Source organism: Silurus aristotelis (genome assembly GCF_946808225.1).
Source record: "Silurus aristotelis genome assembly, chromosome: 1".
NCBI classification, from domain to species: domain Eukaryota; kingdom Metazoa; phylum Chordata; class Actinopteri; order Siluriformes; family Siluridae; genus Silurus; species Silurus aristotelis.
Genome location: NC_139574.1, coordinates 22689704 through 22748414, shown reverse-complemented (window position 1 = coordinate 22748414; position 58711 = coordinate 22689704). Strand labels below are relative to the sequence as shown.

The 58711-nt window shown below is 35.1% G+C and overlaps 4 protein-coding genes and 1 long non-coding RNA gene across 6 annotated transcripts in view; 3 read left to right on the top strand and 2 right to left on the bottom strand.

Annotated features, from left to right (window-relative positions):
* Nucleotides 1–7053: 7053 nt before the first annotated feature.
* Nucleotides 7054–10322, bottom strand: LOC310735876 (uncharacterized protein). The gene is made up of 4 exons (XM_083559116.1): nucleotides 9671–10322; nucleotides 9421–9475; nucleotides 8928–9042; nucleotides 7054–7745 (listed from the first exon to the last, which is right to left on the bottom strand). Exons 1-4 carry the CDS (start codon nucleotides 9965–9967, stop codon nucleotides 7691–7693), a joined length of 522 nt encoding a protein of 173 aa, XP_083415242.1. The 5' UTR covers nucleotides 9968–10322; the 3' UTR covers nucleotides 7054–7690.
* An 815-nt stretch (nucleotides 10323–11137) lies between these two features.
* LOC310738083 (uncharacterized protein) lies at nucleotides 11138–14251 on the top strand. Its single transcript, XM_083563031.1, has 4 exons — nucleotides 11138–11596; nucleotides 13284–13338; nucleotides 13474–13591; nucleotides 13888–14251. Exons 1-4 carry the CDS (start codon nucleotides 11300–11302, stop codon nucleotides 13925–13927), a joined length of 510 nt encoding a protein of 169 aa, XP_083419157.1. The 5' UTR covers nucleotides 11138–11299; the 3' UTR covers nucleotides 13928–14251.
* Nucleotides 14252–17905: 3654 nt separating this feature from the next.
* On the bottom strand, nucleotides 17906–19853 carry LOC310732773. Its single transcript, XR_014535546.1, has 4 exons — nucleotides 19417–19853; nucleotides 19281–19312; nucleotides 18255–18375; nucleotides 17906–18046 (listed from the first exon to the last, which is right to left on the bottom strand). It is a non-coding gene; the product is annotated as an uncharacterized lncRNA (long non-coding RNA).
* Nucleotides 19854–20855: 1002 nt separating this feature from the next.
* them4 (thioesterase superfamily member 4) lies at nucleotides 20856–28914 on the top strand. 2 transcript variants are annotated; one of them, XM_083553416.1, is made up of 6 exons: nucleotides 20856–21350; nucleotides 25025–25211; nucleotides 26448–26610; nucleotides 26860–26970; nucleotides 27348–27472; nucleotides 28373–28914. In XM_083553416.1, the coding sequence occupies exons 1-6, from the start codon at nucleotides 21210–21212 to the stop codon at nucleotides 28414–28416; spliced, it is 771 nt and encodes a 256-aa protein (XP_083409542.1). In that variant the 5' UTR covers nucleotides 20856–21209; the 3' UTR covers nucleotides 28417–28914. The 2 variants fall into 2 exon arrangements, with proteins under 2 accessions (XP_083409542.1, XP_083409541.1); XM_083553415.1 differs by having other exon boundaries at nucleotides 25022–25211.
* A 13128-nt stretch (nucleotides 28915–42042) lies between these two features.
* rorc (RAR-related orphan receptor C) overlaps nucleotides 42043–58711 on the top strand; it is a 16727-nt gene continuing 58 nt past the window's right edge. The window contains exons 1-11 of the mRNA XM_083553393.1: nucleotides 42043–42207; nucleotides 51887–51972; nucleotides 52109–52250; nucleotides 53552–53890; nucleotides 54009–54128; nucleotides 54261–54382; nucleotides 55130–55262; nucleotides 55347–55454; nucleotides 55639–55749; nucleotides 56095–56204; nucleotides 56951–58711. The exon at nucleotides 56951–58711 is cut by the window's right edge and continues 58 nt beyond it. Of these exons, the coding sequence (XP_083409519.1) occupies nucleotides 42198–42207; nucleotides 51887–51972; nucleotides 52109–52250; nucleotides 53552–53890; nucleotides 54009–54128; nucleotides 54261–54382; nucleotides 55130–55262; nucleotides 55347–55454; nucleotides 55639–55749; nucleotides 56095–56204; nucleotides 56951–57115 (1446 nt within the window). The 5' untranslated portion in view covers nucleotides 42043–42197 and the 3' untranslated portion in view covers nucleotides 57116–58711. The remainder of the gene's footprint in view (nucleotides 42208–51886; nucleotides 51973–52108; nucleotides 52251–53551; nucleotides 53891–54008; nucleotides 54129–54260; nucleotides 54383–55129; nucleotides 55263–55346; nucleotides 55455–55638; nucleotides 55750–56094; nucleotides 56205–56950) is intronic.

Below are 58711 nucleotides of genomic sequence, written 5' to 3'. Positions count from 1 at the left end.
CTTCTTCGCCTCCATATATATATGTAACACAGTTATAACACAGTTTATTATAATTAACATTTGTAATAAGCAACATTTTAACAGTTTACATTTAAAAAAAATATTTTTTTGTAAAATACCTACTTTGGTTAGATAATGTATAAAATAATATTTCAATATTCTATACCAATAAAATAGAATAAATCAAATTAATGCATTTTTAAAAAATAATATTGATTAAGTTGAGTACAATTCAATTGGCATAAACAAAATTGATTAAATAAAATTAAATAAAAAGAAAGATTTAATTAATTAGTTTACATTTGTTATTCCTATTTAGAGAATACAGATGTGTATGTGTGTAATATTAGATTTTCTAAAGTTATGATCTACTTAACTGTTCTACTTATTTCAGTGTACACATAACAAATATCTTCATTCATTCTATCCTTCATTCATTTACTCCCTTGATAAAAGAAATTGTCAGGATGTTCTACTTTTAAGAGAAATTCTTGAAGCTGAACATAAAACATTAAAGAATCCATAATGCGAGCAATAGCCGCTAGTCACTTCCTGGTTAGCGGCTAACGCTAGCGCTATGGATTCTTTAGCGTTTCATGCAAAACAAATCTTATTTCCGGTACAGAGTGAGTAGCCACAGTGACACTGCTCTAACTTTCTTTATTATACCCCTGGCCTTGTTGTGTATGTTTTCAAGTTTAATAATAATTTTTTCAAAATGCACTCAAAGTACGAGTCGGAAACTAAACAAACTTGCTACCCGCAACTTAATAAGTTTCTGAGGGAACTCATATTGTAACCATGTCCATGTAAACGTTCACCAAACCGAAAGCCCTGCACTAGTGATGCACCGATCAGGATTTTTGGGGCTGATCACAGATCCCAGATCACTAAAAGCTGGATCGACCGATGCCGATTACAGGGTCTATTTAAAGCCTTCTATTTATCTGTATTTATTTATTCATGCTACATGATAAATAACATCAAATAGCATCAAGTTCAAGAATGTAAAAAATTAAAGTGTGTTAGGTACGCTAATCAATGTTGCTTTAATTTACTTGCATTAATGACCTTTTTTTTTTTTTTTGAGTGTATGATGTGAGTGTATGAACTTTATTTTAATAGAGACAATCATAAATGAAGATAAATTGAAAACACAATATATATATCATGTCATGTCTTTATTCCCCACTAGAGGGCCGCGTCCCACACTTTGAGAAAAACTGATGTAACGTGAATCCAAGTAGGACATGATCCTTTACGTCCGTGGGTCAATTGGTACCGGGCCGCACAGAAAGAATACATAACTTACATTATTTATGTTTTATTTATTATCTGATTCTGAACAATGTTTTATTTTGGAAAATGACCAGATTCTCTCCACCACATCTGTCTATAATTCACTTTTGATGAATGTCATGATGCCTCTGTCACATGTCTTACCTCCATCCACTACCTTCTTAAAGAGGCTCCGGCCGATAACACATAATACATTACTGCTAAATTTAAACCCCCAAGCGAGCAAAATGAACAAAAAAACAGCACAGTGGATTCACATTTATTATTATATTTAGAAAATACCAGTTTTTATGCCGGTTGTATCATTTTATTTAGTTGTATTTATCTGCCACACCTTAAAGGCCGGTCCATGGAAATATTGTCCAATATTAAACCGGTCCCTGAAAAATATTGTCCGACAATAAACTGGTCCGTGGCGCAAAAAAGGTTGGGGACCACTGCTTAAAATATATAAATATTTATCATTTTTCAATAAAATTTTTTTTCTTTTTCAGCTTTACAGAAATCAACAGTTAAGGTAAATGGTGTGTATTTATCCCTGATGAGCAGCCGTGGTGACTGTGGCAAGGGAAAACTACCTTAGATGTTATGAGGAAGAAACCTTGAGAGGAACCAGACTCAAAAGGGGAACCCATCCTCATTTGGGTGACATCAAGAGTTTGATCATAAATTTTTCAACAATACAGAACACTGGAGAGTGAAAACTAACATGAGTACTGGAGTATAAGATTATAAGTAATGTTCTTTCTACAGTCTTATACAGTCTTTATGGTTATAAAACTACGAGCTACTGAGCTCAACATTTGTGATCATCACAGATCCAGCACCAGCTTCTCCATGCCAGAGCCTTTAAACACTCCAGGATAGTAATGATATAGTAATAATAATGACCAGTATAATTACAATAGTAAAAATGTTTAGCAATATATAAATTTTTTTGTATTAGGCGAATCACACTTTATAAAAACCGTTTGAATTAAATCATACTTGCTGTGTAATTATACTCTATCTGGCTCATTATGGAATGACAATGTGGATGTTTTTTCGTACATGTTGTCTAAGTGAATATAATGCATATTTCAGCATTTTAGGTAAAAGCCAGAAAGCAGTGACTGGGTAAGATAATGTGTTTACCATGCTTATCTGACTGACTACAGTTTGTGTACACTTCATTTTGTTTAATTGCCCCATAATCTACTGAATTACTTTGTGTGTGTGTGTGTGTGTGTGTGTGTGTGTGTGTGTGTGTGTGTGTGTGTGTGTGTGTGTGTTTGTGTGTGTGTGTGTGTGTGTGTGTGCATGCATTTGTTTTGTAATTGTATTTGTACTGGTTGATATTCCTTGGCAACAATTTTCAAAATGCTCCAGATCTACCACTTTTTCCAGCACTTCTTTCACAAGATCCCTCGAAAGAATCAAATATGGAATTGTTCTCGGTTTTAATCGTTCAATTTGGGCTCGTATTATTGCTCAGTATATCTCTGTTACTAGATTCATGTAAATGCTAGTAGAATTGTTGAATGCATGATATTGCCTTGATGCAATAATAAAAGTTGTTTATTATAAGCAAAGACATGAAATTCTAAGGGTAGTATGGATTCGGGGCATGAGTTTGCTTACTGAGTCATAAACTGTGATAATCTCTATCCTAGAGATATTGTGCATAGAAAAGAAAAATAGTAAAAGAACGCTATTGCATAGCTGTGCGAACTTATTGAGTCCTGGTTTCATATGATTTGTCTGCACCTTTTCGTTTTGTGATGCAGTCCATAATTGCCTTTATAAAACTGATGTACATTGAATTGGATGTGCACCATGTTTTATTTTTCATACATGAGAATAGACATATGAAAAAACTTTCAGATATGGAAACAGACCAAATCATGTTCGAAGATCATCAGAGTTTTGATGCTTATTAAGTGCACTTTGACATACACATATAGAGGAAACTTGGTAAATAACACTTGATTTTTTTTCTATTGGTAAGCATTTTGACAAGTATAATATCTATTTCTTTATGATTTTTTATTATTTCATATTTTTCTGTGTCCATGCACCATATTCTCATCAAAACCATGTTGATTTAAAATCTCATCTTTTGTCTCATATTGCTTTATTAGATTTTTTATCTCAGTGTATACATGCAAATTATAAAAAAAAAAAAAAAAAAAAAAAAAATCAATACCATTTATACAATGATATAAAAATCAAGAAGGACTGTCAGAAATGTGTATATGTACATAAGTACTTCCTGATTTTAGTACTGGTAAAAACGTTCTTTTAACGATGATCTAATACTTGTGATAAAGTGGTACCTTTCCACTCTACATCATTTTTTCTAAAGAGTGCTCTGTGAAATTAAGAAAAAGAAAACCAGGAGACGATGTGAAGATTATGCCAGGCTCTATAGGAATATGTCTGATATTTAGTTGATATGATATGAGGAAAACAACCGAATATCAAACATATCACATAGCTCCTGGCCTGTTGATGATGAGGCCGGTACTAAAAATAAAACATAGAGCTTCAAAAGGATGTGATGATCATTGTTTACTGAGGAAACAGGGAGACAAATAAGGGGATGATCACAAAATAAAAAACAGAGATTAGAGGAGGGGTAAAATCAGATAACAGATCTGTACACTAAACAAGAATAATGTCTTTTGTGCACCACATACACAATATAACAATGGAACAGCTGCAATGGGAATTATAAATCACACCAACTACAGCAAAATGCCAAAAAGAACAACAGTAGTCAAACCATTGAATAAATGCATCACGTATGCAATATAGTGTCAGTAAACACAATAACAAATCACACACAGTCACAAACCTTACCATACGGTGATCATGCCTTGTTTATATCCTCATTAGTGATATAGTAAATAATAAATAATGGAAAAAAGAAATGCAGCATCTAGTCCATATTATTTGGTGTGTAGAGCATTAGAAACTCCATGTGTGTGAGAAGTATCACTCAGTGGGCATATATATATATATATGTGTGTGTGTGTGTCACTGGCATAGGTTTAGCAGCACACAGACATAGGGGTTAATTAGAAGTGTATTGATTAGCATGCCCACGGCTCTTTCTCCTGCATTAGGCTGATCAATAAATGTGATTTCACACACATGAATGAAAAGAGGACAAACAGTCATGTCAGTCACTCTGGGCACAAAATTCCCTTATCAATATCATAATGATCAAAATCCATTCCACATGGCTGTCCCAATGAGCATTATGTCCATTATGACTGCTGATAAAAAGTTTTAAGCAATTATTATTAACATTGATTATACACTGAACTACAAGACAATATTACTATGCTTTCTGGGACATTTTACATTTTATTTTTAAACAGAATTATTTATATATAAATTTCGGGTTAAGCTATTAAAATCAATAGATTTCATAGCAGTTGACTGAAATGGACTAAGAGGTTTGTTTACATCGTTTACATTGTTTGTGATCACTGCCTAAGTTACTTCCTTTAAAATTCTAAATTAATTCTCATTTAAAATCTCTCACTTTAACTATCCAAATTTGAGTTTCCAAATGTAATGATTTTATCTTTAAAAAAAAATCTTTAAAATCCTAGTTGTTTTTTATAATGTTGGCACAATGCAGAGAGTACTGTACTATATACAGTTTTACTAATAAGTCAGGGCATGTCATTTCAATCTTACTTTGATCTTCTCTTTACCTCATGGACAAATTATATTGGGTGTATTTATTTTGTGACTCTTTCGGTTTTTGTCGTAATTATTTAATGATACATTTCCTTATTTAGTTTCTATTTATATGTTTTTTCTTTTGTACTTAACTGGACCAGAAGGTCATGAGGTGCCAGGACATGCTGGTTTATCGGCAGCAGGACAGCTGGAAATAGAAGAGCCTGATTCTTTGAAATTTCACTTTATTGTAATTAAGTGAGTCTAGAGAATTAAGCATTTTTCTTTTCCTGCAAAAAAGATTGCCCTTAAAGCAAAAAAAAATAAATCTGATTTTTTTTGCTCTGAACCAGTCTTTTAGTTCATTTGTGAGATGGCAGAAAACACTGTGGTGAATAAAGAATCTTATTAAAAAAAAAGAATCATAATAATTTTCTAATAATTTAAACTCTGTTACTTCCTGCTTCTCAGAATGATACACAACCGATTTTAAAGTTTAGCTTATATTTGTTATGTGAAAAAGGAAAAGATATGATATTATTATAGATATTATGAAATGTCTATAAATGTATTAATCAATGTGTGCAGTTGTCACCCTAGAAAACAGTCAGGATTAATGAGCTGTGTGTGTTAAATGGTCAAAAGTAAAGTGACTCTCTGGGAAATATGCAGATGTATGTTCAAATTTTATTGGTTTCTTCCTCCTCCCTCCGCTGTGGTTATTACCCAGAGTCCTGTTGTACAGAGTGACCTTCTGTGTGAACTGAGGTGGAAGAGGATGCCACTAATTGCAGAGCCTAATTGTGAGCCTAGGGGCAGCATTGTCATTGGTGATGTGGGAAAGGAATATAGGGGAGAAGGGAGGAGTGCAAACACATGCTCACTCAATAAAGTTCACATGTGTTCAGCAAGATGGATTTAGACAAAGTCAACTTTCAATTGAACTTTTTTTCATTATCTCCAGCATGGATGACCCAGTAAAACATGTCAAATGTAATAAAATCAACAGAATTCAGAGATTAGTGGAATAAAACAGGAGGAAAAAAACATCTGGAAACAAAAAGTGGTTCTTAGTTAATATGATGCATACATAAGGATGTTTTCTTAATTTAATTCTGCTAAATAGGCAATAATTAGCAATAGAACACTTCTATTAAGCAATTCGACTTATAGGTTTATTCAGTGTTTAAAATTAAAGTGGCTTAAATTAAACAAGATTTAAGTTTTATTGCTTATTAAGTAATTAAGTACCTTTTACATTAACCTCAGCAGATAAAATACCAAAGTGTGCATTTAAACCTGTCATAGAATAATACAGCTATTTAGAGAATCTAGTGATTGAACCTTTAGAGCCTCTTTACATGGTGAATCATTTTAAGAACCTTCTTGTATCAAACATTTCAATTGTTTGTATTATGCAGCCAGAAATATACATTTCAAATTTCTATTATTTCCAGACAGGATAAATATCATAAAATAAGATTTTTCTTAAACAGAGAATTGTTAAAGAGTGGATACAGAGCCATGTATTCCATGTTTTCTGTTCTTCGTGTACAATTGTTTTATTACATTCCACAAACCTAATGAATGAACATGTACTTTATTAACCACAATGATAGACTTGCTGTGGTGAGATACCGTGATGTTCCTGATCGCTTTATGTCACTATAGCTAGGGATATAGGGCTGAGGTGATGGACTGAGAATGATGAGGGATGACAGTGAGAAAGTCAGAATATTTTGTCTAATCGATATAAACTATCAGCCAAAACACAAACACAGGCAAACACTGTGGCAAGGTAACCACATCAGATGATCAAGAAAGCATTAAAAGAGCAGAATAGCAATGCAGAGACACCAAACACACTGTATAACCAGTGTAAACCAGGTGGATAATCATCATCATCATATTGTTGACACATGATCATTAACACACACATAACTCCCATAAAAGCAAACACGGAAAATGGAGATACACAGAAAAATACATTTACATGTCCTTAACTCTTTTTTATTCTCTTCCTCTTAAAAGCATTGGGTTAAAATCACTACCAGAACTGAAAAGAAAAAACTAACTTCATTTTCTGATTTCTTCTTAAATCTGTTTATTGAGTTTAGAGAAGGTATATTATGCTTTTGCACATTAAATTTAGTTTCCTTCAACAGTCTCATTGGGGTCTTGGGGGATATTCAGCCACGTATATTTGTGTTTTATTTATCAGGAAATGGTTAAAAGGTTTGAAAAGTTGAAAGTCAAAATCAGTGTGTGATGTATATAATAATGTCCAGGACAGATTACTTCCTATATACATACATACAGGACCTCATAGATCATTGTTGACAATATGTGTTTATTATTTTCATTTGATTTATAACTTAAAACACAAATTGCAAGTGCAGCGATTAAATCTTCACCAAACAGAATTCTGGTTTCTAAACATGAAAAAGCAGCTCACATGTCAGAAACAGTCCAAACAATAAAAGATATGAAAGGCAGAAGACATATAAATGCATTTAATAATGAACTAATATATCAACACAAGTATCATTTTGTATATATATATATATATAGGTATGAATGAGTATATTTTTCTTGTTATAAATAATAAAGTCTTTTTTTTCCCACAATGGTTCTTACATGATGGTTTAGTTCATGTTTATCCTCTCTGCCATTAAAGCTTCATCCTGTAAACATGTATTTTTGCTTTGGCCTCTTTTTAAGTTGCATTAGCTAATTTCTCTTGTAAAACCAGCCCAACACCACATAGTTTTCTGTAAGTAGAGCAAAAAAGGTATTATTAGAAAAACATTTATAAATACATTTTAAAAACACAACACATTGAGACAATGAAAAAAAAAGCATTGACATCCCATCAATTAAAATTAAAATGAGTGAAATATAATTGTAACCTATAGACTATAGACAATAAAGATGCATATATATACTGACCAGACATAACCTTATTGCCACTGATCAGGTGTAAATGTATTACCACCTGTCTAATATTGTGTTGGTCCTTTTGCTGGCAAAACAGTTCTGACCTATTGAGCATTAACATTAAAGTCTTCAGCAATTTGAGCTGCAGGAGCTCGTCTGTTGGATCGAACCACACAAACCAGCCTTCGCTCCCTACGTGCATCGATGAGCCTTAGCTTCCCATGACCCTGTTGTCGGTTCACCACTGTTTTCTTAAAGCACGTTTGATAGATACGAACCACTACAGACTGGGAACATCCCACAAGAGCTGCAGTTTTGGAGATGCTCTGACCCAGTCGTCTAGACATCACAATTTGCTTATCCATTTTTTCTGCTTTAAATGCCTTACATTTATCCCATACATTAACAGGTGCCATGAAGAAGAGATCATCAGTGTCATTTACTTCAGTTGCCATAATGTTATAATGTCATAATTGTATGTCTGGTCCGTGTAAATGTTAGACAGAAACTTAATAAAGCCAGTTGGAACACTGACAAAGTTAAAATAACTTTACACTTTTTGTTTACATATTGTTTGTATCTAGGAAACGATATCAGTAACAAATGAGCACAGATTTGCATTTTTTATTATACATGCTGCTATCTGCATTGAGATGAAAGCAAAATATTATGCAATTGCATTATGCATTATGCAAGTCAATCACTTATAAATACCCAGAGGCAGCTAATGTCTCTTGTGTTTTAAAAACACATATGAAATACTGTAAATGTTACTCAATTAATTATTGTGTAGGAGAAAATGTAATTTTTGTAAGTCACTCTTCATTCTATAGCACCTGTTTTTCCAGATTAGGTTTCCAGATATTGTTTTAAATTGTGCAATGATTGAATAAAGCCTAAGCCAACAAAGACTGTACCAACCTGTTTCTTTAACCAAACAAACTACAGAATAACCTGGTAAATCTGAAAAATAGCCCAGATCCATTCCTTAACAGAGCACACAAATAAATACTCACATCCCATCTGGGGAGTCATTGGTGATGTAGTCACACACTTTGCTGCGTTTCTCAGCATCCGATTTGAGGCTGTTTATTTGCTCAGTCAAACTGGCCTTCTGCTTCTGAAACTCACCTGGAGATGAAAAATAGTTCCAAAGATTTCACTGAATAATCTGTATTTCACAAACTGCTAGATTTATAACAAATGTTCATGTCAGACGATGAAACTTGGGCTGCTTTAACACAGCCTGAACACAAGGAGGCAGTGTTCAGCTATCCATAATGAATCGTTAGGATTTCAGGCAAATACATTCATTTGGTAAACATTTGTTAATTTTGCTGTATTCTGAAAGTGACGGAACAAAATTGCAAATGCATTTCAGCTTTTCAATGGCAAATGCATTCCAGCTGCCTTTTTTTATTAACGCTGTTGAATATCGCCTCACACTTGCCATAATCACACTAGATTAAAAAGTATTCATTAAATCAACGTTGTAAATGTGGTACTCACTGTCAGTTTTGTTTTTCTCTGTCTGTAGAGTACCAACGTCTTTCTTGAGCTCGTTCTGGAATGAAAAGTAAAACAGATTTTGGAAAATAAGAGTGAAAATCTTGAACTTTCCTTGTTACCGGGGTGATACTATTTTTTTATTTCTAGCTTTATGTAGTATTTTCATTGGGAACATGCTCGAACAGGGTGAAGAACAATAGTTTTTCTGGGTCTCTCTTATTATATATAAACCCATGATTCATCCCCTCACCAGCTCATCGGTGCAAGTCTTCAGCTCTGCCTCTTTCCCTTCTGCAGCTTCCTTGGTTATTTTGACCTTTGCTGTAAGGTCTACAACATCTGTCTTGATTTCTTCCAGCCTCTTGGTGCCCTCGGAAATATTGGATTCGTATTCCTTCAGCACGTCGCTGGTCACCCTGTGCTTCACGGTCTCGAAATAAGAGGTCTTGGTCAGTTGGAGCTCCATGTTCTTCCTTGAGTGAATGACGCCCAGCAGACCCAGGTTCAATGCCACCATCAAAACCACCAGCACAGCAAGGTACTTCATGATGAACTCCAAGAGGAAGAGAAAAAAAGAAAAGAGTGGGAAATAAAAAGCCGTCTACAACAGTGAACTCGGTGGTGTGACTGGCTGGTCAACTTTCACCTCTCCAACAGAACAGGAACTTCTGCACGCAGGCGCTCCTTGTGTTTAAGAATATGCGTTGACAAGTTCACCGAAAACAAAACGTGCTACTTGAGCATCGGTGCACTGTTTTTCATTAGGAAACGGCGTAATAAACGAATTATGAAAGTAATAAAGAAAAGAAAAGCATCTGAGCCACAGACGCGTAAAAGCCAAACAACAGCCAGAGAAGATAAAAATAAAACCCACCGCACCTGATTCAGGCTCCGCCTATAGCAGATACACTGACAGGCTTTTTTTTTTTTTTTTACCTTAAATAAATATTCTACCACATAACAAAACGACCAGGGATAAGCAGGGTAAAGGGTGAACAGGAGGTTCGCTTTATAAACAAACAAATAATATTCATAAAATGGCACGTCCCAATTTAGCACTCAACGTTTAAATGGTGGTGTTTTATCCTAAAGATTTTTTTTATTAGTCAGTGCCTAAGTGATTTCAGAAATAGATTATGTGCTGAGGTCTTTGTGTTTTCTCATGCCAAAAAAAACATTAATAGACAATTAAATAAGTGTAAATTATACCCTAAACCTGAAGAGTGTAATGCAATATTCCAACTCTATACATGTGATTACATTGCATCAGGACGATATCAGAATCAGGCAGACTGGGATATAATCATAAAATAGTCAGAAACAAAACAAAACTCAGCATTCCACCTGAGCAACCTACAGTTTAGTGGATTGTGTGAGAGCTTTATGTGAGGCCAAAGGCCAGGACTTTCAAAACAGAAATATGTGAACGTTTTATTGCAGTGTACACACACACACACACACACACACACACACACACACACACACACACACACACACACACGCACACGCACACACAGTTTGTGTGCTCAGTTTAACTAAGATCCTGGTTCTGCCTTTATTCCAAGCTATGCAGTGGCCAGTATGGCCTTGTGCGAATGTGCATTAGGTCCTGTTTATTTAATTTATTTTTGTATTTGTCTTCTTGTTACACCTAATTATCTGGTTGGACAGGTAAACCCGGATCCCAGATGAAGGGTGGAGTGAGGGAGGGAAATGTACTCAGAGCTGGCCACTGACAGTGCTGCTCTACTGGGATACACTACAGGTGAGTCTACCTTTTACAATCAACAGATAAAGGAGAACTGAGAGAAACAGAGAGAGTGGGGAAAGGACCTCCAGTGATCTCACCTCCAAAGTTTCTTCACCTCACACGTGCAGTATGAAGTCTGTCTGGGCATTGGTTTTATTTGCAACCTGTGCAATGCTGCTTGTAGCCTTTCAGGCTATAAAGCAGGAGAGGAATATTCGCAGAACAAGAAAAGAAATTTTTCAGAATACTGAGGACGTGAAGTTAATGGAGGAAAAAATCGTGACTTCCAAATTGACACTACAGAAACTAAGCAAAGAGTTGGATCCATTGGACAAACTGCAAAAGCGGCTGAAAAAGATGATGGACATGGCAATAAAAGAGACAGAAAATCATGAGCAAACTTTGAACAGTTGCCAAATTAAGAAGGTAAAAAAAAAGTTGTGGTGTGTAATTACTTATGTTGTAAGTTATATAAAATATATATATTCAGATAGGCAATATAGCATATATTAGTGCTTCAGGTTTGAGTCTTCTGTGATATGTACTAAGAATAAACATGAGTTTTGTCTTCTTATGTGTGTGTATATATGTATTTCTGTTACTGTATTATATAATATATACATATTCTATACTGATTTATAATCTCAGAGCAATGAAAAATATTTCAGAGGTGCCAGTCGTTTATTTACTTCTGTAATGTATTGCCTTATTTAAAATGACCTTTGAACTGACAGCTTTAACTGACAAGCACAAGGGCAAATATGTATGTTGGTGGCTTTTGTTATATGCATAAAGGGAAGTACATTTGCATGCATGCTGATGTCTGAACATTCACTTTCTGTGTCACAGTGTTTCACACACAAGCCTGCTGCTCAGTGACAAATTTAATTGCAGCATGTGAAATAAATTTTGCAGCTAAAATAAACAACACAGTCTTACGGCATTTCTTTATATAGTCATGAAATGTAATCTATTAATTAAGTCATGGACACGAATTTCCCTCTTTTTTTGTGACACTCAGCACGAGTGGCTCCATCTGGCTATGTCTCTATAGCATCTGAGGCTGAGGATCATGGGTAATGCTGACAAAGATGCCAAATGTAAACTTTTTTCCTACTTTTTATCAGAGAATAAGACAGAAAATATAGGGTTAGGGTTATACTGTAATAAATGTGTGTCTCTAATTAACACAGTCTCCTCAATTAACTGGGAGAATATATTTACTGCATTTTGACTGGAAGGAACCACTGATGATGGTTTATAATAGTGAGATTAAAAAAAAAAGAGAAAAGAAAAACAGTACAGCGTCTGTGGTACCCAGTGCCAGAAATACTTCCTATTGAAATAGATCGCATGGAAAGATGTGCTCAGTGACATGGAAAAAAGAGGGAATTCGTGTTCATAAACACAAATCTATAGATTACATTTTGTGACTATATCACAAAATGCCTTGAGAGCATTCTCAAAAGATGCATGAGGCAGTATTGAGTTTCAATCCAATGAAGAAGACAGTTGATGGACCCTTTCTTACACTGGACTTTAAATTTAGAGGTGTTGGTTCAGATATTCAGTCCCCTCTAATGGTATTAGTACAGTAAGATCAAACCACAAAACAATAAGCTAAATAGCAGTACATGTCTCGAAAGCATCATAAAAGCATCAGTTATGAGCATGATGTAGTTATGAAACCAAATATTAAGTCCTATTTATTTTAACTAGGTTGAAGTGTATCTGTGTTATACTTTTTGCTCACCTAAAATATTGCTGGTAAACAAAGGTACAGCATTTAGAAATAAAAGCTGAATTTCTTATTGATCATCTCATATGCTTTTTTATCCGTTATTGAGTGTATAGAAACAAAATATTCTAAATGTTCTATTTCTAAATATTTGGAGTGGACTATATGTAAAGCTGCTTTGTCTTTAGGAAAATTCTAGAATACATAAAGGAACATATTATGGGTTTGTTGATTTCAGCCTCAAATGCTGGAAGTTCTACATTACTTGTAGAATGTGAATGAGCCATGAGACCTTGTGAGCCTATTAAAAGACTTTTATTATAGCAAAGATGAATAATTCCTGCTTATCCCTTTTCATCTTTCTTCTCACTTTAGACAGATGTTGAGCAGGAGAAATCAGAATTGTCTTCATCAGTCGATATTCTAAAGAGTAAGATAGACTTATTTTTTTTGTCAGTTGTATATTGTATATTGTACAGTAATTAAGTATAAATACCTTTATTAATTATTTAAATAAAAGTAGATGTTTTTTCTTTTTTTTTTTACATACTCTCTATTTATTTAGCAAGTCAGAATGTTGAGATGCAGGGAATGCAGGAGGAGATTCAGCGTTTAAAGCAAAAGATCCTGGAAAGAGATTCAATGATCTGTACATATGTGGATGCAAAACAGGAAAAGGGAAGGTGAGAGCTGGGCAAACGATTCATGACATTATCAGATGCACTGAAAAGTTAAAATAGCATGGAATGTTTATTATTATTATTTATTTGTTCACTTTATTTCTCTCTCTCTCTCTCTCTCTCTCTCTCTCTCTCTCTCTCTCTCTCTCTCTCTCTATGTATATATATATATACATACTGTAATTATAAAAAATAGTAGTACCATGTAATTATTTGGTAATCCTGTTGTAATCGTGATCATTTGATTATTGGCCATATACAAATTGTTGTGAAATTAATAATTTGCTTTATTTTAACAGGAAATTGTGTGCGGACATAAAGGCTGCCCGCAAGCAATAGCAAGGACTGAGGAAATTGTACTAAAACATATGTTGTTTTTCATTCCCACAGCTTACACATCCATCACCTTAGGAATAAAAATGTATTGTTTTTGTTACATTTTGAATGGTTGTATAATGTACTTGAGACTAAGCAGATGTGAGTAGACAGCTCATAAGACAAGAGTTATTGCCAATTCTAATAAACAGCAATACATTTTTACAGAACTCAATTTAAAGTGTGGGAGTCACTCATAGATACACCCACAACTATCCATAAATACTATGTAAACATTTACTTGTACAGTATGTTTTATTCAATATTAAAGACCACTGGATAAACAAATAGATTTTTTATTTGAATTAGCCAATTAAAAAGGCTGGGCAAATATTATGCATCCATTCATCCATCCTTCCATCCATCCATGAAGCCTCCATCCAGCATTATTCCAGAGTAATCCAGAGTATCCTGGATGAATATAGCTTGATCTGTACATATGAATGTGTTTCAGATTCAGTAATGGCAAACATATGTTTTAGAAAATAAAATTGCAAACACACACACCAAACACACGCACGCACACACACACACACACACACACACACACACACACACACACACACACACACACACACACACACACACACACACACACACATATAAATATACACACTGGGGGAAAAATGATTTGATCCCCATCTTATTTTATGAGTTTGCCCCCTTAAAATAAAATTAACAGAGAGAAGCAGAATATATATATATTACAAAAAACATAAAAAGAACTTTAAAGAAAGGTTATAAATTAATTTGTAATTGATCAACTGAAGTAAGTATTTGATCCCCTACCAAACACACCCAAATTAGTCCTGTCTCTTTAAAAAAGAACAGCTAATATCAACTCATTATGTGAATAAAATACACTTGTCACAGAATCAACCTCTTTCATTCAAACCTCTCCACCACCATGGGCAAGACCAAAGAGCTGTCAAAGGATGTCAGGGACAAGATTGTAGACCTGCACAAGGCTGAAATGGGCTCCAAGACTATCAGCAAGAAGCTTGGTGGAAAAGAGACCACTTAGAAAGGTGAGAATTCAGCCCATAATTACACGGGAGATGTTTGTTAATGATCTTAAGGGAGCCTGGACCACAATCATCAAGAAAACCATTGGTAACACACCAAGGTCCTTCTGCTTAAGAATGCACATGAACAGGCCCGTCTGAAGTTTGCCAATGAACACCTGAATAAATCAGAGAAGGCTTGGGAGAATGCGATGTGGTCATTTAAGAAAAAAATGTAGCTCTTTGGCATTAACTCAATTTGCTTTGTTTGAAGGCAGAGAAATGCTGAATATGACTCCAAAAACACAAACCCCACTCTCAAACATGAAGGAGGAAACATTCCTTCACAACATGAACGGAGCCATGATAACCTCCTGGACTCAGCCAGAATGCTAAAGATGGGTCATGGACGGGTCTTCCAGCATGTCCATTCCATACAATCTAAGGATCTTGTAGCCCATTTAGGCCTTCTGCAGGTCTTCAATCCTGTCCCTGACGTCCTTTGACAGCTCTTTGGTCTTGCCCATGGTGGTGGAGAGGCAAAACATTGACCAACAGAGGAGAAGATTCTGTGACAGGTGTTTTTTTTTATACACATAACGAGTTGATATTAGGAGTTCTTTCCAAAAAGGACAGGACTAATTTGGATCTGTGGGTGTCAGAATTCTTGCCGGTTGGTTTTTATTGATAGATGATTTCTAAAATTAAGATTTGTTAAAATGAAGATTAAGGACCAAGTTATTTTATGCTAGCTAATCTATTGTGTAACCAGCCACTGAGTTACAAAACAAATAGCGAATACCATGTCAAAAGATTTATTTATTATGTCACTATGTAAAGGCAATTCTGAACCCATGCAATCCAAATTGAACCCATTAATAATTCATTGCTAGGTGATTACTACGTACAGAGACAATGCTGAACATAATTGTACCCCATTTATTCACAAATCTGTATCCAGGTATTTATCATTAATTATAGATATGAAGCTTCATAAAACACCCAGCAGTGGAGATTATTGCTAGTACATTACTTTCTTGTGGTTGCTGTTCAGAGAAAAGGGCATTTTGAGAGGCGTGTTTGGAAGTAGGCTATTTTCTGTTAAAACAAAGGGTGTTTTTGTATGCTTTTCCCTTACACGTCTACAATTGTAGCTTCCTGCCTGTCAAACAGGTTTCCAAAGATAGCTTGATCTTTGTAATCACAGTCTCCTACCTGTGAGCATATCCAGCTTTTGACTGAATACTTATTGTAAACACAGGTAAAGGACGTGACTGATGAGAGAACATTAACAACATTTAATTACCATATACACTCTTGTTTTTTATTATATAATACTGTTTTTTTTATATATATATATATATATATATATATATATATATATATATATATATATATATATATATATGTGTATATATATATATATATATATATATATATATATATATATATATATATATATATATATATATATATATATATATATATATATATATAATGTCATGCACACCATCAGCATTAGGAATTACATGCAGATCCCACTACATGGGCTAATAAGTAAATATTGCACTATTATTTTTGATGTCAAACAATTAGACTTGAATAAGATGACAGAGGCGTAAGTTAAATTATTTATTCAACTTTAAACCTGGTCAAAGTAAACAATTACAAATATTAGACAAAAATGATCATTTAAAACCTAGCATTGTTTATCAAACGAGAGAGACACTTTGTGTCAGTAGGGAAAAAGAGAAAAGACAATGGCCAAACCCCAGAGGAAACAAATCAAAAAAGGCCTACTTCATACTTACATTTTATTTTATTTTATTTAAATTTTTCTTCAATTTAATGAGGTGTTTCACAAAAGTGAAATGTTTTTCAGGTTACAGATAAGACTGAATGTGTAAATGTTTAACTTCTCAGTACATTGCAACCGTAGCTTACATTCAACGCCATTCTCCATCTTTGTGTTTTCCCAGTTCCTTTTTCACCTGGAAAGTGAGGTTGTGGGAGGAGTTTAATAAACAAGAGCAGATTCTCAGTACCTTTGTTGAAATATCTTGTGAACAGATATCTTTTGTATCACACTCATATGTGCTTGTTGAACATCCCTCTTGATATTTAGGCTGTAATAATAACCTGCTTTCTTCTGCAAAGTTTTTCTAGATGTTGTAGTGTGGTTGTAAGAATTTTTTCATTCAGTCATGGTTTAATTTGGTTTAGGTCAAGTATCTGTTCAGGCCATTTGAGTTCTTCCACCATAGCGCACAAGCATACTGTCATGCTGCAACATGTTTAAAGCCCCTTAGTAATTGTAATGCTACAAGAAATATCCTGCTTCCAACTTTGTATGAGCAGTTTGGGAAGGAACAACATATGGAGGTGATGGTCAGGTGTCTACATTTGCTATATAATGTACTGTAAATAGCCTGATGGCTGTTTGCTGCATTACTTTCATATACTGTACTGTATTTACACCCAAACATTCACCTCTGAGAACTAGACCAAAATGCACTTTGGTCTGAGATGAAGTAGTAAGAGTGGACTTGGAATAATTCATGGTAAAAATCTTTTGAAAATGTGCTATTTGCAAAAACCTTCTACTCCGATGTTTAAAATCAAAACAGGTTTAGGGTTCAAACTTTATCTAGCCCACATGAGAAACATTGTCTTTTCCCATGATGAGTTCAATTACAAACCTACAGTACATTGCTTGTTTTGTGGTTGCAACTTATATAGATTCAGGGAAAAAATTACTGCATGTATACTTCTACAGTACATAAATCTAAAAAGATACTACAAGTGACATATATATATCAATAAAGCATATATAGAAATACAATTATACAAATATAGTAAGTCACATATACATACATTACAGCACAGTGAAATCCTTTCTTTGCATATCCCAGCTTGTTAAGAAGGTTTATAAGAAAGGTTTGTTTGTGAAGGTTTATTGCAGTGCTGTTTAAAAGATTTATAACCTTTGCTGATAAATGGCCAGGCTCTTTCTGCTCAGTTCTTTGGAGTAAAGTTGTCTCTCTTCTTCCAGAACTCTGCGCAGTGCCTCCCTACGCACCTTTTAAAACATGACAGATAAAGCAGAGTAGTTAATCTCTTTATCTACTCGTAAGCACTGATTGGAGATTTTAAAACGTATAGATTTTTGAGGGGAGATTTTAGAAGTTATTTTATGTACTATATTAGTATAAACAGGATTGCTTATATAATGAATAGAACATATCTGGCAAATGACCAGGTTCTTCTCTTTGACATTCTCTGCCTACCAGTATGAGGGCAGCACGACCCAACCTAGCGTCTTTGGCGAGCTCCAGATGTAACAAGGACTTGGCAAAACCAGTTTGGGTGGGTTCTTCAAATACTGATCCGTGCGTAACATAACTGCTCCTTGAAACAGATAAACCAGTTTTATGAGGATTGTGAGCAGATGGCAAAAAGGAAAAATATTTGCATATCAAAAGCTGTAAATCTGTTTTAGGCTTCCTTGTTATATAATTTAGAGAAGATTTGGTAGGATAATTAAGCAAAAAAAAAAAACAAAAGCAGAAATTAATTATTTGATATTGCATATTTCATCAAGTAGAGCTACCATATAAGTAAGATAAATAATTATAAATACAGCTCAACTCTTACTACACATTACACACTTCACACTTTTTTCCAACAGTGGAACAGGACCATCAGGGAACCGGTAATGAGGAAATATGATACAGGTAATAACATTTTTTACAAAAGCAGTGAATTAGTAATGACATGATGGCATGTGGAAAACTAGTACAAACATATTTATAAACTACAAAACAATAGCAAAACAGAAAATGTCACAAAAAAAACAAAAACACAACAAATTTGGAAACATGACGGCTAACCCCCACAAACAGACCGCAGCTCAGGAGAGGAAATGTAGTCTTTGTTGATTAAACATGCCCACTGACAGATTCAAATTCAGATTTTCTTATTCAAATTTTATTTGTCACATACACATTCTAACAGAGTATGACATGTAGTAAAATGCTTTTATATAAAGCATAAATATAGAGTATACAAATAAGATATATATATATATAGATATATGTGTGTGTGTGTGTGTGTGTGTGTGTGTGTATACACATTTAGTTTTTAAAGTGTTTCTAGGTTTGTTGTTATGCCACTAAACTAATCTAGGGCTAATCTAATCTACACACACACACACACACACACACACACACACACACACACACACACACACACACACACACACACACACACACACACTGTCATTGTTGGGGTGACAACAAATGATGAAAACAAACCTTTCTAGTTGATCAAGTCTGTGTGCCATTTTCTAGAAAAGAAAGAAGACAGTGGTGATAAGTGTAAAAATATTTTCTGTAAGCCGAATATTCACTGGTCACATTTTATCAGACAAGAAAAATGTGTAATAATTACCTCTATTCTGTCTTCTTTCAGTACAGCAGAATTCCTAAAGACTGTTCGGTTTAAGCAGCCATTTCAACAATAATGAGCTTCTTACGATACAAAAACATTTTGATGCTTCAGGTCCTTTAACCGTCGAGGGTTTTAGAAGGTAACTATGGAAGCTTTCAGTTAGGTTGTTAAGGTAACGTGTTCTGGTCATGTGATTTCAACACCATGTGCAGTTGAGTGATTCAGGGCTAATGTTTCAGCTCACGAACAAAGGCCGACTCATTCGGCTCCAAAAACAGCTTTTGGATTTGCATATTTTTCATGTTCCCAAATAATTACACAGAATTATAAAATGTTTGTTATGTGTAATCACACTGTAGTTCACTCTGAAGTGATGTCTCGGGTGCACAGATAGTGAGTCAAACACACAAGTTAGTTAGCTGTGGAAAATAAAAACCATTCACTAAAAGCAGGATTGTTATCGCACTGAACTAAAGGAAAAGCTTTTAGATTATCATAATTATATACCAGTAAACAATATATTACAGCGATCAATTCAATTTGTATAGCGATTTTACCAATGGACATTGTGCCAAAGTAGCTTAACAGAGATGATGAGGTTATAAAATTGGAATGTATATGTTAGTATCTAAACTTATAGATCTAAACTCATAAAAACATTTCTAACATATACATTTCAATTTTATAACCTGACTCAAAAGGGAACGTTATCTTGGTGACACCAAATGTTCATTCATTATAGTTGAATCATTGTTGATGTGTTCTGTGCAGTTATGGGTCCTTAATGCAAAACTGTCTAAGCAAAGCAAAGTCCTAAGCCATTGTAGGAGACTGTTGATATTAATGAAATTACAATTAATTATAGTACAAATCCATCCTCATAGTTTTTGTTGTGCTCAGTAACTTAATGGATTTTTGGGCTGTTCAAGTGGAACCATCCTCAGCTGCACTGCATGTCCAATAGAAAATAACTCCATCCAGAGGTGGCGGATCAGGTGGATCTCAGGAGAGAGAGAGAGAGAGAGAGAGAGAGAGAGAGAGAGAGAGAGCACTAAAGACACTATATAGTGTATCAATGGTCACAATGGTCAAACGCGCCCCATCACACAGCTGCGTTTTGTTTACAGACCGCTGGTCGCTGATCTTTGCTTATGATCGTGTCAGTGTTTTCACGGTATTTTACTGCATGGCTCATAGATTCACAGAAAACACGCGTCTCTACAATTCCCTCCAACACCTCCGATAACAAGTCTAATCTGACCTTCACTCATACACTAGACACTTCCCCTAGTTTCACTCTGAACGCAATTTACCTACATTACTATTAAAACTTGTGTCAGCTGAGCGTCATTGTCAAATGATCAAATGTGAAGTAAGCGCATGGAGTTAGTTTCTTTTTTAAAGCTGATGACACCCCGCACCCCTTCCCCCCGGGTCTTTATGGAGCTAGTGATAGTGAAAGCTGGATTGCTGAATTGAAACTCTCCCCTCCGTCTCCAGGAAGTTCGAGCAGCGGTCATTCGCGTCTTTTACATCATTCAAAGTCACCCGCACCCTGTTGGGTTTCCAGCTTCGTTAGATCGTCGGGAGAAATCAAAATTTATACCCATACGAAGAAAATACTATAGGGTTTAGTTACCGATTCCATCTGTAACACGGAGGTCAGTGTGCATATTCTAGACTCCGACTCATGCCTGTTCATAGAACGCGCTAGTCAGAGAATGTTGCCAGATCCGTTATTTTTTAAATAAGCGCGTGCCAGGTTTCGTGATTAACCCTGACAGAGCTTTATTATGTTGCGACGCTGCTTCCAAGCCGCGTTGAGGTTCATTCCTCATTGGCCTGCAATGTATCAGGATGTTGTCTCTCAGCAGACTGTGGGTAAAAGCCTGGAGATCTGGCAAACAGCGCACTGGAACACGCGAGGCCTGTCGGTAAGTTCATCATGTTTCCTGTCCAATCAGCTTCAATCCTCTTCTTCTTCTTTCAGCTTCTCCCATTAGGGGTCGCCACAGCGGAACACCCTGTCCTCTACATCTGTCTCTTTCACACCAACCACCTGCATGTCTTCCCTCACCACATCCATAAACCTCCTCATTGACCTTCTTCTTTTCCTCCTTCCTGGTGGCTCCATCCTCAGCATTCTCCTACTGATATACTGTACCCCATGATATTATCCCTCCTCTGCACATGTCCAAACCATCTCAATCTCACCTCCCTCACATTGTCTCCAAAACGTACTACATGTGCTGTCCCTCTAATAAACTCATTTCTAATCCTGTCCATCCTCATCACTCCCAACAAAAACCTCAACATCTTCAGCTCTGCTACCTCCAGCTCTGCCTCCTGTCTTCTACTCAATGCCACTGTCTCTAAACCATACAACATCTCAGGTCTCACCACAGTCCTATAAACTTTCCCTTTCACTCCTGCAGATACTCTTCTATCACAATCAGCTACAATCCTAAGGACCGTTTTCTAGTCACGTGATACCTACTAACATACATAGGTACAATATATATATATACATACATACATATATATATATATATGTGTGTGTGTGTGTGTGTGTGTGTGTGTGTGTGTGTGTGTGTGTGTGTGTGTGTGTACACCGTATTTTCTGGACTATAAGCCGCTACTTTTTTCCCAAGTTTTGAACCCCGCGGCTTAAACAACGAAGCGGCTAATTTATGGATTTTTCCGGGGTTTTTTCCGGTTTCACAAACTTCAAGCCAAAAAACTGAACCCCATAACATTAGACCAATGAAATTGCCAAAAGGGTTCAGGTAAACCAATTAAACTCTTTATATTAAATCGCGCTCCCACTGAATCAGGCCGCACCACATCATAAATATGGATGAGGTTCCTGTGACGTTTGACTGCTGCTCACTCGGACTGTCAAGTCAAGTCAAGAAGCTTTTATTGGTATTTCAACCATATACTGTATAGCTGATGCAGTACACAGTGAAATGAAACAACGTTCCCCCAGAACCCAGGTGCTACATAAAACAACATAAAACAACAATCACAGAAACAGAAAAACACAGGGCCAAGAACTAGTAGAAAGATCCTCGCCACATAAAGTGCATGTGTGCAACTGGTGCAAACAGTGCAAAAGACAACACAAGACAGTGCAAGACAATACACAAAATACAAAATAGCTCTGCGAGTAAACCTGTCGTAACAAAATAAACCTGTCGTAACAAAGTAGAATTTGTTACGACAAGAAAAGCGAATCATTCTTCACGCTAAAAACAACCGGGCATGAAAAAACGCACTTCAGCTGTGTTCTGAGCTGCACGGCATCGGTAGAAAAGCTTCACCAATGGTGATTTTTAAACGCACGACGATGCCAAAGGAAAAACTCGCAAGAGAAATTGTTGTGAAAGGAAGGAGGAAGACAGTAAACAATGACTTTCTTGGTAGGCTACTGTTTAGATACACGCAGTGTTACATACACTTTCTCCATTAAAGCCTGTGTAAAGTTCATTAGTTTCAGTGTAGACAGTGTATAAGTGCGGCTTATTTATGTTTAAAATGACTGATATATATATATATATATATATATACAGTGAGGAAAATAAGTATTTGAACACCCTGCTATTTTGCAAGTTCTCCCACTTGGAAATCATGGAGGGGTCTGAAATTGTCATCGTAGGTGCATGTCCACTGTGAGAGACATAATCTAAAAAAAGAAAATCCAGAAATCACAATGTATGATTTTTAAAGTATTTATTTGTATGATACAGCTGCAAATAAGTATTTGAACACCTGAGAAAGTCAATGTTAATATTTGGTACAGTAGCCTTTGTTTGCAATTACAGAGGGCAAACGTTTCCTGTAGTTTTTCACCAGGTTTGCACACACTGCAGGAGGGATTTTGGCCCACTCCTCCACACAGATCTTCTCTAGATCAGTCAGGTTTCTGGCCTGTCGCTGAGAAACAAAGGAAGTTTGAGCTCCCTCCAAAGATTCTCTATTGGGTTTAGGTCTGGAGACTGGTTATGCCACGCCAGAACCTTGATATGCTTCTTACAGAGCCACTCCTTGGTTATCCTGGCTGTGTGCTTCGGGTCATTGTCATGTTGGAAGACCCAGCCTCGACCCATCTTCAATGCTCTAACTGAGGGAAGGAGGTTGTTCCCCAAAATCTCGCAATACATGGCCCCGGTCATCCTCTCCTTAATACAGTGCAGTCGCCCTGTCCCATGTGCAGAAAAACACCCCCAAAGCATGATGCTACCACCCCCATGCTTCACAGTAGGGATGGTGTTCTTTGGATGGTACTCATCATTCTTCTTCCTCCAAACACGTTTAGTGAAATTCTGACCCAAAAGTTATATTTTGGTCTCATCTGACCACATGACTTTCTCCCATGACTCCTCCGGATCATCAAAATGGTCATTGGCAAACTTAAGACGGGCCTGGACATGTGCTGGTTTAAGCAGGGGAACCTTACGTGCCATGCATGATTTCAAACCATGACGTCTTAGTGTATTACCAACAGTAACCTTGGAAACGGTGGTCGCAGATCTTTTCAGGTCATTGACCAGCTCCTCCCGTGTAGTTCTGGGTTGATTTCTCACCTTCCTTAGGATCATTGAGACCCCACGAGGTGAGATCTTGCATTGAGCCCCAGTCCGAGGGAGATTGACAGTCATGTTTAGCTCCTTCCATTTTCTAATGATTGCTCCAACAGTGGACCTTTTTTCACCAAGCTGCTTGGCAATTTCCCCGTAGCCCTTTCCAGACTTGTGGAGGTGTACAATTTTGTCTCTAGTGTCTTTGGACAGTTCTTTGGTCTTGGCCATGTTAGTAGTTGGATTCTTACTGATTGTATGGGGTGGACAGGTGTATTTATGCAGCCAACGACCTCAAACAGGTGCATCTAATTTAGGATAATAAATGTAGTGGAGGTGGACATTTTAAAGGCAGACTAACAGGTCTTTGAGGGTCAGAATTCTAGCTGATAGACAGGTGTTCAAATACTTATTTGCAGCTGTATCATACAAATAAATAGTTTAAAAATCATACATGGTGATTTCTGGATTTTTTTTTTTAGATTATGTCTCTTACAGTGGACATGCACCTACGATGACAATTTCAGACCCCCCAATGATTTCTAAGTGGGAGAACTTGCAAAGTAGCAGGGTGTTCAAATACTTATTTTCCTCACTGTATATTATAATTCTACTGGAACAGAAAAGCAACAGTTGTCAATCATAGTGAGTTTGTGAAATGTTTGTGAATTTATTGGACCTGTAATGGACAAACAGATCTATGTAGAAAAATGCAAATAAAATAATTTTTAAGCGAATAAATATGATTAACAGACACAGAATGTCCTGCTCAACCAAGAAACATTTCTTCAAAACGAAACAGTAAAATGTCAGTGCTGAAGAGCGAGTAACATGCACGAAATGGCATGATCTGTCATGTTTAAACCTTTTTTAGAGTACTTATAGTATTATTATTATTATTATTATTATTATTATTATTATTATTATTATTATTATTATTATGTATTCTGTGCAGATAGTACAAGTTCTCTGATTGGCAAAATGCTTCATATATAACACTGTCTGACTTTCATCTCTTTACCCAGAAGATGTCACTGTGGCCCTTCAATGTAAAGTCACGGGACTTCAGCCAGCCCAACGCATCCTGGAGTGCAGAGATGCAGGACGTTTATAATCGGTATAATGCACTGTGTGAAGCCGAAACTGAAAAAAGTGGGAAGACGGGGACTTGGCGCAAGCTGCCCAGTTACAACCGCTCTCTCAAATATGTTAGAGGTGTGCGATAAGGAATTTGTTTCTTTTGTAGCAAATTGTGTCCATTTTTGCTCATGAAAGCTTAATGTCATATTGAATTCTGTTATATTCCACTAGCCCTGTTTTATTTAAGAAAATCATTTACAAGTGCTTCCATTTATGCTTTACTTTACTTCTTGTACAGAAAATATGTCAGATTGTTAAAAACTTTGGACCAAAGAAGAAAAAAACATTGAAATCAACTGGCTGTTCCTTGAGCCAATCCATATTTTTCAGCTGCTTTTTAGTTAGACCTGTCTCTTATTTAGAAATGTTATGAAATAAATTAAGACACATAATAAAAGAAAACATATAATATATCTTTTCTTTTAAATACTTTAAGAAAATATGCTTCTACTTTGCTCCTTGTGCTATATTAATAGAAACAAAAAATTGCAATACTTTGCAGTTTGTTTGAATAGTTTAGTTGTATTTAACATTTAGGCAGATCTTTATTAGGCCATTATGGGTAAGAAATGTGATAAAGTGTGTATACCACCATGATCATATGAATTTTGTTTAATTAAGACTCTATTCGAATGTGTAATTGGATGTATAAAAAAATACAGTATTTAAAATTCAAGGTTTACATTAAACATCACCATATCAGCAATGCCAGGGATTATATTACCATTTACCTTTGTATAAATATACCATGTAAATTGTAAATAAACGTAAGAACTTAAAATACTTGTTACATTACCACATGTGGCAAAACATAATAGTTTGTACTGTAAAGCAATTAGGAAATCAGTCAGAAAAAGGATTTAGTATACAGTTTATTTTACACTACATGTACACTTTGTCATAGGCATAACAGAGTGAGTGGCCGTGTACACTATACATACTACTACTGTACTGCATGTAATTGTAGTAAAACTGTCTCTATATAAAACTACTCTCATAATTCTAATTAAAAAAAGACCATTTAAATGTAATACAGCCAACATTGTACAACACACTATTGTTACATTTACATGAACTACACACACACATTTCAGCACTTTCAGGCCGAGCAGTCTCTTCGCCTTCATATATATTCTTGTGTGTGGTTTTGCACTGTGATCCTACTTTAATAAAATTGCTCACACAAGCATTCCGTGCTATACACACTTCATGCAATTTGTTGTCGAATTGTTCTGCTCCTCACAGTGTTGTGTAATGCCTTAAAATGCATAACAGCAACATAATATTTCTGTTTGTTTTTCGATCTGGTAGGCGGCGTATGCCTGAGTAAAATGATCCAGTCTAAATCCAGACTCTTCACAAGAAACATTAAAGATCTAGGGGCAGCGTTCGAGTATGTGGTTTTTTTTAACCAACAGGAGAAGAGATGTGTGTGTGTGTTTCAACCTGGACATTTACTGGAGGGGCCTCCTGGGTGAGCAAACGCTGCACTGAACATATTATATTACACATATTATACATTCTATAATTGATGATGATCAATGATTTTAGCAAAGATGTGTCTAACTAAAACTTTCAGCACTAAATGACAAAGTGAGGCCTAAACCTATAATACCCAAAATAGGACACTGAATGGAAAAATAACCTGTACTCCTGTTAGTGAGAGAAGGGGAAAGTCCCTTCAGCAAAGGAAGTGGTGTAAAAGTGATTTCCTGTGCCACAGACATTTGCACGGTGGAGCAATCGCCACCATGATCGATACAGTGACAGGGACTCTTGCTGGTTACCTGGCTGGGCCTGTTATGACTGCCAACCTCAATATCAACTATCGCAGGTATACAGAATCTATTACCTTAAAGGTGCAAACTCACTTCAAAATACACAGAGTTTAGTAGGTGTTTTAAAGTCTTGCATGTTTCTAAATAAATATGCTAGACTTGTCGAACCATGGGATTTCTGCTTGAGTCTTTCAACTCAAACTTGTTTCCACATTATCTCTCACCAAAAAAAAAAAAAAAGGTCATATACTGCAACCTGCATTACAAAATCACATTTTAAATATCTATAATAGAATACTAATTTTACTCATCACAGTAATTATTTGTGCTACCAACTAAAACAAACATTTTTGCACTATTATGGGGAGCTTAATATGATTCCACTCCTAACAGTCTTACTAACCAACACTTCTTGTCTGTTTTCAATACACAGTCCAGTACCACTGGGTAGTGTAGTTGTGCTTTACAGTGCTCTGGATCGTGTCGAAGGCAAGAAAATCTTTGTATCCTGTAGAGTGACCAGTACTGATGAATCCAAATTACACACCGAGGCTACAGGTAGATATTCCATATGTTTAAAACTAATAATAATATTAGACTAGCCTAAATATTATTGATCATAGTCTAGCTATGGTTTGTAAAACCCATTATAATAGCAATATGGATATATGAATAGCAATATGGCCATGTGCAATTGTGTGCATTCTGCTGAATCTTCAAAGGATAAATAATGCACCTGCTCTGAGTGAGCTCACTTGGCACAACGGAAAAATATAGACTCACTGAACACTACTAGGAGCAGTATACTATAGCTGGATCGGGCCTTCCTTTGCTCTCAGAATAGTTTTACATTCTTCATGGCATTTACTTTTAAAGGTGTTCCTTTGGTGCTTTGGTCCAGGTTGAGATGATTGCATCAGACAATTCTTGCAGATTTTTCAGGTACAGGGCTGCTCAGTGTTCAATGTGCGTATATTCTTAGTAAGTCAACCTATTCTTAAAACAGTAATTAACAGTAATTTGATCTTTTTTCAATTTTTGCTTTTGGGTTTTGCAGTGCACCGACTGATTTTATTACTGATTGGATAAACTATTTAAATATGGTAATTGATCCAATCACATCAATTTTTCTATGTTTTGCTCCTTGAAGTATATTTTAAGGGTAATTCTGGCATACAAATGAGTAACAAGGAAGTCTAGTTGTAAGCATTGGTATCCTCCTTGGGTTTTACGTGTTGCCTCTAGTGGTATACTTTGGTATATGTTTTATCCTGTAAGGTAGTGACGTAGACCTGTTGGAGTAAGACAGCACATGGAAAACAGCTGTAAATCCCGTGGAAATATTTTTGCTGAAAACTAGATTGTTGAAACACTGAGGGTGAACATTGCTCACTATAGAATTTCTTTTCATGTAAAAATCCGTAAAATCACTGTGCCTTTCTCTCTCTTTCTTTACAGCTTTATTCATAACATTAAAAATGGGATATTTGTTTGGATCTTAATCCTTAAGCCGATTATCATCCGCTGAAGACACTCTGTGTGTGTGTGTGTGTGTGTGTGTGTGTGTGTGTGTGTGTGTGTGTGTGTGTGTGTGTGTGTGGATGTGTGTGTGGATGTACAGAACTGTTTACTGTCTTAGACTCACCAGACTCACCAGTTATTTGCTCTACCTCTCGTTATGTATTCACAACTGCTATGTTTTATTTATAAATTTTTTTAAATAATGCTTAGTATTCACCTTTGGGGCATTATTTTAATAGGGCTTTGAATGGGTTTAAACATACCGCAAGTATTAGCAACAATAACATGCATTATGTTTTTTAACATAGTAAGATGGCCACTAACATAACCTTGATAACTTGCAAATAAGAAGGTATTCATGTGTGCATGCAGTTATAATAAAACAAAACTACAGTATTGTATTTGAATATATGAATGAATAAATATGTGGATTTTTGTGAGTTCATCTTTTATTTGCAATAAAGATTTTCTGAGCTGTATGTGTACATTTATTTATTTCGCAAAATCGAGTAAATGTTTATCTGTTGGATATTATGAGCTAATATATATATATATATATATAATATGTGGTCCTAAAATGTTATGTAGGCTGTTATAAAGCACCCCTGCTTTAAACATCTGCCCATTGAAACTTGTTAATTTTGTGCATAACAATTCTAAAGTAACTTCTAAATGGCAAATTAGTCCAAAGTACAGTAAAAGTAAGAGCAAAGTGTGAGAAAACTAATACTACACTATCAGAAAATAATTAGTTGTATAAGTCAATGAAGAAGAGTGATCCTTTTGACAAGTAAAGTGCTTGTGTGCTAATTAATTCTGCTCTATTATATACTGTAGAAATAGTTTTTAACTAGGCACCTCACGTAACTTGTCCCCCCTCCTCCTCCATTTATTATTCCAGTAAAAAGATCTTAATGATATCACAGCATTACGGTAATGAGTGACACGCTGTCCACATCTAAAGGAGAAACATTCATATGGTGAGAAAAACTGTGGTCTCAACTCACTGAATGACAAAGTCATTCAATGCAACCCATTCAGTATATATTAGAATACGGTGATGCCACTTTAGTCTGTAGCATCAGGTTTTATTAGGTACCAAATATAGTATCTGTCTAAGGAACATCATCTATGAAAGACATTTTGTCAAGCATTTCTTTGTTATGCAGTATATGAACCATGAAATCCCATAGAGGAATAGAGTAAACTAGGAATACGGTCCAAAACTGCTAAATCTGCTTCATTCAGGCCTGTTCTATACAGTTGAATCATTTTTAGATCTCAGTCCCTTACTGGTCTGTGTATGTGTTTGCATGTATGAGTGTGTGGTTGAGACTGTCCCCATGCTCTCCAGTGGGCCCCTCGTCTCTTTCTCTATGTAGGACACACATAGTAAGCAATTTCTCTCTCTCTCACTTTCTCTCTCTGCATGTTTGTGTGAGTTTGTGTTTTGGGAGAGAATAAGGTGGGCTCTGGTCAGGTTGGCTCTCCATCATGGCTTCTGTGGTGCACTGAAGCGAAGATCCACGATGCCATTTTTTCCATTTGAGGTATTAACGGTAAAAAACACACACACACGCACACACACACACACACACACACACACACACACACACACACACACACACACACACACACACACACTCTGTCACATAGCCTTTCTCTTTGCTACTCACATGATATTTGTAGTTTTTTAGTATTTAAAATGCTAATAATCAAATTAGTGCATAAATTACTCTATCTCGTTATTATTGTTATTTCTTTCACTGAAAAAAATCTGTTAACCCAAATGAATCTGTAACCTCATAACATGTCCATCTCATTAGAAAAAAAAAAAAAACATTTGTTACATGAAATTGTTACATGAAATTTGTAAAGTAGATATCATTTACAGAAGCCTAAAGAAATAAACCTGGCATAAATACAAATATGTGAAGCATCATCTCGGTGAGAAACAATTGTCCCTAATGGCTAGTGGCACAATTGCACTGCATTATTTCTCCTGATGGGTAAACATGGTCTTGTCTAAAACTGCTTTGAATTGTAGAATATTCCTGCATACATTGTGTTTGTTTGGGTTATAACAGTAATGTGTGATAATGAACATTTCCTCAGTAAATGCTGTAATTGCTATTACAGAAGCAAATAGGCCTGCATGGTCAATGAGCTCTGTGCTATGAGTCAAGCACAAAGTATGTGTGCCAGCCTCGTCTCCCTCTCCTACATAAGCAGACGTGTCTCTTCTATTGAAAGTCCAGTTTATCTCAGTGAATTGTAAGAATAACAATGGAATTAAAATAAAACCAAAACAAAGAAAAAGACAAATCATGTAACGACTGGACTATTGTAATGCATTACTAGGTGGATGTCCTGCATTATTAATAAACAAGCTACAGTTAGCCCAGAATGCTACACTGGTGACCTGTTAAGTTTCAGATTGACTGCAAACTATTGCTCTTTACTTACAAAGCCCTAAATGAGTTAGTGCCCATGTATCTATCCAGTATTTTAACACACTCTCTCTCTCTCTCTCTCTCTCTCTCTCTCTCTCTCTCTCTCTCTCTCTCTCTCTCTCTCTCTCTCTCTCTCTTTGAGATCTCCAAACTCCACACATCCATTAGTTACTGGAATAGCAAAGTCCAATAGAGCATTCTCACATTGAGCTCCTAAAAACTTTGGAATAGCCTTGCTGACAGTGGTCCAGTCTCAGACACCCTCTCCCAGTTTAAGCGTAGATTAAAGATGTATCTATTTAGCAAGGCCTAACAAATATCATAACCTTGTGCTCCAGTACATCTGATCACATGCACATTATCTTCTTGTGCTTGTTAATATTATGAACAGCAGATACTGTTCATAACACTAATTCCTCTCCATTGCTTCTCTTTCGATCCTTATCCTGAGGGTGCTGGCTACAGTTGTTTTGATTTTTTAAAAAAGAGAAGATGCTGACCCCGCAATAATCCTGACCATGTACCAGTGCCATTTCGATTCTACTTCATGAATAGTTTAGACATTGGGGATAAACAACCTCTTAATTGCTACTTAAAATAACATTCTACATCTGCTGTTTCTCCATCATTGAACATTTAAACGCTTTAGCATTAAGGAGTTGTGTTCTATCTATAATGATCTCAAATGGTGAGCTATTTTATGAGTTGCTTAGGAGCTTCTGGTTCGACAATGTCAACTAACTGTAAAAGACTTTGGAAAGGACATAACTTATAATCACTCACTCCAGTGTTAATGGTATTTCTCTTGTTCTGGTGCTTTGCATTGTTTTTATGATTTATAATCACACTCTTGATATCACCCAAATTAGGTTGGGTTACTTTCTTGAATCTGGTTCCTCTCAACGTATCTTGGTGCCAGATGTGCATGTATTAGTACTTTTACTTTGATCACTTACCTCTCCTCATGAAACCATTGGTAGGTTTTAACTGGTTAACACCTTGCCCACTCTTCCATAATCAACTGTGCCACATGAATCTACAGTACATAAATCTGCTATCATTGTACCCACAAAGCTATGGTGTCTCAGACACTGTTTTGGTCCATTTTTTGTACACAGCCACATTAGCCATAATTTCCCAGATTTCCCAGACTTAATATATAGTTTATCTCTCCTAGTTAGTTTCAAAAAGGTGGCACACATACCAGTCAGAAAAAAAAACATCTAAATTACATGTTGCAAAATGTTATGCAACAATACATTTATTAATTTATGAAAGTCATTTTACAAGTATTTTGCCTGTTGAGGACTTTAAATCAGAAACAGATGTCAGGAAACATTGTGTGTAAGCACATCTTAATATTCTGGATATATTTTCATATTTATTAACAGGAAAGACTATGACCTTATTTGACACAATCTGGTTGTTTTTCATTCAGAGCCCCCTTATTCATTAATTGATAATAATTACTATGTTAATGATTACTATGGTCATAACATTTACTCAAAAATGCATAAAGGGTTGAAATGTTCACCTTAATGAGGTTTAATATAGAACTCTGTGGTTTACATCTTTGGGGAGGTCTTAAAGATCTTATGATATACCCTACTGCAGATTAATTTAACATCATTTTAATATACTATAACTTAGTATACTGTATGATGTGGTGAAATGGTGTTACTCTTAACACCTGAAGATTTGCTTAATTGATACCTTGATGATTTTTGTAATTTTTTATTAATAGTATTATTAATATACATATTAATTTATGTAATATCTTATTTATGTACTGTGCAATTCACAATAAATCAGAGTAAATACAATGTGGAATAATTATGTACACATTTCTAAAGTGTAGACTCCAATCCAATGTAATATCTCAGTAAATCTAACTAAACAAAAACTGCTAAATTAAATACTGCCTTAAAATACTACCTTCATATAAAAACTTACACTTTGAATAAGTTTGCATTCATGCTGTTCCTGCACAGTCAGTATGAACTGTGTGCATAACCCTGTGAAAACCATCAGTTTGCACAAATGCGTTTGCTCCTACAATCTAACACCTGACAGAGTTACTTTGTTACTGTAAAAAGTATACTTAAGTACTTGCATGAAAAATTGCTGAAGCTGGTATACATGTAAACATTAAATGTAAATAAATGTATTTCCAAAATACATACATAACAGTGTGCACATCTTTATCAATTGCATTACAGTAGCCTCAAAGGCTTGTGTTATAGAGACATTTATTCGTAAACAGTTCTAAGAATCTAACCACTAGAAATCTATATAAAGTCACCAAAATTTGTAAACATGCTAAACTCCTTTTACTATATTCATTGACTGCATGTTGGCTGATTTGATTTAAAAACATAAATATTTAATTGCAAATTTCAAACCTATAATATTTAATCTTATAATATCCAAAAACTGTAACCCTTTACTGTAAAATTTCTTGTAATATATGTTAAGTAAGTTACTGTATTTTTCAGTTAACTAAGTTCGGGATTTTTTGTGCCAATTTCAATGTTCTTTAAACATTCTAGACATTTCTTTGTCTAGCTAATACATTTAAACTTTTCTGTGATGATGGGAATAGAGGTTTGTGCCTGTACTGCAGCCAAACTGGAATGAATCAGTGGGAATTTAATGAACAAAACACCTGAAATAATTATTTCTGTTAATAATATAATTCAGAGGTGTATGAGTTTGTGTGCAGTTTTTAAGCTTTTGTGAGCTTTAGTTAGCCTTTCCAGTAACGTTATCAATAACGATAAATTGACAGTGCTGCAGAAGAAGATGGAGAAGTATTTCCGTTTAAATAATTTATTATTTGTAGACCATGTTTCTAATTTGTTTTCTTAAATGTTTTTACCTCACAATCATTAAAAATGTAGCACATCTACTCACTTACTTACAGCAAGTTACCATATGTCATTTGTATAACCTGATTGTCTTTAAAAGGCCCAAAATGCCAATAAAACAAAATGTGGTACTATTTGTTTTGAAATATATATATATATATATATATATATATATATATATATATATATATATATATATATATATATATATTGCAACTAATATCATGTTTTTAACTTCTTATCTTCTACTGTTATAAAAAATATTTAAATTATATTATTTTTAAATAAATAAATTTTGACATATTGTATTGAAATCTTTCTTTGCACTTATGCCTGTAAAAAATACAGTGTAATGCTTTAGACAGCATCGTTTAATAGTGTACAAGTTTATATCACATTACAATAGGAAACGGTATTTGCTTATAACAGTATTGTACTGTACATATTGAGTCCAGTATTCGCCCTGTAAAAATGCAGAAAGTTGCTAGCAGCTTAGCAAGGGTTTTACAGTGCACATTTTTGCAGTGTTTACTTTGCTCACTGGATGCTGCAGTGGCTTAATTCTGTCGAAAAAAACATGTTGAACCTGAAACATTAAAATATATTTCACAAACTTTATGTGGAACGGTCTTATTTTAATTGTGCCTTGGATTTTGGCTTTGGAAAGATGTCAGTTTAAGAACAGCAGTTTCAAAAACTCGCTGCTTAAAATGTCAAAAAACATAGTAGCTAAGTAAGATTTCCTCACCCAGTGAATAAATGTCACACTTTGATCATGTTGTTGTAGTGTTATATGCTGTAGAAAATCAAAAGCCTAATCATTTCACTTTGCAATCATACATCAGCCTAAATGTCTTGGATGCACCTGTGCTATGTTGGAGTCCCCCTTTTCACTTCTGGGGAGTAACCAAACTTTAAAAAATGTTATAACATTATTTGTGGTTAAGATACATGCAAAAGCGAAAAAAGGCCTGTAGACTTTGAAATATCATAGGACCACAGCAGGAAATGTCAAACCTTCACCATGTGAAGTGTTTTCCCTGGGCACCACACATGTATGCTAATCTTCCCTCTTTGATAATGAACAAACCACTGATTAATTTGAGGTTAGTCCCACAACTGATTGAGCCTATGATGCAGTTCATACTAACTTTTCTAGGCATGTTTGTACTCTGGCAAAATATACTGTATATTCAGGCTCAAATACAGATAGTAAAGGCCAGCAAATCCTCTGTAATTTTACTTTGTATGTATTGTTCACTATCTAATCATCCCGCATGTAACCAAAAAGATAATGTGATTTAAAAGTAAGTGAGTAATCCACCACAGTTACCACAATCAAATATAGAGATAAAGGGAGAGAACTCTCAGCATGATGAAAAATGTCATTTTTTTTCTTTGTTCAGATTTTGTTCTTGTACATTCCTCTTTTATAACTACAAAATCTCACTCCATTTTGATCTCCTTCTCTAAAAGGGCTGCTGTGTGTTGTAAGACTGAAAATGATCAGGATTAATGTTTAAGGTATGTGAAACTGTTTTGGACTTCTGTCTTATTAACATAATATACCTTTATAATTAACATTCTATGGCTTTTATTATCATATATTTGTCAGACATGCTTTAAGGGTAAGCAGCTATAGTGGCTTATAGTGATTTGCTTATGTAACATTAAAAGCTATAAGATAATAATCAGCTCTCTGAGTAATACAGTCACTGTATTGACATGTTTAAAAATATTGGAAAACAACAGCCATATAATTTGTCTTGTAATAGATAAAAACAATTTTGTTAAAGGATAGATGAATAAGGTATATGATTTTTAATGATATGAGCAATAATAATGGTTCAGTGACCTGGTGAATTATGGATAAACTTAGGGATAACTTTAAAGACTAATTAATAAATTAAAAATGTATGTTTGTAATCTATTTATTTGGGACAATTCCCATTGTTTAAAGTGCTGTACAAATGATTATAATTTTTTTTATTTATTATATTTTGAATTGTATAAAAATTTTTTTGATTTGCCCTTAGGGTTAAACTTTTAAAGCAGTTCCACTTGAATTCTTCTGTGAAACGTAAGCCTTTTATTGTGTGATTTTGCATAGAACCTTTAAAAATTGTGGTGGAATTTAGCAGTATACCAGTAGTGTTTTCTAGCAGTACATTTGGTGTATGACAGTAGTTTTAGAAATGAAAATGTCCCTAAAATATTTTAGAAAATTTCTGTTTTGTACAGAAATGTCTGTTTTATACAAAAACAAACAAACAAAACAAGCAAACAGAAATACAGTGTTAACAGCAGTAGTATAAAAAAAAAAAAAGACTAGGTAAAATATTTATTTTACATTTCAATTGCTCGATTGGTCACTTGATCAGAACAGCTGTTTGTCCTTTGCCTCAGGAAGTCTTGAACTGAACTACAATTGTTCATGTATCTCCCTCTCTCTCTCCTTCTCTTTCTCTATCTCTCTCTCTCCTTCTCTCTCTCCTTCTCTCTCTCTCTCTCTCTCTCTCTCTCTCTCTCTCTCTCTCTCTCTCTCTCTCTCTCTCTCTCTCTCTCTCTCTCTCTCCCTCTCTCTCTCTCTCGTTCTTTCTCCCTATTTCTCTCTCACTTTCTTCCAAGTTCCTCACTTTCTTCGATCCAAGTATGTTTTGTTCTGATGCTTCATACCTTTTTAAAGTCTGCATTTAATATTTTACTTTACATAACATGATGAACAGAATATATATATACAGTACAGACCAAAAGTTTGGACACACCTTCTCATTCAAAGAGTTTCTTTATTTTCATGACTATGAAAATTGTAGAGTCACACTGAAGGCATCAAGGGCTATTTGACCAAGAAGGAGAGTGATGGGGTGCTGTGCCAGATGACCTGGCCTCCACAGTCACCGGACCTGAACCCAATCGAGATGGTTAGGGGTGAGCTGAACCGCAGAGTGAAGGCAAAAGGGCCAACAAGTGCTAAGCATCTCTCGGGGAACTCCTTCAAGACTGTTGGAAGACCATTTCAGGTGACTACCTCTTGAAGCTCATCAAGAGAATGCCAAGAGTGTGCAAAGCAGTAATCAAAGCAAAAGGTGGCTACTTTGAAGAACCTAGAATATGACATTTTTCAGTTGTTTCACACATTTTTGTTATGTATATAATTCCATATATAATTCCACATGTGTTAATTCATAGTTTTGATGCCTTCAGTGTGAATCTACAATTTTCATAGTCATGAAAATAAAGAAAACTCTTTGAATGAGAAGGTGTGTCCAAACTTTTGGTCTGTACTGTATGTATGTATGTATATATATATATATATATATATATATATATATATATATATATATATATATATATATATATATATATATATAAACCCACCAATTCACTCTAAAAAATATTTAATTATAAGACCAATCAAAAAAATTTTTCTGTGAATTGTTGTCCTTCTGGAAAGTATGTTCATTTACTGTATATGTACTCAATACTAGGCAGTAGCCTCTTGCCTCCATTCGTTGTGGCATGGAGGTGATCAGTCTGTGGCACTGCTGAGGTGGTATGAAAGCCCAGGTTTCTTTGATAGTGGACTTCAGCTCATTTGCCTTTTTTGGTCTTTTGTTTCTCATTTTCTACTTGACAATACCAAATAGATTCTCTATGGGGTTTAGGTCTGTTGAGTTTGCTGGCAGTCAAGCACACCAACACCATGGTCAATTAACCAACTTTTGGTGCTTTTGGCCGTGTGGGCAGGTGCCAAATCCTGCTGGAAAATAAAATCAGCATCATCCATAAAGCTGGTCAGCAGAGGGTAGCATGAAGTGCTCTAAAACATCCTGGTAGATGGCTTTGCTGATCTTGGACTTAATAAAACCCAGTGGGCCAACACCAGCAGATGACACGACTCTCCAATCCACCACTAACTGTGCAAACCTTACACTGGACCTCAAGCAAATTGGTTTCTGTGCCTCTTCTCTCCTATTCCAGACTCTGGGACCTTGATTTCCTAATGAAATGCAAAATCTTCTTTCCTTTCATCTGAAAAGACAACTTTGGCCCACTGCAACAGTCTAGTCCATTTTGTCCTTTGCCCAGGTAAGACATCTCTGACGTTGTCTCTGGATCAGTAGTGGCTTAACACAAGGAATGCGTCAGTTGTAGCCCAAGGATACGTCTGTGTGTGGTGGCTCTTGAAACACTGACTCCAGCTGCAGTCCACTCTATGTGAATCTTCTCCAAATTCTTTAATGGGCTTCGTTTCACCTTTTTAAACCACATTTTTTCCCTTTTTATTCAACTTTCCATTAATATGCTTGGATACAGCACTCTGTACAGCCATGTGCAGGGTGTCAATGATCGTTTTCTGGACAACTGTCAAGTGAGCAGTCTTCCCACATGATTGTGTAGCCTAAACCAGACTGAGACACCATTTAAAGGCTCAAGAAACCTTTGCAGGTGTTTGGATTTTATTAGCTGATCAGAATGCGACACCACGAGTCTCCAATATTGAACTTTTTCACAATATTAACATTTTCTGAGATTTCTGAATTTTGGGTTTTCATTAGCTGTAAGCCATAATTATCAAAATTTTAAATATAACACTTGAAATATATCAGACTGTGTATGATGAATCTATATAATATACGAGTTTCACTTTTTGTATTGAATTACTAAAATAAATAAACTTTTTATTGATATTCTGATTTATGGAGATGCATACAAACCTGATTCCAAAAAAGTTGGGACACTGTACAAATTGTGTATAAAAAAGGAATGCAATAAATTACAAATGTCTTAAACTTATATACTTATATAAACTTATATTTTATTCACAATAGAATATAGATAACATTCATTCATCCATTCATTCATTTTCTCCCGCTTATCGTAATTCGGGTCGCGGGGGCAGCAGTCTAAGCAGGTCCCCGCCTTCGACTGCTGCCCAATCCTCACAGCACCGTCCCTTACAGTCCCTCCTGCAGGTGGTGAGCCCACGGGAAGTATAGATAACATCAAATGTTGAAAGTGAGACATTTTGAAATGTCATGCCAAATATTGGCTCATTTTGGATTTCATGAGAGCTATACATTGCAAAAAAGTTGGAACAGGTAGTAATAAAAGGCCGGAAAAGTTAAATGCACATATACACAGCTGAAGGACCAATTTGCAACTTATTAGGTCAATTGGCAAAATGATTGAGTATAAAAAGAGCCTCTCAGAGTGGCAGTGTCTCTCAGAAGTCAAGATGGGCAGAGGATCACCAATTTCCCCAATGCAGTAAAAAAAAAGTAGTGGAGCAATATCAGAAAGGAGTTTCTCAGAGAATAATTGCAAAGAGTCTAAAGTATCATCATCTACAGTGCATAATATCATCCAAAGATTCAGAGAATCTGATATATATATATATATATATATATATATATATATATATATATATATATATATATATATATATATATATATATATATATATATATACTGTTCATTATGCTCTTGTCATCTGTAGAGTAAAATATTAAATACAGACTATCTATCTATCTATCTATCTATCTATCTATCTATCTATCTATCTATCTATCTATCTATCTATCTATCTATCTATCTATCTATCTATCTATCTATCTATCTATCTATCTATATATATATATATATAAAATGTGACTATGGGACATTAGACTGATAGATTTGGCAAAAAAGGCCCAACTACATCACTATATGCCGTAATGCTAGATAAAAGCTTTAACAACTCTATGTGTCTGTGAAACTAACTGCTCTCTGGTTTTCTTTCCGAGCGCATCTACAAGTTGCCACTCACCTATTTGAGTGTATTCCGCTACATAGGCAAAATCACTTCTTTCTTCTTCTTTTTTTTCTACAAAAGCCACACAGCTCACTGTGAGACACACCGTGAGAGTGCGAGGAACAGAAAGAGTGAATGTGTGTTATGCACCTCACTGCCCGGTGATTGTTATCTTGCCTGCCGTGTCTCTTCAGACATGCAAACCTTGATCTAAAAATATATGTCGGAAACGGCTGACCCAGCATCAAATCTCAACTTACTCAAAAGTGTGGTCAAACGTCAGAATGTGTGTGTGTGTGTGTGTGTGTGTGTGTGTGTGTGTGTGTGTGTGTGTGTGTGTGTGTGTGTGTGTGTGTGTGTGTGTGTGTATTTGTGTTTGTTTGTTTGGTTGGGGTTGGAGAGACAAAGTATTTGTTTTGAACTTGTAATTTTCCCAGGGTAAGAAAGCAATCACATTTCAGTTCATATTCAGAATATTACTGTATGATACAGAGTTTCACCAAATTACAGAAGAACAGAAAGTGAAAATGCTTAAAAAAATAGTTTTCTGTTTTTTGGGACAGGCATACAGGTCATATCCTCTTCCGCTAGTGTGGCCATTAATGTAATGAGAATTTTCTCTAAATCTGTTCTAAAGTGTGTGTGTTTGTGTGTGTGTGTGTGTGTTGACTTAGAGGCTAACTGCAATTGTAAATAACTTTATCACTCAGTTGAAAAATACTGATACTGGTACATTGTGGCCAAAAGTATGTGGACAAATATATGGAAACTGTGACCACAACATTGGAAGTGCACAAGATGTGTTTGTATGCTGTAGTTATAACTTTTCTCTTCACTATAACTAAAAGCTCAAACGTGTATACAGAACCGCTGCACACAAATATTTGACAAGGTTGGTGTGGAGAATTTAAAGTTCAGCATCACATATGAGTGTGATTGATTGACAAACCTTTGTCCATATAGTATATTTGGAATTAAGATTATTACAAGGAGACATTGATTTTTGCATGGAAACAAAGCATCAGTAGGCCACATCTGCCAAAAATGCATTTAATTTGTAACCTAACTACTATTACCTACTATTAACTAGTAGAAATTGTACTACACAAACTTACACACGTACCTGAAGCACTGCAAGACTACAAAGGAAAAAGGTGACAAACATTGGAAAGCAAAGTCGGGGCTAAATTTTCGAATGAGTCAAACATCTGGTTGAAGTGAGAGAGAGAACTGCTTTGTGCTAATCTGTCCTAGGTTTAACATTATGTAGCGAATATCACATTCACACTTGGTAAACTAATGATGACTCACTGTGTAAAATGAATAGGACGCCCACAGCTTGCTCACAAGTTGCTATTGGAAGAAGATAAGGACATTGTAAGATGTGTGATTTGGATTCTTTGCCAAAGAAATACTGTAATTACTAACTACAAGACTTATAATGCACTAAAAACAATGACCATGTTATATGTTTTATCTACTTTAGAATGGGGACAGAATCATGAACCAATCAGTAATGAAGAAGTTCAATACGGCAAGATCTTTGCATATGGATGTATACGTGTGTGTGTGTGTGTGTGTGTGTGTGTGTGTGTGTGTGTGTGTGTGTGTGTGTGTGTGTGTGTGTGTGTGTGTGTGTGAGAAAGAGAGAGAAAGAGAAACACAGATGTTCTCATATGAAATATGAGTAAATACGCATGTCTTAAACGGTGGTTATAGAAGTGGGAATGCAGCAGAATAGCAGTGCAGTCACATCTACACCTGCCACATAACTCACACTGTACATCCATAAATACTTTCACTGCAGCCACAGGCACTGTGTTTAAGTATATAAAGAAATGACATTGTTTAGCACAACAAACACACAAACAGAAACACACAATATTTCTGCAGTGGAGAGCTTTGGGTGTGTGCACCACCTGAATCCAGATAACATCTGAGAGTATTTTTTGCGAGGCTTTTAAACTTGCACGGCTCTTTATTACACCTGCATGTTGTGCACTGTTCTCTTTAAACACACACACAGACCGCTTTTCTTTTTTATTGTCTCTCTCATTTTTATTTTTTTTTTCAGTAGAGAACCCTCATGATCAACCTTTATTTTAAACACTGAGCAAGGAAGATTACATTGAGTGTATTGAAGCTAATATCTTAGATCTCAGGTTGTTGTAGTGGTTTGTGGTTATTTTCACTGCACTGTTATATAATGTGTTTGCCGTTATTTCATAGTGATCATCAGTAGTGCTAAAGTTGGTATGTGGTGGAGGAGGGAGAAATAATGGATGGAATAGGCCATGCAACAGGAAATATTGGTTTCTGCAAAAAAAGTTCTTTAATGACTTTCATCATGAATTAGGTATTAAATTTTATTATACATGAGATGATGAGGATGAAATTTTGAAAGAAAATGCAAGAAGAGAGGAAGAGAATGAGTGAGAGAGTTAGTTTGCATGAAAGGGACAGCCCGCTGTCACTCTCAAGTGCACACACGTGCCCTCAAACACATGCAGACATCCACACGTCAAGAGTAAACCGTCTAATCTGTCTCTGATCTGCCACACTTTAACAATATCATCAAGGAGTCCGATTGTGAAAGAGAGAGAAAGAGCGATATTTACAACAAAAAAAAGTTCACGTGTTCTGTGAAGATGATGAGAGGTAGGAACTAGTGTGTTATGTGTATATAACATTTTGTACATGTTGGTGTGTATGTCCATGTGGGTGTGTGTGAGAAAAGCTTGTTTGCATCACAACAACATTTCTATATCCTTACTGTTGCCATTGTCTGACAGTTTCTCTCTGGGCAAGAAATTATGGAAGAAAACTTGCACATTTTGGTTTTAAACCATGTACTCTGTCTTGTGTGTTTTAGTTCGGATTAGGAATACATGTTAAAAGATTACCTCAGAATTGATTTTACTGCCATGGTTTAATCACTGATTGTGTCCAACTAATGCTACCATATTACTGTTAACTGTAAAGCGTGAACATTCAGAGTCAATGTCTCTGTGTAGGACATGTTGCAAGATTCAATGTACAGTATATTTGATTTAATTAAGGTTGAACTTTTGAAATAAAATCTGGATTTCTGTTGTTTAGCTTCACAGAATTCTAAAAGTATCTCTGTGTCAGTCTAAGGAAAAGTAAATATCCACTGAGATTTGACTGACTGTAATTTATGTAAGCGGAATGAGTGTGGGTGGGATGAAATCATTCTATACATCCTTTTGGAAATTGGTCAAAGTGAACACTTTAATCTGTTTAAAAAAAGACACCCTAATGTAATCTTAATGAAAGGTTAGGCTTTTTTGTGAGCTTGTTTATTGTGGAAAACATTTGGACTCATAAAGGGCTGAAGCTTTAGCGTTCTGAGTGTTTCTGTGGGTGTGGGATTTGAGCTCCTCTTAGTGAACTGTACGAGAGGGGGTTTTCATATCTCCTCTGACACATACCTGAAAATTAAGCATTGCCACAATAGAGTGTACTTCTGCCTTCATCCTTACTTTAGAAACTCAGGAGTCTGTGTGTATATATATATATATATATATATATATATATATATATATATATATATATATATATATATATATATATATATATATATATATATATATATATATATATATATATATTCTCTCTCTTTGAGATAAAAGCAAAATCTCAGTAGTGACAGTAATGGAAAGTACCTTTACGGTGAGACAACCTGCAGTACACAGTATACAGGGTATAATTAAGAAAGACAATCTTTCATATGACAAGCAGGTGAAGGTGTGTGAAAAAAGATTTGAGGGTAAAATGTAAAATATAGTGCATCTAAAAAATAATTATATTGATCTGTTGAGTAAATTAAACTTAAACTTATCTACACATAGGAATATAATATGTATTTCGACTTGCTTAACAGATGCAGACCATTCAACAGTCAAGACGGGTTGTATACACGCTTCCAGTTTTCCAAAATGCTTAGAATATTATTTAACGGCAATACGAGCACTGTTTGTCGATTTGATTTTAATGACAGAACCAACTACACAGTATCAGTAACACAACTGTATGGTTGAGCATATGATGAAGTCAGTCGCCATCAGGCGAGTCGCAGCTTAAAATGCTTTTTTTATTCTTATTTAAATTTTGCTTCTTTCATGTGTATATGCCATGCTGGGGGTTTAGGAACACCTAATGCTGACCTTTGTGATGGCTGCGGTTGTAATCATGGTTTAAAGATGACATTTTCCCTTAGTGCCCACACTAGTGACACAAACATAACCTTTTTTTAGTAACCAAACATAACTCTGGTGTAGTCCAAGACAACTGGAAAGCTGTGACACTTTTTTTTAACTTGCCTTGGGTTTACATTCACAGCTGATGATAATTCAGAACCGAATATAGTTTTTCAGCAGCATTCGTCCACACTTGAGTCAATTTGTTTTTGTTTGTGTAGTAAACAATTACATTTATATTTATTTTACTTTGGATTGGATACAAAGAGAATATTTAATATTTAATATTTAAAATTTTTATTTTAAGTCAAATCAAATCAAATCAAATCCAAATGACTCATTTTTATTCATTTCAGCACACTGAAATAGATACTGAGTCCATAATGTCACAGAATATTACAATTATTATTAGTTTTGGATTATTAAATAATGAATTAAAATAAATTAATTACTACAATTAATTATATGTGATGAGAATAAAAATGATTCATAGACATTTTGTTGATGATAATATATACAATTTATTATTCTGCTTAGGATGCATTACAAACAAGTACAACCACTTAAAAACAACATATACATGTATATAAAAAAAAATCTATAAAATCTGCAATTGTTCATAAAGTGTGTGCGTGTTTGTTAGAAAGAGAAACGCGAAAGGGAAAAGGTGAGAACATTGCAGTACAAACTGAAAAGGGATTTAGTAAAGGAAGACTGGCTGTTTGATTGTTCATGGTGTGAGAGCGAGTGGGGTGCATTCAGTAGAGTCAGTGATGAGGTGGGAAGTGCAGAAAGCACAGAAATAATTAATTTAGCAACAGTACTAGACATTTATTGAAATGCAATTAGAATGTGCAGGATGATGCGATTGCACTGCACTAGATTCTCAATTCATACATGTAGACACATCATGAACATGCTGCTAGAGAATACTTTACCAGCTGCAGAACTGCTTTGTTACTGTGGTCACCCATTCAGCGCCAAATGTGCTTATGTATGTATGGCATAGATGTACACAGGTGTGCATGCTCAATTTTTTTTTTTTAGCTACTTGCTTTATCTTTATTTTAGTAGTTGTTGTTCATCATGTATGAAACTTCACAAAGAAAGATTTTTCTCAATTTTATATTTGATGCTTCACTAGTAACAACAATTGAACATACGCAAAATGTCATGACTGACATGCAACAATTGTTATCAAAGCCTATGCCATGTTTTCTTTCTACATCATGGTTTCAATCCAAACTCTTGTCCATATTTTGAATGTTTTAGCTAAATAAACATATAAGTTAAATATCTAATTATATATGCTTCTATTTAATTCATTAATGTAATAATTCCCCCTCACAGGTACTTTGTAGCACTCTACTGGACTGAGAACCAAGTATGAGAAGTTATGACCCATTAAATATGCAATGATAAAATATGGAATTTTATTAGAAATCTGTCCATGATGATACTTTGTATTTTATATTGAACCATTACAGAATGTTTATATCTGAAATGATTGTATTACTGTACATTTACTGTACATTTACGCTTACTGTAAGACTTTATTAGTAAAATTATTTATATTAGGAAGGGTGTGCTTATGTTGATGAATGTTTGCAATATGAAATCTATCATCTTTCCTGCTTGTGTGTTTACTGACAGGGAATGTATGTATCATCAGTTCCCAGCTGGACTTGACCAAAAATCAATCTTTACTTCTCTGAGAAATTACACCTTGGTACATTGCTCTCGTTCTGTTCGTTTTTTCTCTTTATTTTCTAATAATAATAATAATAATAATAATAATAATAATAATAAAAATAATAAAAATAAAAGAAATACTTTATTATTACTGAATTGTGCACAATTTAGATACATGATGCCTTTGACATCTTACAATTATCTCAATTTATACATCTTTTGAGACATTAAACCTTCATCTTGATTTTTTTTTCCTTTCTTTCTGTCGTTTTTTTTTGTTTGTCTTATGTTCATCTCAAGGATTTCCGTTAGTGGAACTTTGAGGTTTTTAAGCATTTAAAATACAGAATGCTGACAGGGGGTTTCAGGGGGGGAAAAAGAGAGACAAACATTTACAAGGTTCACAACAATCCAGTAGCAATTAGTGGGTAATTTTCCACTTGTGTATAAAAAACACATCAATGAAGAGAAAACAGTGTATACTGAACAGGGTACACCTTAATACTGTGGACAGTATCAATGGTGATGTCAGATGATATCATATATTTGTGTGATGGCTAATCTATTTAACAATATGTTAATTAAATGACTTTTCAGCTAATTTTACAAAGCTATATGATTTATGCTTTTTAAAGTGAATTTGCACATCCTGGTGTATTTCATGGTGATTGCTAGAAAAATAATTAAAAATAAACACAACAGCGCATATGTTTTTCCGTTCTTAGAACTTAGTCTTTGATGTTCAAACATGGCGAAGGTTTGAAACACCATGACACCATAACAACAGAGTAATATCAGCAACTGTGGTCATTTAAAATGAGAGCAAGGTGCCATGAATTGTGTGCACACAGAGGCATTCTTCATGAATTACTCAAGAGTGCAGAGAAGTTGTCACATGGGAGCACTTCAGTTCTGCCAGGACTGAGCACCGAGACGTTTTCTTTCCGTTTTCTTTCCAGGGTTTGCTCTTTGCTCAATCCTCAAATAATTAAAGAAGAGCTACAGCTTTATGTTAAAAGGAATACAATTAATACATTTGAATTTATTTATGCATTTTGAGAATTTGAAATAAAAGAAAAAGAAAATACAATGTAAAAAAATTATGATTTTGCAATTTTTGCAAACACCACATTTTATAACAGTTGGCCAGTACTTATTAATGTATAGCATGAGCATACAACCATGTGTTCAGGTTTGACATTTCCAAATTTTCTTAAATCCAAAGAATGCCATATGCACACTGGTTGATGCAATCCATGTCATCAAAATAAAAGCGGGAATGGACATTTTGTGGTGATTCTATTTAGAAATCACTATCGGTGCTAGAAAGCCAATGCATGTTAACAAATGCACGTTATTCACTAAATAAACACCACTGCCTTTAAGCCAACTTTGAAAAATTGCAATGCTATGCAATGAGATTTTGCAATGTCCAAGCTGACAGTACTGTTTTTTTTACTTTTGACTAAATGAAAGAAAATGTAACATATACTCAAAAGGGTAAAAAAAAAAAGAAAAAGAAAAAACAGTAATTATGTGAATATACATTAGAATTAGCATTCTTTTTGTGAACTTCTGTGTGGCTTCTTTATCCGCAAGCTTTACAAGATAGCATCAGATCTTACATCTGATTTACGGTTATGGGTCAAAAGCCAGATTGCATCTTTGTTTCTGTAAATGAGCATAACTACAGAAATACAAATAAAAAATGTGAGATACAAGATCATTATAGCCACAATACGATTTAATGACAATACAAAATAGTATTACAATAAAATCAGATCCGAATTTCATTTGCGTAGTTGTGAGACATTATTCACTGACTTGTCTCTTAATCTAGCCATACATGCTTGTTTTAATTTTGTGAAACGCCCTTGGGTACAGCGTGCTAGCATTATCTCTCCATATCTGATACAAGCCAACATTACTTTCATTTTGCTGTTTGTCAACTGGTACGTCTGCAAGTTTCTTCCTTTGTGAGTGGTTAGGAGGGAGAGATAGACAGAGTAAGGGTTCAGATAAGGAACGAGGGCAGAATAAATGTGACTGCTTTTTGTGTGTATCAGCATGTGGTCGAGGTGAATAGATGGAGAGAGGTGGAAAGCAGAGAGAGAAAGAAAGATAGACAACATTCACTCTTTATCAGCATGTGGTTTTAGTGGGGGAATGCAGAATTAGATTGCTAAGTTTGCTTTGTGGAAGTGTGCATGTGCAGTGGGTGTGTGTATGTGTGTTAGTGGTTAACTAGTTAGACAAATTGACTAATACTTTTAATAGTAATGGCAATAGGTAACTGTTAATTAGTTGGATTAGTGGAAAAAACAGTAAGGCAGACAGTACGGAGATATAGACAGATAAATGTATTAGTCGTGAAATTTCTAAGAAAAATATTCATCCTGCTGGACTCAAACGCATAACATATATGCGTAACAGCTGCATAACAGGGAAACATTTGTTTTGCTTTAATGGACTTTGATATCACTTCGCATAGTGGAGAGATGTATAAGAGAGTCATTTTTTTGTTAATAAGATACATTTGATAGAAAGAACCACTGCATTTGTTACAATGTATTCTGTTGTTTTGTACTGTGTGAAAGAGTGCTTTCGGATACATGGGTTAAACATCACTATCCAATCCCACTCACGTGGTTTAGACTCAACAAACGTGAGGTCCACCACTTTAGACATTCCTGTGGGAACTCAGACGTTAACTATGTTCCACATGTAAAAAGAATTGCAAAGCCCTACAAACTTTATGGTACAAATACGTGTACTGCTACACTCCTACTAAATAGTATAATGCGATATTTATTTACATATTTATTTAATGTTTTTTATTTGATTAACTCAGCAATAGTGTGGCCTAGTCTGAGCCTAGAATGTAATTTGCAGCTATATATATATATATATATATATATATATATATATATATATATATATATATATATATATATATATATATATATATATATATGTTAAATAAAGAGCGGTTTAACACATAAATTGCTGTTCGACTAGTAAATCTTTGTCATCTACCTTTAATGTGTGTGTGTGTGTGTGTGTGTGTGTGTGTGTGTTTGTGTGATACTTCTGTTTATCTCACTTATTGTGTACTCAGCCATTTTGTAGAAAACATGGACCGTACCAGCTTAAGGAAATCAGAAAAAACAAAAAGAGAAAGAAACGCTATGGTCTTTGTGTTTTTGTTAGTTGTTGTTGTCAACCTCAAATAACAGGAAATTTACCAGGCATGCGACCGTGCTCTCTATTCCCTCCAACACACACACATGCACACACTTACCAACTTGCACAATCCTCACATCCTTTAACATAGGAAAGCTGTACTTATACCATTGTATCTCTTTAATGCTTGTGCTTTCTCACACTTATTAACACATGCATGCTTTTCAAGCATCACCTATATACTGAAGAGCTTTTTGGAGTTCCTTCCTGTACCCATAATCAGGGCACACGTAAGAAATGACACACTGACATAAACACACACTGACACAGAAACGCAAGTCTCGTCTCATACAGTCTTAGACCTTTTTTGTCCATCAGCAGCATCACATTCAGTTGGCTGCAACATATTTAAAAGCGCCATGTCAGATCTGCTCTGCTCTGAAAAATGATTCGTCGCAAACACAAATATAAGCCCTAGCTCTAAACATGTAAAGCACAAGGAATCATTTCCTCTGTGGTTTTTATTCACCTGTGAGAATGTGAGAAAACATGGAGAGAAAGTGAAAAGGGAAGTTGGAGGAGTTGTGATGGAGATGAGAGGGGCGTGGAGGAGAATGTGAAATGGGGGGGATGGACATTCCTGGCAGTATAAACACAGATAAAAGGGTTTCTTACTGGCAGGCACATCCTTTGTGAGAGAGACAGAGAAAAGGAAGGAAAAAGCAAGAGACTGCATAAAAGCAGGATAGTCAGAGCGAAAGAGAAGCCTGTAAACCACTTAAAAAGACTCTGAGGTTGACACTTCAGGTCCACCTTCTCAGTCTGTCAAATATTCCCCCCCACACACTCTCTCTTTGTCTTTGTATCTCTCTATATATTTTTCATGAGAGACTTTGTAGTTTTGATGTTTAAATGTTTATTTGAGAAATACCCATTCACCAGTCCCCTCACGACAGAACCTTTGATGGGCTGGTGGGAAAAAAGTAAAAGGAAGCTTTAATTCTTTGTTGTAATTTGTCATGGATTCCACTGAGCACTTAATTATTTGCATACTACAATAACAAACAAATATAATAAGGTTTTATAATCTTATTTTTCATGAACCAGGCAATAGCTGTCAAAATACAATGTGTGAACCACACAGTCTAAACAACAATAATAATAATAATCATAATAATCATCATAATCATCATCATAATAATAATAATAATAATAATAATAATAATAATAATAATAATAATAATAATAATAATAATAATAATAGTTGTTGTTGTTGTTGTTGTTCACAATAAATGCCAATTACACACATGGTTGCACTGAGTTACACTGTTCTATATAGATATGGATTATTTTGTATTATTAGTGGGGAATGTTAGTATTAGCTCCTAAAAGTTCTAATTGGGACAAAAAAATGGCAAATCAGTTTTACTTTTGCAAAAACAACAGAAATGCACTATTGGCCCTAATTGCTGAGCTCTGTTTTCACACAGTGGTTTAAGTAATATGGTTAATAGAGATTTATACCATGTAACTTCTTACTACTTGTCAAGCATACAATTTTAAATTGTAATTTTAATTTATTTTAACTATTATTAAATGTGAAGTAGAATGTAACTTTTGTTTGCTTACATTTAAAGCTCAAGTGTGGTTTCTTTTTCTTTATCAGCAAGGTATATATCACACCTCAGATCTGACTTCCAGTTGCAGGCCACATTCCAGATTATATCTTTATGTGTGAATATTTCAGTTGTTGTTGTTGTTGTTATTATTATTATTATTATTATTATTATTATTATTATTAGTAGTAGTAGTAGTTGTAGTAGTAGTAGAAGTAGTATTATTATCAATATGATGATGATGATTATTATTATTATTGTTGTTGTTGTTGTTATTATCATTATTATTAGAAGTAGTAGTTGTAGTACAGCAGTAGTCGTAGTTCTGGATGGTAATGATTATTCATATATTGCATAGCCGGGTGTTGTTTGCTATGCAGATAAACCATAATACTCTACTAATTTTATTAATCATCATTTAATTAAGTGATTTTCATACCTGGAGAGTAAAATTCATGCCTGTTCCACATGTTCATAATAAAGTTATAATTTCTTGTATTGATTAATGCTAAGCTCTCTTATAGACAACACCATGTATTTTTTCCTATGTTTTTTAAATTTTTATGCCAGATACTATTGACTTTGGAGTGGGTGGTCTTTACCATTTCCTGAGAATCAAAGAGTTTAAATAGCAAGTAATGCTTCAACTTTACATAGGAAGTGTGTCCTAATTTTAGCTCTTTTCAATGAAACCTTTGTAAGTTACAAGTAATAATTGCTATAAATAATTTTTAGCATATTTTAATATGCATAATTATTACCTGCTAGAGACTGTTTGTGTGCTCTGTGTGTGTGTGTGTGTGTGTGTGTGTGTGTGTGTGTGTGTGTGTGTGTGTGTGTGTGTGTGCTCTGTGTGTGCTCTGTGTGTGTGTGTGTGTGTGTGTGTGTGTGTGTGTGTGTGTGTGTGTGTGTGTTTTTGTGCATGTGTTCATGTGTTTAGAGAGGGGTGTGAAAGGTTTTGGTACTTTGGTTACAGGACAGTGTGTACATACCACATAGCCACATAAGCACATTTTATTTCCAAGAACCCAGGAGGTTAGATTTACTGAAATATTGACCACACACACACACACACACACACACACACACACACACACACACACACACACACACACACACACACACACATATATATAAACATACACACACAGGTTATCTCCCTGCATAACTTTGGATTGTTATCTGATATGTTTCAATGGTAGGCTTTCTTGCACAGCTCTATAGTTCCGTTATTCCTAAATTAGATGGTAATTTCCACAATGTTAAACATTCTCAAATTTTCTGCAACACAACATAAAAAATTATTTCACAATATGTCCAGTATAAACTCATTGCTCTCATATAAGATAATGGGTAAATTTATCTGGTAAACACTGGTTTTAAAATTGTTTCATACTTTATTATTATACTAATTCAGATTTGGGCAGGACATTCAACAGACTAATCAGGAAACCATTTCACCTTTTTCATTTCTATGAGAGAAGGCATACATAGCAATGATCATGTACATCAATCCTGGCTGAACTTCTGCACACTGTGTGTGTGTGTGTGTGTGTGTGTGTGTGTGTGTGTGTGTGTGTGTGTGTGTGTGTGTGTGTGTGTGTGTGTGTGTGTGTGTGTGTACAGCCCACATCGAGGTGATTCCCTGTAAGATCTGTGGAGACAAGTCATCCGGTGTGCACTATGGGGTTATCACCTGTGAGGGCTGCAAGGTAAAACCTTGTTCTAATCGATTTTATTATTGTTTGAAGTGTAATTCAGAGCATTGTGAATGCTACATATTATGAATGAACATATTTCATTCACTGCATTCTGCGTGCTTTCTTGCTTAATCTTTCTCTACTGTAGGGTTTTTTTCGAAGGAGTCAGTCCTCCAGTGTCCAGTATTCTTGCTCTAGGCAGAGTAACTGCCTCATTGACCGCGCCAGCAGGAACCGCTGCCAGAGCTGCCGACTCAAAAAATGTGTTGCCCAGGGAATGAGCCGAGATGGTAGGTTACAAAAAGATAAAATAAAAAAAAGAATGAGAGAGAGAAAGAGACATTAAGTTGTATTCATAGTATTTCAAGACATAGTGCAAGGAAAACCATGCTATTCATTTAACTCTCTCTTTTGTATATTTGTATATTTTCTTTTGTATATTTTCATGTCATATAGAAAAACATTTGTTCTATTCCCTCACTACACTGTGGTAGTGTGGTAGTGTCTTTGGATTATTGATCAGAAGGTCAGGGGATCAAGCTCCATTATCGCCAGGCTGTCACTGTTTGGCCCTTGAGCAATCCCCTTAGCCCACTGTGTTCTGGGGGTGCTGTATCGTGGCTGACTCTGAGCTCTGACCCTAGTTTTCTAACATTGCTGGAATATGCAAAGAAAGAATTGTAATGTACGTGTGACAAGTTCCAAACGATGAACATAAATTAGTAATATATCAGTGACTGTAAAAAAAATCTCTAGGACAGGGATTCAGAAAACTTCGCTAAAATGTGAGCTAATGGTCTTAAGGCATTATTTAACTTTATTCTAATGTACCATATAAGAGTACACTCTGCAACCTCAGCAGTGTATTTCAACTGCTCAGCAGTAGTCTCTAAATTTGCTTGTCAGTGGTTCAAAACACATAGTGGAAAATAATACTCTTTTTGTTTCCCACAAAGAATGTCTTAGTGCTTAGGGAAATAAATAGCCTTATTTTACAATACAAAGGCAAAATCTTTCAAGGCCAGAGAAATTCATAGACCCAAAGAAAGCATATGCTGCAGGTCTACTGGCATCAGAAATAGCATAAAAAAATTAAAAAAATAAAAATGTCTCTGCCATATAGGAGTACAAGTAATTGATGAGAACCTATGTATATCTAATATATATGCAATAAAAGGTAGCCTAATTTTTTTATTCCCCTGAAAGTACTTTAAAATTCCTGTTACCATGTTAGACATTAACTATTTTACCACTGCATGAATTAAAAGCTGTACTTGATTGCCAATTGCCATTCTGGGTGTGAACTATAGAGTTACAAGGAAATGTGTCTGCATTTAAACTACATTTGAATGTGTATTATCATGTTCCCCATATGTGTTAAATTGACACAAAATATATGAGAACTTTATTCTCTCCCACAATAATACAGCCAAAGGCTTGAACTTGCACATCATGTCAGACCTGCCTACCTGACTACAACTCCCACAAAACAATCACATTGTCAAATTAATATCTCAATACATTTCCTAAATACGTATTTCCTATTGTGTAAAATACATATCTTTGAATTCATGCTCACTCTCCTTCTCAGCTGTAAAGTTTGGCCGCATGTCTAAGCGTCAAAGAGATTCTCTTTTTGCTGAGGTTGAAAGACATCAGCAGCAACAACAACAGCAGCGTCTTCAGGCCAGCCAAGCCGAGGCCGAACCTATTCCAGCCTACCGGCCAGGCAAAGAGTCCAGAGGTCGCACAGCACATTTACTTCAGCCACTGGTTCCCACCTTTCCCTACAGTCTGGACACTGAGCGCAACTGCTCTTCGGAGATACATCCATATCACGGCAGTGCCACAGGTGAGGCCCAGGTTACAGCTTTGGCCTACAGAAGTTCTCAAAGGAGTGGCGAGAGCAGCAGTTTTTCAACATTGAGAGGTTAGAAGCACTCTCGTTTACTTGTGCATTGTAATCCACCTCTTCAGTTCTTACTGCAATTTTGTTTTTCCATCACTCCATGCCAGTTTTTTACTGAGTGTACCGTCCTCTCTTCTAGGCTTTGACTCCCGAAGATCTACACCGGAGGCCATCCTGAGCATTCCAGGAAATGAAATGGGACTACAAACTTTTGACACTGACAGTTTGTTCTGTCCCTATCCTATGTCAACACACATAGGTAAACAAGAACAGAATCGCCACCTATTACTGCATCTGATTTGGCCTAATGTTGGAATGTTACGTGGTAGTTAAATGTGTTAAGATCAAGTTCAACCTGTGTGTGTGTATGTGTGTGTGTTTGGTTGTGTAGAGGAGCTGTGTGCAAGTATTTTCCGTTCTCACCGGGAAACAAGTCAGTATCATGCGGAAGACCTGCAGGCTCTTAAATGGAAGGTTTTCAGCAGGGAGGAGGTTCATGCCTACCAGAACAAAGTACTACACTTTTACTATAACAGTAAAATTGTTACTGCACAGACTGAATAATATCTCAGACATATTTTAAAGGGATTGACCAACTGTATTTGAGCAGAACTGCAACTTAATAAATAAATCTTATAAACAGCTTCAACTTTCTGATGCTAATTGGAATCTATATGAGTGCTGTATTAAATAAAGGAAATGAAGGATAATGTATAGTTAATACAAGACAGTGCTAGTATTAACTATACATTATCAATATTTAGTTTGTCCCTGTTTGGAGAGAAAAATATTTTTTTTATTTTTTTTTTTTTATTACATAACTATAGTGAGTTTCAATAAAAAAAGAATATAATAGTTTTAAATTATCAATTTAATTAACCTAAACAGTTAATGTTTTTGATTCAGGTAAATCCACTCTGGTTAGCTTTTCAAATGTTAGCATAGTAAAATGAAATAAGTTAAACTGCTTTGCTTAAATAAAAAGATGCTTAAAAACTTTTGAGTTTGCCTGTATATTTTTTTAAATGTCCATTTGCTTTAACTTAATATTGTACGACCCTCTGTTATGCCATTATCATACCAATTTTCCATCGTTACTATACTGAGAAACACAATTCATAACTACTTTATCTTTTTTAATAATTCAATGATTAGACTATTCAATGATTAGACAGATTATTTTTTAATAAGTTTTTGATAGGTTGATAAAATCTCTTTTTCTCTCTCTCTTTCTCGCTTTCTCCCTCTCTTTCTTTGCAGACTATGGATGAGATGTGGCAGCATTGTGCAGTTCGTTTGACAGATGCAGTACAGTATGTGGTGGAATTTGCAAAACGCATTCCAGGGTTTCGTCAGCTCGGTCAGAATGATCAAATTGCCCTTCTCAAAAGTGGTAAGAAACATTTATTATTTGGACATGACTGTATCTGTACATCTGTATATGTAGACATGTCATGCATATGAATCTCTCCTTCAGGTTCGATGGAAGTAGTTCTGGTCCGCATGAGTCGGATATTTAATACAGAGAACAGCTCAGTCTTCTTTGATGGCAAGTTTGCTGGAACTGAGCTTTTCAAGTCTCTGGGTGAGACTAACATCTAAATTGCAGGATTCTTAATTCACAATTCTCAATCATACATCTTTAACGATAGACCAATTTCCAGGATAAATTATTTGCTGTTCCCTTTCTGTGGTGTTATACTTGGTTTGCATATGTGTTTTAGTGCCTTTGAAGTGATTAAAGTTTTGTATCTGTATTTGTGTTGCAGCATGTGGCGATTTTATTGCATCAGTATTTGACTTTGCCCACAGTCTTTGTGCTCTGAGGCTGACAGAGCAGCAGGTGGCGCTGTTCAGTTCACTTGTGCTCATAAATGCAGGTACGAATAATTTGCTTTGATACAGTCAGCTTCTAATTATTGGCACCCTAAATTTAATTACAAAATTAAATTAAATTAAACAATTACCCAAAGGTTATTCACAAACATTCCAAACAGTAATTACAATATTTTACAAAAGAAATCTGTAAAAAAAAAAGTAAATAAAAAAAAAAAAAAAAAATATATATATATATATATATATATATATATATATATATATATATATATATATATATATATATATATATATATATATAAAGCTTGGTTGCCTTTTCAATGTAAGACTTCAGAAAGATATTGTGTTATAACTATTGTGCTATTATATAAGTGTTTATGTCTACACAGATCGTCCATGTCTGGAGGACAGAGACAAAGTGCTGAGAGTGAGAAAGGACGTGGAATTAGCACTCAATCACCTTCTACACAGAGACAAACAAGAAAGTTTACTACACAAGGTGTGCGCATTGTTTATTAGCAAGTGTGAACATTGTGTGTGTGTGTGTGTGTGTGTGTGTGTGTGTGTGTGTGTGTGTGTGTGTGTGTGTGTGTGTGTGTGTGTGTGTGTGTGTGTGTGTAATGGCACTGGTAAAACTACTAGTACTAGTATCACTACTACTATTGCTCAAGTACTTCTACCTCCACACAACCTCCTCGGTTCAGCCCTGAGCTCAGGTTACTGTATGATAGGAGTCGTCCATGTTCAACACATGCCGATGTGGTTTTACTCCAGGTATTTTGATTGTCAAAAACATGTGAGTAGTTGGATTGGCTATGCAAAATTACTTTAATCCCTGGATTTAAAGGAGAGAGTGTGCATGTGTCTGTGTGTGTGTCTATGTGTGTGTGTGTGTGTGTGTGTCTGTGTGTATGGTTCTCTGCGATTCACTGGTTAAATATTTGTGGCGTAATTGCGTTTTGCACACAAGATAGATTGGATTCACTGTAACCCTGACCAGTATAAGGCAGTTAATTATTAAAAATAGATGGTTGAATGAATGAAGGATACCTTATATGGTATTAGTGCTTTAAAAAAACTGTTAAAAAACCCCAAAGGCTATTTTATAAAGAATAAATGAATAATTAAAATTTTGGTTGGTAAAAAAAGCAAGAAATTCTGAACTGCCTTGTTGTAAGATTTTTTACACTATTATTTGTTACACTATTAAAGGTTCTGGTTTGTCTGTGTTTTTGTGATTCTCAGCTCTACCAAAAGATGGCATTGCTGAAAAACCTGTGTTCACTGCACATTGAGAAGCTGCGCTGGTTCAGGCAGTATTATCCAATGACTGTGCACTCTCTCTTCCCACCACTTTACAAGGAGCTGTTTGTCACAGATAGTGATGTACACACGATGGTTACTCTCTGAATATATCCAGTCAGTCACACAGCACACATACTACACAGTATACAAGAACATGTAACAGTATGTCTTAATTAATCTACACTTATCTTTGAAAAGAAACAACTATATATTTATAATTCTGACACAAATCCATTGTGGAAAGAAAATACATAAGAATCTGTTATTTTGTGCAAATGCCATTTAATGTGAAGCAAAATGTTTCTTACACATAATAAGCTCCCTAGCTGTGGAAAAACTGTATAAAGGTAGCATTTTATAGTTCTTTGTATTCTTGTTTATGATTATGATTACAAGTTATTTTCTTATACTTGTGTGTAAAATGCCAGTTGCCTCTAATTACTGGTATTAGAGTTATGTAATGTTATTCAACTGGGACACTTCACTAGAACAGAATGACAAATTCCTTTCCACAAAACCAAAATGTTTGGCTTTCCAGTGTCAAACACTGTTGCCTGTCTTATTTTCACTTAGAAATTATAACTTCAGTATAAGCAATGATTCTTTTGCAAACAACCATTTCTGAAGAATATTATAATTCTTCTTTTTCTTTCGGCTGCTCCCTTAAGGGGTCGCTACAGCAGATCATCCGTCTCCATACTTCTCTACAACTGCCTCTATCAAACAAACTACTTGCATGTCTTCCCTGACCACACCCATTATCCTCCTTTGCCTTCTTAGTGGCTCCATACTCAGCATTCTCCTACCAATATAACCCATGTCCCTCCTCTGGACATGTCCAAACCATCCCAATCGGGCCTCTCTCACTTTGTCCCCAACACGTCCTACATGAAATGTCCCTCTATTAATACAATATTATAAATACAAAAATAGAATAGTCTTGTTTATCATTCTTTTTTTTTGAATACATTTTTTTTAATTAATTATAGTAGCTATCCTAAAACATTTACATATAAACACAAATTAGAACTGCCTACTGCATTAAATAAACTGTTTTGTTCAAGAGTATTTTTGACATATTTTGGTCATTTCCTCTGAATCATTTTTTTAAACTTAGATATAATCCATTTCATTTGTTCTATAGTTTGAATATACCTGCATATATGATTTTAAAGTGGCATTTATTTATTGCTTTTCAGTCAAATGTTACTCATTATCAAGTACATCGTCAAAGCATTGTTTTTCATTATGCATATTTTATTATTTCACTATTCATTATCTATTTCATCCTAGGCTTCAAAACTGCTAGAATCATTATAAGGGTGCGTAATAATTTCATGCTACATGTGAAGATTTTAATATTCACTTTCAAGGGTGTAATTATAGTCGAAGTTCTATATTCTAATAAGCATGTTTAGATCTTGCTGGACACACAACTGGTGTTTAAAAATGTTATCACATGTTGCAAAGGTGCAAGTGTTTAATTTTAATAGCACTGATAAGTATGAAGCTAAGCCGAAGATAGTGTTTACATTTTTTGGTTGCATATGAGTGTGAGGCATGTGTATATCAAGAAGTCCTAGTCGCTTGCTGTTTAAGTTTTTTTTAAGCATTTTTGGTCATTCACTTCAACATTGTTGATTGTATATTGTCTTTTCGGACTTTGGTTCTTGGCTCTTTTATGTTTTTTTAAATCAATTT

What these genes read in the sequence shown, in the direction of transcription:
- LOC310735876 (XM_083559116.1), bottom strand. Translation starts at nt 9,967, where the DNA reads ATGAAGTACCTTGCTGTGCTGGTGGTTTTGATGGTGGCATTGAACCTG. An exon ending in AGAGAAAAACAAAACTGACA is followed by an intron (nt 9,043 to 9,420) that starts GTGAGTACCACA and finishes TTTCATCTCCAG; the next exon opens with GTGAGTTTCAGAAGCAGAAG. An exon ending in AATGACTCCCCAGATGGGAT is followed by an intron (nt 7,746 to 8,927) that starts GTGAGTATTTAT and finishes CTCTACTTACAG; the next exon opens with AAAACTATGTGGTGTTGGGC.
- LOC310738083 (XM_083563031.1), top strand. Translation starts at nt 11,300, where the DNA reads ATGAAGTCTGTCTGGGCATTGGTTTTATTTGCAACCTGTGCAATGCTG. An exon ending in ACAGTTGCCAAATTAAGAAG is followed by an intron (nt 11,597 to 13,283) that starts GTAAAAAAAAAG and finishes TTCTCACTTTAG; the next exon opens with ACAGATGTTGAGCAGGAGAA. An exon ending in ATCAGTCGATATTCTAAAGA is followed by an intron (nt 13,339 to 13,473) that starts GTAAGATAGACT and finishes CTATTTATTTAG; the next exon opens with CAAGTCAGAATGTTGAGATG.
- them4 (XM_083553415.1), top strand. Translation starts at nt 21,210, where the DNA reads ATGTTGCGACGCTGCTTCCAAGCCGCGTTGAGGTTCATTCCTCATTGG. An exon ending in CTCTCTCAAATATGTTAGAG is followed by an intron (nt 25,212 to 26,447) that starts GTGTGCGATAAG and finishes TCGATCTGGTAG; the next exon opens with GCGGCGTATGCCTGAGTAAA. An exon ending in CTCAATATCAACTATCGCAG is followed by an intron (nt 26,971 to 27,347) that starts GTATACAGAATC and finishes TTCAATACACAG; the next exon opens with TCCAGTACCACTGGGTAGTG.